The sequence below is a fragment of the Thamnophis sirtalis genome, unplaced genomic scaffold (assembly GCF_051295495.1).
Source record: "Thamnophis sirtalis isolate CommonGarterSnake01/CBP01778 unplaced genomic scaffold, rThaSir2_p1.2 scaffold_1, whole genome shotgun sequence".
NCBI classification, from domain to species: Eukaryota; Metazoa; Chordata; class Lepidosauria; order Squamata; family Natricidae; genus Thamnophis; species Thamnophis sirtalis.
Window position 1 is genome coordinate 181483242 of NW_028261381.1, and position 72089 is coordinate 181555330.

Genomic DNA, 72089 nt, shown 5'->3' on the forward strand with positions numbered 1-72089 from the left:
ATTTCGTATGTTGCCCTTGATATTATTGAACTTGTTTGGGGTGCCGTGAACCAGGGCTGTGGAGTCTGCTGCTTCCAGCTCCACGTCCTCATCAACATGCCGCTCCAGCCCGCCCCTGCTATGAATATTCCTAGTGACGCGAGGGCGAAGAATATGAATATTCATAGCGGGGGCGGGCCGGAGCGGCATGTTGATGAGGACGTGGAGCTGGAAGCAGCAGACTCCACAGCCCTGCCGTGAACTGAGATAAGTGTGGTGCGGTCGTAACCGACAGTCCCAGGAGTAGACTCTCTGTGCCGGCCTGACTGGAGAGAGGCGCGCACTGTTCCCGCGCTCCTCTCCTGTGGGTCCTCCCTCGCTGCGCTGATGACGTGTGTGTGCACGGCACGCACGCCTTACCAGCAGCCCCTGTGCTCAGAAAGGGGCGGCGGCGATACAGTAAGTGAGTGTGGGCGGGGGAGATCACACGTCCCGCCCCCCCATTCCTCCAGCACAGATTCTTTCATCCTTGGCGGCCGTGCAGGAGCCGAGGATGAATCGCATAAAATCCTGTGCGTGTCACCCCAAATGGCTACGCGTGTCAGCACTGACACACGTGTCATAGGTTCGCCATCACTGCCCTAGGAGATTTAGACAGTCAGATCTTCTCTTTCTCACATAGGTCTAATAATTTCCTGGAAAATAATGATTTTCTCAGAAGTCAAAAGAAGCACATCTAAAAAGCTTGAAGCACAAACTTCACTTCTTCAGGGAAAAAACTGTTAATTTGGTTTTCCAATTTGATTTGACAACAAACAGATTAGTAGAGAACCAATGAATTCTGCCCTCAAACTACACTGCATTAAATTCTAGTTGAGACTCTGGAAAGAGTGAAGAGAAGAACAACAAAGACAATTAGGGGAAAGGAGGCTAAAGGGTAGCAAGAATAGTTGCTGGAATTGGGTATGTCGAGTTGGATTGAAAGAAGGACTAGGGGAGACATGATAGCAGTCTTCCAATGTCTCAGGATCTGCATCAAAGAAGAGGGAGTAAAGCTATTCTCCAAAGCACCTGAGGACATGACAAGAAGCAATGGGTGGAAACTAATCAAGGAGAGAAACAACTTAGAACTAAGCAAAAATTTCCTGAGAGTTGGAATAGTTAACCAGTGGAACAACTTGCCTCTAGAAGTTGTAAATGCTCCAATACTGGGACTTTTAAACAAGATATTGGATAACCATTTGTCTGAAGTGGATTAGGGTTTCCTGCCTAAGCAGAGGGTTGAACTAGAAGACCTCCAATGTCCCTTCCAACTCTATTATCCTATTCTATTCTAAATTGATGAGATGACAAAGGTGACCTGGGGGAGGGGAGGGGAGTTTAGATAAATAAACTGATAGTTTCTGCTGAAAATTATGAATGCTTTGAACCATATCAATCTTTAAAAAAATGACAAGAAAAGCAAAAAATAGGTTGATCTATTGAATGGATTGCTTAGTCCTGAAAGATCCACATTTGAGGTCTGCTTTACCTGTCTGATTAGAAATGGCTCCTTCTGGACAAGGGACACATTGGTAGCAGCAAACCTGCTCACCCTCTGGAACTCTTCTCCTCTCTCCTGCTTGGCACCTCTTCAGGCCACACCTGGCAAAGGGCACTTCCTTAAAGAGAAAGCAGAAATGCTTAAGATGACTAAGTGATTTGAAAGGGTTTATTTATTGCTCTCCATAATCCTATTTCCATATTCACAATGCCTTCAAAAGAAGACAGTTCAACAGGGTCTACCAGAAACCAAAAACAGCTCATGCAGGACTATGGCCAGTGCCATTCCTAATCCACAAATGGATGCTGGCAATTGGAACTGGGACCTCCGCATGTAAAGGAAGGCTTGTAACATTTGAGCTACAGCTAAGACAAAGAATTATGAGGATCTATTTGAACAGGAGCAGTCCCTAGAAATCATTGCTTCAGTCTCTGATTACATTTTGAGTTTCAAGCAGAAGTTCTTCTGAATCCGAAACCTTTGTGCATTGACACAAGTCAGATTTCAAATATGTTACATGCAAAGCAGTTTTTATTCACCAAATAGCTGCCATGTTTCCTGATTCAACAGACCTGTTGTCCAGTTGGTAGGATGTTCTGCATCCCCAGGAGAGAATGAATCTTTCCATGAAATTATATTTCCTTCCAGTCAGGGGTGAGATTCAGCAGGTTCGGACAGGTTTTGGAGAACCGATAGTTGAAATTTTGAGTAGTTTGGAGAACTGACAAATATCACCTCTGGCTGGCCCCAGAGTGGGGAGGGAATGGGGATTTTGCAATATCCTTCCCCTGCCATGCCCACCAAGCCGTCCTCACAGAACTGGTAATATAAAAAATTGAATTTCACCACTGCTTCCAGCTCACCTTCATGGCCCAGATGATCACATCTTTGTTAATGGTGAAATCCTGACCTGGTGGAGCCCTGGGATTGATTTGACCAACTTGTATGGGGAGAAAAGATTGATTGGGGCAGAGAATCCAGTTGAGAAGATGATATTGAGCTGATCCCAATCCATTTTCTGAGAACGAGACCTCATCTCCAGCACTGTTGTTGAATTGGACCTTCCTCAAGTAGTAAAGAATCTGAAAGAAAGGAGAACTTCAGAAGTTAGAATACTTTGCTGAAGCACATAATGGCTTCTATCATTTTGTGGTGGACAACATATTAGGAGATATGTGTATGTCTAAGAAGCGTTGCCTTGATGGAAATCTGAGTAATCAGGACTAACAAGAAATATTTGACTCTTTCCCCAACAGTACAAAATTGTCTCTTTACACTGGGCATTTGTATGATGGTTTCTTCAAGTCCACTTTTACTGATACCTAAACACGAAAATTGAAATGCATACTGCAAAATTCATTGTATGGGTTTTATTCCTGGGATAATTGGCTATGTACATTTTTAAATGTTTACTTTGAACCAAGGACTTAGGAAATGACTAAATAATTCCTATCAGAACAGTGATAGAATTGGAACTGTTCTAATTCCACTGACTTTCCCTATCTGACAATCAGGTGTGATCGGAGCATGTGAGCGGAGGGAGAGAGCACGGGAAAGGAAGTGCCTGACTTGATTTGTCACTTCACTGTCCATAGATATCCAATGTTTAGCCTTTGTTTGACAAATGTCTGATGAATTTCAGACCAGGAACCCAGTGTACCAATTCTTCCTGTGTGTATCGAAGTTGTTTTCACACAATCTAAAGAGTAGCCCTACAAATGGCAAACTGAACAAATGTGGTTTTGCGCAATTCCCTAATTTTTGTATATCCCAACTTTTTTGGATGCCTTGACTTTTTGGATAAGCTGACTTCTTTTGGATATCCCACTTCTGCCACCATTTTGTCAAAGGTTCTGTTACATAGACCCAAGTGAGTGGGCTCCAAAATCCAAAAGAGCCAACACAACCACACAAGTCCCTTGGCATCCATACAAGCACTCAAAGGAGAATACTCACTGCTCACTACTCCATTCTTTCGCACTTCATCTATTCCTCCTTCATTATTCCTCCAACTATTACTTTTTGTGAGTCTTACTGCTGAACAACAGTTATCTTTCTTTACCTGCTCCAGGCTGCTTTATTTCCCCAGACAATCATGCACCAACCACAACATCTAACCCTTAGCTGCCTCCCTGCTCAGTTTCATAGCCACTGTCAGGGTTCCAAGTAACAGATCCAACAAAATCCAAACTCTGAGGCCTGGAGTTTCCTCAAAGTATTAGGAATGCCATATTGGCACAGCTGTTGAAAACCTGACTCTGAAGGGCCCGAGGTTTTCCCCACCCAAATCAAACCCCAAGGTTTTTGCCCCCAGGTCACATGTCCATCATATAGTCCAATCAGATGACAGCCCCAATTCCAGTTGGTTTTAGTTCACACCTTTCCAGCACCTGGTGAGAACGTCCTTGGCTCCCATGGGAAAGAATGCTATTATGGCTATCTCTATCCCCCCCCCCCTTCATGTCCCCACAGTTCCACTGAACACAGTTCCACAGTTCACTGTGGCAGCCCCGAGGATGCTCCAAAATGGCTTCAGGGGTAACAGCTCCCAGTTGCTCTGCTGGTTAGGTAGAGATCTTAAAGAGCTGTTGATCATTTTATAGGCAACCTGCCTTCTCATGATACAGATATTTAATCAGTAATTCAAGAAATACAAATGGAAAACCTCCTCTCTAAGGATCTGTAGACTGGATGAAAAGTCATAGAAGTTACCTGCCATGACTGGAGATTTGAGATCTTCTTTCCAATCCTCTTCACAATTGGTTGGGTTACTGATCCATACCTTGTATGCAGCGCATGCCCCACAGCATAAATGGCATTATAGATATTATAACTTTCACCTGTCATGCTGGTCTCAAAGATGTAAGTCGGCACATTCTCTAAATTCTCCTTTCCTGAGCATGTTCTTTTCCCCTTTATAGGGCTCTCTCCTGGTTTGTGGATCATGCAGCCAAAGAGCCTTTCCCACCATGGAGACAGAAAAAGATCCCCTCGTGGGTTCAAAGGGTCTAAAGACAGGAGGAAGTGGCTGAATTCGGAGACATCTCCAGTGTGATGCTTAAAATGCAAAGCCCCATGGAAGGGCTTTAGAAGTTGTAATATGTTTTTAGATCCCACCACATTAAGTTTCCAATGGGAAGTCAGAATCCAAACTTTCTGAAAGGGTGTGTTTCTCATTACTTCATGGCCATACGCAGCCACCTGCACGTTTGCACTGCTACTGGAATCTCCAAACAGAATAATAACTTCAGCTTTAGACCAAGTCTTGAAAACATGAAGTAATTTTGACTGTGTAGTAGCAAAGATGTCCAATTTCAACTTTTCAGTGAAGGCCAGGCAGATCTCCTTCTCCTTGAGCATTGGCATCAGAGATGAGATGAAATGTTCTCCATTGTCATCTTCAGGGGCCAGAAGCCCAACCCAGTTCCACTGGAAGTACAGGAGCAGCTGGACTAGACCCACATACTGAGGAAATTCACTGGGGTTAATCCGGAAGAAGGAAGGATGAACTGTACTATCTTCATGTGAGGACTTAAAGTCAACACCAAGCTGGAGAAAGTGGGATTCTTGATAAAGATTTATGGAGATTTAAGGGGAAATCACTGTTTCCTGTCTTGCCCCATGAGTCAGATTCAGTGACTTTGTGAGCCTTAGGTTGTTCCCTTCTAAGGAAGAACCACCAGTTACATATTTTGCCTAGTTACGACATGACAGAAGTCAAGGGAACAAATGCATTCAAATTGACTCAAATCAATCTGGCTGAATCAAATTCATTAACAAGTTTCACTTTTATGAAGAACACGTTAGGAAAGAATTCCTGTTGGCAAGTGCAGCATTTCAAAAACATGTCAGTACCTTTTGGGGTTAAATAAAATATGTCTGGACAAATAAAGTTCAAAAACAAATTCAACTATGGTGTGGATTTGTCTGAGTCACATACTCTTCATATTTCCACCCCAATGCTTTTCTTTTTATTGTTGGCTTCTGTGTCTGTGTCTGTTGTTTGTCTACACCATATTGCATCCAATGGAGCTTCCTTACCTTTGGGACTTTGAAGATGCTGAAGATGGAGGCCATCAGCCTTGAGGATTTGGAGTTGAGACCTCCAACAACAGAGAGCAGAGGGTCCTGCCTGTCACATTTGAAACCTGGGATCATTTTTCTTCGAGTGGAGAGCAGGGAGAGGCTGTTTGAGGAAATTGACATCTCAATCGGGAAATTACTATAGATATTGAAGCCAAGGGTGATGTTAGGCAGCAGAACCAAATCCTTGTTGATCTCTGTGACTGCAAAGACTAAGGCCATGAAGTGCTGATAGTTCTTGGCTATAAATCTACAGTGGGGAAAATACCCATGGGAAAGCATTACAAGGAAGTGTGTGTGCTAGTAGAGGTTGCCTTTTGTAATGTACCATTGAGCAGGAAACCCTCAATTGATTGGACTTGCCTGGTTTGTAGACAAAGGTCCTTGATTGAACTTGGATGGTTTTGTGAAAACTCAAAAAAATAAACCAGTCTATATCCCAATCCATTTATTTCCCTCACTTCTTTATTTTGCACTACTGTCTGCAAGAAGGATTAGGGGTGCCATGCTAGTAGTATTCCAGGATTTGAGGGGCTGCCACAAAGAGGAGGGGCTCAACTTATTTTGCAAAACACCAAAAGGTAAGACAAGAAACAATGGATGGGAAGTAATCAAGGAGAGGAGCAACCTGGAATTAAGGAGAAACTTCCTAACAATGAGAACAACTAACCAGTGGAACAGCTTGCCTTCAGAAGTTGTAGGTGCTCCATCACTGGAGGTTTTTAAGAAGAGACTGGACAGCCACTTGTCTGAAATGGTGTAGGGTCTCCTGCTTGATCAGGGGGGTTGGACTAAAAGGCTTTCAAGGTCTTTTCCAGTTCTATTCTGATTAATCCTTCCCAATTGTTTAACATCCAAACCAATGCTGAGCACAAACTGGAGTCGCAGCATAAATTTCCTGAAAGCCATCATTCATGAACTGATTCCAAAAACTGAGTTTTGTCTCTCTTTTTTTTACAGTGTCCCACACTGGAAAAGAATTCAGCTTTCATTTGACTTTTCCAGAGGATTTTTATATCTATTATTAGAAGTATTATTTTTAAAGTAATATTATAAGTCATTTTTTTAAGGAAACCAGCATAATTTTTAAGGTGTTCTCCTGCCTCACTTTTCAGCTGATTTATCATCTTCCTATTGTAAAGTTCTGGAAAGATTGAGAATTATACCCTATTTTATGAACTTGGCAGGCTATCGAGAAAATCGCAAAGATTTGAAGTATGCTAGGATAGAATAAATGCAGGAGAAAAAGCAATGGATAGAAACTAATCCAGGAGAGAAGCAACCTAGAACTAAGGAGGAATTTCCTGACAGTTAGAACAATTAATCATTGAAATGACTTTCCTCCAGAAGTTGTAGGGACTCCAATACGGGAAGTTTTTAAGAGGAGATTGGACAACCATTAGTCTGAAATAGTATAGGGCTTTCTGCCTGGGTAGGGGGTTGGACTAGAAGACCTCCAAGATTCCTTCCAACTCTGTTATTCTGTCATTCTGCTAACTGAGTTGGGAGGGAGCCTTGGAGGTCTTCTAGCCCAACCCACTGCACAAACAAGAGACCCTACACCATTCCAGACCAGTGGCTGTCCAGTCTCTCCTTAAAAGCCTCCAGCAGTGGAGGCTCTTAAGGATATTCATGGAGGACATTAGAAACATCACCAGAACAAGTATTTCTGAAAGTAGCCCCTGAGTCCAAAACACAGTAAAGAGTTATTTATATATTTCCTCTCCAGATAAAAAAAACTTACACAAGTTTAAGATGAAGCAAAGTTGGCCTTGTTTGAAAGTCTGGGATGTTGGATGAAATCATGGTTGTCAGTAGAAAATTCCCACCAATAATGAGTTCACCAGACCTGTAATAGTTCAATTTTTCCTGTATCTGGAAAGGGGTTGTCAACACACATTCGGCTGGTATCCTCTTAGCAGCAGGTGGGGCCAGAAGCCAGAAGAGCATCAGCAAGAGAAGAAACCCAGTCATTATTGTCACCTTCCCTCCTAGATCAGAAATCCGGGTTTGTGCAGAAACTGAACTGCAGATAGCACTTAAAATCTTACAAAAGCTTTAATACAATAGATGCTGGCTGTGCCACCTGAATGGCCTCAGGACAGATTGATATCAACCATTTTTCCTCTTATCTCTGTTTGGGCTATGAGAAAAGAGAAAATTGGGGCCAGCTGAGTCTGGCCAAACCCAGGAATTAGCTGTTTTCAAGACATGCTAAGATGACCTGTCCTGCTCCCACTTTAAGAACTAAGAGCATATTGTTTAAAGCAGGTTTTATCTTTGAAGGTTAGTGAGGGTAGAAATCCACAGGGAATACATTAAGAATTATTGCTCTTATGATAATTACAAGGAAAAGCAATTGTTCTCCCTGTTTAGCACTAGATTATTATTATTGTTTTGCACACCAGAAGGGGAAAATTATGTTTGGGTCTCTTGTTGTCAGTTCACAGACCAGCTTTACTTTAGAGTCAAGGTGAAATTGGGTGTTGGCCCTACAGAAAACTGAGCAACTACATGCAAGATGGAGTTTGGCCTGGGTGTTAATGGGGATGGTGGCATGCAACAATCAGTTCTACCCTACTATGTGTGAATAATAGTATCAATTTTCAATGGGAAAACTGACTTATTTACAACCACATGGCAGGGAAAGGAATTAAAACTAACTTCTCACATAGATCATAAAAATAGGAAGATCTCTCAAGATGTCAGGCTAATATGAATTATATAGTGTTGTTTAACAACTAGTTGGAGCCAGAAAATGGAGTCTTGTGTTTGTCTTGTGAAGTACTCATGATAAACCATTGAACTGGCTGAGATAATAGGAATGAGTACTTCATTTTATGTGGTTCTCTCCATCTCTGAAGGTCTTTCCATTCAGTGTTGGTTGGAGCCCAAATCCTTCATGTTTTTCATTTCGAGGCTATGTATCATCCATATCCCGAGGACATTCAATTGTACAACCAGTGTTTGACCACTCAATGCTGTCAATGTTTTTGTTCTAGCGGCTGAAGACCATTGGATTGGGAGGAACAGTCTCAATTTTAATCCTAGTAAAATCAAGCACCTATGGATGGTTGCAGAGGTGGTATTCAGCCGGTTCAGACCAGTTTGGGTGAACTGGTAACAGGAATTTTGAGTAGTTTGGAGAGCCAGCAAATACCACTTCTGGCTGGCCCCACCCTCCTGCCTCCATTGTTCCCTGTCCTATATTGGTTTTTTGGCTCAGCTGATTCGCATGGCAGAGTGGATTGTCATGCCTTAGCTGAGCTTAAACAGCTCAGCTCACAAGCACTGACACTGAGATTGGTCTTTGAGTGCTGTGCACACGTGCAACGCAGGCTCTCATAGAAACAGTAGTAAAAGATTTGGAATCACACCACTGGATGGTTGGTTTTTTCAGTTCCCTCTTTGGTCAAGAAGAGACTGAACAGTCACTTGTCAGAAATGAAACAGGATCACCTGCTTGAGCAGGTGTTGGACTGGATGACTTACCAGGTCCCTTCTAACTCTGTTATTCTGTTTTGCCTCAGGATATTATGGAAACAAACAAACATTCTCAAAAACACTGAAATGGAATCAATCATGGAAACTCTAAGATATAATAATCCAAATAATTATAATATAATAATCAAAAGGAACAAAATGAGAAAATTGAAATAATGAGCACATCTTTAACACCAAGCTTTATTTTTGCACAGGGCACTGGACTTCACTGGGACAATTGGAAGACAAGAGATGGAAAACACTGCATGATTGCTTTTGAAAACAGGAACATTTATTTATTTGTTTACTTATGTATTTCTATTATTTACTTATTTATTTATATTATATTATTTATTGGATGATTCAATTTCAATATCTACCCAACTCAGCCAAGTGACTCTTACTATTACCAGTTATGGCATTATTAAATTGATGTATTCCTTCTTCTCAGTCTTGTTTTAGAAATGTCATCAGATACAAAACATGCCTTAAAAATGTTTCCCATTCATGCATTAGTTAGAAATTTTTGTTTCTTACTATATTTTCTCTATAATTGAAATTGGGCCTCAGCAGAATAATGTAGCATTTGGGAAAGAGATACAAGCCAAGAGAGAAGTTCCAGAGGCCAAAATGGAGAAGATCTCCACACCCAACATGAACGTCCCTTTGGTGCTCAGGTAGGTGGGGAGGAAGGTGATCCAAACACTGCAAAAGACCAGCATGCTAAAAGTAATGAACTTGGTTTCATTAAAACTGTCAGGAAACTTCTTTTTAAGATATAAAATGGAAGAAGAAGCTGTAAAAGAGACAATGATAACCTGGGCCAGAAATAACATAGAATTAGAAGACTGGGACAAATTGTGGGAAAGAAACTATAAACTCACGATGGCAGTAGGCTATAAGGAGAATTTATATAAAATGTTCCACTGATGGCACTTACCACCAGCGAGATTAGTCAAGATGTTCCCAAAAATATATTTTGAATGTTGGAGATGTAGACATAAATCTGGAATGTTCTATCAAATGTGGTGGATATGCCAAAAATATTCGCCATCACTGGAGTAGACATACCCAATTCCAGCAGCCATTCTTTATATGCCTTAGCTTCCATTCCCCTAATCATCCCTGTCGCTCTTCTCTGAACTTTTTTTAGGGTCTCCACATCTTTTTTCACATTTTTTTCCTCTTGGAGAAGATGGAGTTTAATAAACGTTGCAGTGAGCCTTGATTAAAGTACTTTAAATCCTGCATTTTGATTCAACATAGGTGCAATTCCAGATGCTGGTTATTAAAATGCATACATGTCAAGGGACTGAAATTATTTGCAATATCACCTCTGACTGAGAGACACTTGTAGCCTTATCTTAGAAATTGGGATAACTATTATGCTTTCATTGACTATGCAAATTCTATGGGGTTGCTGCTGTCATAGAGCACACATGACATGGTACAAGGAATAGTTTAAGCAATGCGTACACTGCTGACATTATTTTCGCATCTTAAGTAGAAAATCCAACACATTGATGAGGAAGCACAGCAGCATTTGATTGAGAATCAATCATTGAGAATTTAAATTCTACCAGTAAAAAAACAAATGAGATTCTACAAAGTAACAGGAGACTATGGAAACAAACATATGGAACCAAATCCTTTAAAACACCAACATTGTAAAATATTTAATGAAAAGGAATAAAATTAGAAACTATCCTGCTTGAAAAAAGGAACACCAAGCTTTGTTTCTACGTAGAATGCTGACTTCCTTGTGAGACAACTGGAAGACAAGAGATGAAAAAAACATTGCTTGATTGTTGCCGAAAACAGGAAATCCTATTGATAAATTGATTCAGTTTCAAAATGCACCCAATTCAACCAAGTGACCCTCATTTGAACTTGATAAGGCATTATTTAATAAACATGCTCCTCCTTGTCTGTCATGTTTTGGAAGTGTTGCCAGATACTAAAATTGATAAATGTTCCCTATGCTTGCATTAATTAAAGATTTTTGTTCCTTATTATATTTTCCCTACAATTAAGAAGAAGTCTGAATAGGATAATGTAGCATTTGGGGGAAAAGATACAAGCCATGAGACCAGCCCCAGAGGCCAAGATGGAGAAGATCTCCATGGCCACCATGGACTTCCCTTTGGTGCTCAGGTAGGTAGGTAAGAAACTGATCCAAACACTGCAAAAGACCTGCATGCTAAAAGTAATGAACTTGGCTTCGTTAAAGCTGTCAGGCAATTTCCTAGCCAGAAAGGCAATGATAAATCTTACGAGAGCCATACAACCCAGATAGTCCAGGAAAGTTTAAAACATTGAAAATGAACCTTCATTATATTCCAAGATAATCTCTCCCACCAAAGAGTGGAAGTCCAGGTTGGGACTGGTCCCCAGCCAGGTAGCACAAAGAATTGCTTGGATCAGGGGGCAGACTAAAATAATAGAGTTGGTCAGTGGTTTTCCTAATAATTTCCTTGTCTTGTTTCCTGGCTTGGTAGCCATGAAGGCCAGAACCACCATGACAGTCTTTGCCAAGACAGAAGAAACTGCAAGGGAAAAGAAAATGGCAAAGGCAGTTTGTTGGAGGAGACAGGTGAGTTTCCTGGGTCGACCAATGAAAAGGAAGGAGCAGAGGAAGCAAAGCAGGAGGGAGACCAGGAGGATATAGGAGAGAACTCGATTGTTGGCCTTGACAATTGGTGTCTCATGATGCTTAAGGAAAATTGCCAGGATGGCCAATGTGATCACAGAGAACGAAAGAGAGAGAAATATGCTAAAGTATATCCCAGGGTGTCTTCATAGGAAGGAAAGCGGATCTTCTTGGCAATGCAGTGGTCCTTGTCCTTGTTGGAATATTGTTCTTCTGGCCAGAGATCACAACGAGCTGTATCTGAAATGAAGAGTATCTACATATTTCAATGTCATCCCCAGTGATTATTATCCCTACCACACAGAAATAAACAAAGTAATAGCCAAACACCAACATAGGTTTGTCAAAAACAAATCATGCCAGACTAATCTTATTGCATTCTTTGACAAAGTGACAAAGTTAGTGGACCAGAGGAATGCCGTCGATATAGTCTACTTGGACTTCAGTAAGTCATTTGATAAGGTAGACCATAACCTACTATTAGATAAAGTAGAAGAATATAGGTTAAACAGCATCACCGCCAGATGGATTCTTAACTGGGAGACCAACCGCACTCAATGTGTAGTCCTCAATGAAACTGCATCTACATGGAGGGAAGTATGCAGTGGATTACCCCAAGGCTCTGTTTTAGGACCAGTACTCTTCAACATCTTCATCAATGATTTGGATGAGGGAATGAATGGGAAACAGATCAAATTTGCAGATGACACCAAGCTGGCAGGAATGGCCAACACTCCAGAAGATAGGCTTAAGATACAGAAGGATCTTGAAAAATGTGAACATTGGGCACTATCTAATAAAATGAAATTTAATGGTGAAAAGAGTGAGGTTCTACATTTAGGCAAGAAAAACAAAATGCACAGGTACAGTATAGGTGGTACCTTGCTCAATAGTAGTAACTGTAAGAGGGATCTTGGAGTCCTAGTGAACAACCATTTAAATAGGAGCCAACCATGTACAGCAGCTGCCAAAAAAGCCAACACAGTTCTAGGCTACATAAACAGAGGAGTTAAATCAAGAACATGTGAAGTGTTAATACCACTTTATAAGGCCTTGGAAAGGCCACACTTGGAATCCTGCATTCAGTTTTGGTCTCCACAATGTAGAAAAGATGTCATTCTTTGAGCCCAGAACAATGGACAAGCTACACAGAAAAACCAAATGCACAGGTACAGTATATCTGGTACCTAACTCAAGAGTAGTAACTGTAAGAGGGATCTTGTAGTACTAGTGGACAAAATATGAGCCAGCTGTGTGCAGCAGCTGCCAAAAAAGCCAACACAGTTCTAGGCTGCATAAACAGAGGAGTTAAATCAAGATCATGTGAAGTGTTAATACCACTTTATAATGCCTTGGTAAGACCACACTTGGTCACCATGATGTAGAAAAGATGTGGAGACTCTAGAAAGAGGGCAGAGAAGAGCAACAAAGATGATTAGGGGACTGGAGACTAAAACATATGAAGAACGGTTGCAGGAACTGGGTATGTCTAGTTTAATGGAAAGAAGGACCAGGGGAGACATGATAGCAGTCTTCCAACATCTCAGGGATTGCCACAAAGAAGAGGAAGTCAAAGTATTCTCCAAGGCACCTGAGTGTAGAACAAGAAGCAATGGGTGGAAACTAATCAAGGAGAGAAGCAACTTAGAACTGAGGAAAAATTTCCTGATACAACAATTAATCAGTGGAACAGAAATTCTCTCCAGAAGTTGTGAATGCCCCAACACTGGAAGTCTTTAAGAAGATGTTGGATAGCCATTTGTCTGAAACGGTAAAGGGTTTCCTGCCTAGGCAGGGGGTTGGACTAGAAGACCTCCAAGGTCCCTTCCAACTCTGCTATTGTATTGTATTGTATTGTATTGTATTGTATTGTATTGTATTGTATTGTATTGTATTGTATTGTATTGTATTGTATTGTATTGTATTGTATTGTACTGTACTGTACTGTACTGTAATGTACTGTACTGTACTGTATTGTATTGTATTGAAATATATCCAGGTCTAAAACCTGAATAATAAGCAGAGGTGGTATTCAGCAGGTTCTGACTAGTTCTGGAGAATCAGTAGCGGAAATTTTGAGTAGTTCAGAGAACCTGTGAATACCACCTCTGACTGGCCCTGCCCCCATCTATTGTCTCCCCAGACCCAGTTGATCGGGAGGGAATGGGGGATTTTACAGTATCCTTCCCTTGCCACGCCCACCAAGCCATGCTTACCAAACCACACCCACCAAGCTGCACCCAAAAAGCCATGCCATGCCATGCCTACCATGGCACACCCACAGAATTGGTAGTAAAAAAAATCCCACCACTGTTGAAAAGGATCCAGATACTCCAATTTATCCAGAAACCTCTGAAGCTGCTGCACAGCCATCCTGCATCGCCTACCCCAATAAATTAATTTTTCCCATAGATTTTAAAAATAGGTAAGATGCTCTCTCAAGATCTTAGGCTAATTTGAACTCTAGCAACTAGCTGGAGCCAGCAAAGTTGGTCTTCTGTGTTGTCTAGGGAAGCAATATGTGTTTGTGATGGTGGTGAATATCTGTAGCTCGAGTGCAGGACAAGGGTGGAGATTTGTTCTCTGAGTTTGTGGGTTGGTTTATGAACGTTTCTTTACCAGGCTAAGCAACATCATCACATCTTCAGTGGAATGATACATCTGGGAACCAACCCACACACTTGGAGAATGAAGCTCCACCCTCTGGACTATATGTGTCCAGTATTGTCAGCTGGTGTAGGAAGGATTCCATCACCCATGGTAAACCCTTGACTGACGGGGATAATAAGAATGGGTGCAATGTGTTTGTTATGTGCTTCTTTCCTTTCTCTGAAGATGGTTCCAGTCAGTGTTGCTTGGAAGGGAGAGATTGAGCCCAAACTGTTGATTGTTTAGGTGGCTCAGTGAGGTCTTCTCAGTTCTAGCTCAGAGGTCAACTGTAGGTTGATGATGTCCAGTTCTACAAGCATTGACTGACAAAGCAATGCAGTCAATTTTTTGTCCAGGTGCTTGAAGGCTGTTGGAAGGGGACGAAAAATCTCAGTTTGAATCCTAGCAAAACTAAGCAGCTGTGGATGATTGGTCCATTCAGGACTTTCCCTCTTTGGTCCTGCATGATGTTACACTGCCTTGTGGTATTTGTATTTTATTATTTGTATGACGCCATTCTCTGGGAGGACGCAGGGCGGCGAACAATTCAAGGGGGAAAAAAGGGGAACATAAAAGACAAAATACAAATAATAAAAGTAGACAACAGTTGCACAGCCATACATGTCGAGAGGGGAGGGAACTCATCACTCCCAGGCCTGCTGGCAAAGCCAGGTTTTGATTGCTTTTCGGAAGGCCTGGAGAGAGGTGAGGGTCTGAAACCCTGTGGGGAGTTCATTCCAGAGGGCCGGAGCTGCCACAGAGAAGGCCCTCCCCCGGGTAATAGCCAGGTGGCATTGGCTGGTAGATGGCACCCGGAGGAGGCCAACCCTGTGAGATCTAATGGGTCTGTGGGAGGTAATTGGCAGCAGGCGGTCTCTCAAGTACCCAGGTCCAATACCATGAAGGGCTTTATAAGTGACGACTAGCACCTTGAAGCGTATCCGGAGACTGATCGGTAACCAGTGCAGCTCGCGGAGGATAGGTGTAACGTGGGTGTACCGAGGTGCACCCACAATCGCTCACGCGGCTGCATTCTGGACGAGTTGAAGTCTCCGAATACTCTTCAAGGGCTGCCCCATGTAGAGTGCATTGCAGTGGTGTGATATGGGGGTCCAACTTGACTCTCAGTTCCTGCTCAAGAATCGGATTCTTTTCTTCTGCTGCCCCTGTTCTCTGGAGGTTTTGTTTTGTCTATTTATTTAAAATATTTATAGAGCCTCCCACCTTCCAGGACACTGTCAGCTTTGCCTGAAAAACTAGATCTGATTCTTGTGTCCCACAAGCTATTAAAATAGATTTATTCTGGAAAGTATTTGGTGTTTAATGCCTTGCCCTCAATCTATACTAGTCTCTGTTTATTTCTTTGTTAGTGAAACATAAATTCAACAGAAAAATAGTTTGTCACAAAAACAACTGCCTATGAAAGCTCCTGGAATGGTGCTGAAAGGCAAAAATGAAAATGGAAGTAATATGCTCCAGCCTATAATTGAGTAGACAAGGTTGCCCTGAAAAAAACACTTAATCTTTCCCCAGGTATAGCCGACAAAGGGAGGAGAGTCCATAGCTTAGAGGTTAATACAACTACCTATTATGCAAGTAGCCAGGGTTCAAATCCAAGAAGGGTATGGCTAGCTGATGAGAGCTAAATAGCTTCTGTACTGGTCTCCCTTTATATCTTTGTCGGTAAAACATAAATTCAAGAGAAAAATGGTTTGTCCCAAAATCGACTTGGGTAGAAATGGAGATATTACAGTATCCTTGCCCTGGAGTGGTTTTAGAATGGATATTTTACAGTATTCTTCCCCTGGAATGGGGAGGAAATGCAGATTTTACAGTATCCTTCCCTAGATTTGGGTGGAAATGGAGATTTGACATTATCTTTGCCCTGGAATGGGATGGAAATGGAGATTTTGCAGTATCCTTCTCCTGCCACACCCACCAAGCTATGCCCACCAAGCCACACCCGCAGAACTGCTAGTAAAAATTTGAATCCCACCATTGGTTCACTCAATTCCTCTGCCAAATACAACTGTTTTGGTATTTGATATATTAATTTGCAAATATATTCAACAAGTATGCATTTCAAATCTAGGAAACATTTATTTTGACTTCTGAGAAAACATTTATTCTCATCCATGCTTCTTTCCTTTCTTCCATTCATCTCTTTGTCCTTCCTTCTTCATCAATAAACCATAAAAAGTAGTAACAATTAGCAGAAAAACAGAAAAGCAGATATTAACAGAAAAATATTGTAAATATCTACTTTTAATATGTACTATTGTTATTATCTTATATTTTATTATTTATTTATTTATTAAATCGATTTATAGGCCGCACAATCCCAGAGGACTCTATTTTCATAAAGTATTTTTCAATTAACAGAGAGAAAAACAATGTGGATTATTTGAATTCTATAATTTATTTTAAAAGAACTAGTAATTAGGTGAATGAAAAAATAATAAGAAATTCAGCAAACTTTCAGTGACCTATGGAAACAAACATGCTTAAAAATAACGATAGTAAATCCAATAGCAGTAGACTTATATACCGCTTCATAGGCCTTTCAGGCCTCTCTAAGCGGTTTACAGAGAGTCAGCATATTGCCCCCAACAATCTGGGTCCTCATTTTACCCACCTCGGAAGGATGGAAGGCTGAGTCAACCCTGAGCCGGTGAGATTTGAACCGCTGACCTGCTGATCTAGCAGTAGCCTGCAGTGCTGCTTTTAACCACTGCGCCACCTTGGCTCTTCACCACCCCAGCATATTTTCTTAGACACTTTTGATTCAAATAAATCCATCATTTTGGAAAGGAATATTTACATATTTAACATCCAGATTTATTTCCAAGATGATCAACTCAGGGGGATCGACTCAGAAGAGAACTGGCATAAATGAAAAATGAAAGGTGAGGGATTGTTTAAGATTAATAGGTACTTTGTAATGGTTTTCATCATCTGATTATTTCATGGAAAAGCCCTTTCCTCATTTCATGATAAAATAAAAAAGTCCAAATAGCTGATAAAATAAAAAAGTCCAAAAATCAAATAAAAGTTCTCAAAAACTACATTAGTCAGAGGTTCTTGAGTCTCATTATGTTTTCTCTACAATTTAGATCGGGTCTCAGTAGAATAATATAACATTTGGGGAAAAAGATGCAAGCCAACAGACCAGCCCCAGATGCCAAGATGGAGAAGATCTCCACGGCCACCATGGACTTCCCTTTGGTGCTCAGATAAGTGGGGATGAAGGTGATCCAAACACTGCAGAAGATCAGCATGCTGAAAGTAATGAACTTGGCTTCATTAAAGCTGTCAGGCAAGTTCCTAGCCAGAAAGGCCACAGTGAAACTTACAAGGGCCAGAAAACCCAGGTAGGACAGGACAGTGTAAAACATTAAAGCTGAGCCTTCATTACATTCCAAGATGGCCTCTCCAGTCAAGGAGTGGAAATCAAAATTGGGAAATGAGGGAGTGGTTATCAGCCAGGTGGCACAAAGAATTGCCTGGATCAGGGGACAGCCTAATACAATGGAATTGGTCAGTGGTTTTCCTAAGAATTTCCTAGCCCTGTTTCCTGGCTTGGTGGCCATAAAGGCCAGAACCACCATGATAGTTTTTGCCAAGACAGAGGAAACTGCAAGGGAAAACAGAATGGCAAAGGCTGTTTGTCGGAAGAGACAGGTGAGCATCTGAGGTCGCCCAATGAAAAGGAAGGAGCAGAGGAAGCAGAGCAGGAGAGAGACTAGGAGGATGTAGGTGAGATCTCGGTTGTTCGCCTTGACAATTGGCGTGTCATGATTTTTATGGAAAACCACCAGGACTGCAGATGTGGTCACAGAGAGAAAAAGAGCAAGAGAAACTAAGATGTATCCCAGAGTCTCTTGATAGGAGAGGAAGTGGAGCATCTTGGCAATGCAGTGGTCCTTGTCCTTGTTGGGATACTGGTCTTCTGGACAGGGGTCACAGTGAGCTGCATCTGAAATCAAGAGTCATTTTGTATTTCATGATGGATCAAAAAGGGTTAATCATCTTTTACTGATGACCCTGATGACAGGTTAGCTAGAGGCAAGGATGTTTTCACCTCTTTGGCTCAAATTCTCTGCTTTGTGTTTTGCAATTGCACTTTCAGAATTTTGTTGCAGAGGAGAATACACAGATATAGCTGGATATAACTTCTCATTCCCCAACAGATCTATCAATTTTCTGGGACTGAACAATCATACTCTAGATAATAAATATTAGAGCTTTAACCTCACACTCCTTCATGAAAAGATTTGTAGTGGGATTTCCCAATGGGTTGTAAGAGTTGAGTAGAAAATCAAGGAGGTAAAACATGAAGAGCACCAAGGACTCCTCAACACATGAATTGTGTCCCAAACTACCTTGCGTTAAATTGCTGAGCAGTGGGGCAGGTTGTCTCCTCAGGACAATCTCAGGACAATCCTGACACAGGTGACCTGGGGTGGGAGGTGGGCAGGACAGTTTAGATCCCATGAACTCAGAATTTCTGCTGAAAAACATGAACATGTTGAAGAATTTCAATTTATGAAAAATAACAACAAAATTGATATTGCCCTCTACTGAGTGGTTTCCTGGATCTTAGAAGATCTACATTAAAAGTTTGTTCTACCTGTCTGATTAGAAATGGTCCCTTCTGAACAAGGATCACATCGGTAGCAGCAGACCTGCTCTCCCTCTGGAACACTCCTCTTCTCTCCTGCATGGCACCTCTTCATGCCACACCGGCCAAAAGGCACTTTCTGAAAGAGAATAAGGAGATGCTTGAGATAGTATAAGCAACAAACATGCTTCACTGATTCATTTGTACATTTCTGTTTCCATTATCAAAATGTCTTCAAAAGAAATGGTTAACTGGGCTCTAGCAGAAACCTGGAAAAGGCACAGAGAGATTAAGGCCGATTCCATTCCAGACCACCAATGGATGCTGGAGATTGTAACTGGGGCTTGACATGCAATAGAAGGGTCATAAATTGAGCTATAGCTTTTCTGAAGCAAACACTGATGGAGATCCAACTGAATGGGAATGGTCCATGGAAACCACTATTGCCTGCTCCATCTGCATCCTGGGTATCAAGCAGAATTTCTTCCTAATCTCAACACTTTTGGATCTGTCACAAATCAGACCTCAAATATGTTACATGCAAAGTAGTTTTGTCATCAAATTGTTGCCAAAGTTTTGATTCAGTAACCTGTTCTCCAGTAAGGGAGATGTTTTGAATCCCTAGAAGAGAATGACTCTTTTGGACTTCCTGGGCAGGACCTTGCTGATGGTAGCAGCTTAATAGAGCTGCTCCCGAGATCCTGGTCGTGTTATCTGTCTACACATCTGACAGGTACCTTATCCATTCAGGCAAGAAGGGAAGGAGAGAGATCCAGCTGGCAAAGTGCCTTTTTGATCTTTGCAGCTTTTTTGTCTGCGAAGAGAGTGGGGGGCCGGCCGAGGCAGAATCATCTCTGCACCAGAATCTACAGCTGCTTTTTGCAGCCCAAAGTAAGATCCTCCCACTTAGAACAATATTTGAACTATTTGATTTTAATACAAGCAGAGCCCGTATCTGAGAACTTCATTTGCTTATTTAATCCTAGCTTCATTTTTTTACAAGATCTTCCTTCGTTAATTTGGTTTTTTTTTTAAAAAAAAAAAGCGCTTTTAAAATGGTGACGGTGAATTCTCCATAACAACGCTCCCCTCCTTAATCTTCTTGCAAAGAACAGCTATAAAACTTCAATGGAAGGGAGTGATTCATTGCTCTGCCTTATAGCCGGCCAGCAGATTTGTATTAATTAGTTTCATTTCTACAAGATTCCACAAGACCTTTTTTTTAAAATCAACTTTGCTAATATATTTTTCTAATATAGAGAAGTTTAAAATGGCGTTGAATATGCTGAGCTGTTTCGTTACAATGCTTTTTTTCTGAAACCTTCTGAAAAGTCCTACAGAGCTAATAAAGGGGTGATTTAATGCTTCTTTTTGTAGCTGCATAGCGGGCCAGTAGAGTTTGATTAATTGCTCGAAGATAAGACTTGGAATGGCCTCAAAATTAAATCCTGCTTTGAAACCACCTCCTAGAAGTACATCCCCAATACCTGGCACAAAGTCGCAGCCTCCACCCTCTATGCCCCATACTGGAGATTTGCTAATGAAAGAACTTTTTTGGAAACTTTTAGAGATTTTAAAGAGGAGATAAAAGAGGAGATAAAAGAACTTAAGGCGGACTTGTATGATAAAATTGATACTAGGATTGCTAAAATGAAAGATGATATGCTGGGACTTGTAACTGTACTGACAGAAAATGTTTCTGGAATTGAAGATAGTCTAGAGGATCCTAACCAAGCTAGCAATAGCAGTAGACTTATATACCGCTTCATAGGGCTTTCAGCCCTCTCTAAGCGGTTTACAGAGAGTCAGCATATTGCCCCCAACAATCTGGGTCCTCATTTTACCCACCTCGGAAGGATGGAAGGCTGAGTCAACCCTGAGCCGGTGAGATTTGAACCGCTGAACTGCTGATCTAGCAGTAGCCTGCAGTGCTGCATTTAACCACTGGGCCACCTCGGCTCTTCAGCTAATACCAATTTGACATCCAAAACTGAGGTGGTGCAACAAAAAGTTGAAAACACTGAAAAACAAATTATTATGATACAGTAGAGGCAGATGGAGCTGGCATTAAGAGTAAGGGGGTTGCGTGAGGATAAACAGGAGAACTTGAAACAGATTCTTTCAGAAGCTTTTGATTGTCTGGTGGGAAGACCGGGGTCCAACTTTGACTGGTAGATTGATAAAGCTTATCGCGTTAATTCTTGGGTGGCAAAACAGAAGCAACTTCCCCGAGATGTAGTTATATATTTCACTACAAGAGAGTTCAGAAACATGATATTACAAGAGTCCTATAACACTAGGCTCCAAATTGGGGGCCAGGATTTGACTGTTTTGAAAGAAATACCACCTCAAATGCTAAGAGCCAGGAGAGACTATGCTTTTTTAGTGGAAGAACTCAGAATCCGTCAGATACACTACAGATGGGATGCACCATTTGGTATTATATTTACATTTGACAGGCAAAGATATCGTCTCAACTCCGTATGGAAAGCTTGAGATTTTTATCACAATATTTTGAAGGTGGGACACCCTGCACCATCTGGATCCGGAGAAAGACCACAAGAAGGACAAGACAGACAGCAAAACTACCAGACAAGATGTACCATCTCCCCTCCCTAGAAGGGCAAGGTGTTATGCAACAAAGACCTAGCTGTATGACTACCAGACGAATGGAAAAACAAGCAAAAAGGCAACAACCTCAACAATCACCGGCCATCAATCAAGGAGTTACAGCAACAAGCTCAGAAGCCATGGGAGGAGCTAGGCCAAAGGTTAAACAGGCCATGCAGGAGGCTCTAAAAAAGCTTCAGGTAACCAAAGATGACAACTAAGATTCTAACATGGAATGTCAATGGACTAAATTCTCCACAGAAGAGAAAGAAAATATTTCACTATCTTAAACAGTTTAAGAATGATATAATTTGTTTGCAAGAAACTCATATCAAATCAACTGATCAAAAATATTTGATTAACCCAAAACTTGGTCAACATTTTGTAGCCTCTGCCATGGAAAAGAAAAATGGTATAGTTGTATACTTAAGAAAAGATATCAAAGCTGAATTGATTGAAGCAGATCCCTTTGGAAGATATATCACGTTAGATCTAATCTTAGAAGGGAAAAAGATATTACTTTTGGGAATTTATGCTCCTAATCAACAGCAAGACAGATTCTATAGAAATCTTCATGCTAAATTAGTTCAGTGGGACTATAGGTCTTGTATACTATTGGGTGATTGGAATGGTGTGATAGACACTAAAAGAGATAAGAAGACTTCTCGCCCAAATACTAAGATGCAAGCAAAGCTACCCAAATCTTTTTTTGACATGATGGATGACTTCGAATTGAGAGATATTTGGCGAGTGAGAAATGCAGAGGAACATGATTTCACTTTCTTTTCTGATAGACGTCAATCCTTTTCAAGGATTGATTTTATACTAATCACTAATGATTTGCTTTCTAGGGTGAAGAAGACAAAGATTGCAGCTAGGGTCCTTTCGGATCATAACCCAGTTTGGATGGAATTGGGAAGGGCAGTGCAGGCAAGAAGGTCTTGGAGATTGAATGAAAACTTATTTAGATATGAAAAGTATATTAATGATTGTAAAAAAATGTTATCTGAATAATATATGAGAGGAGTGCTGATGAATATAAATAAAACACATAGATATAAACAAAGGCTAAAATGAAGAGAATTGGAAGAGGAAATTAAGAGGAAAGAGATGGAGGTAACAATAAATCCAGGCGATACAAAGGTTAAAGAAGCAATCACCATATTAAAATCTCAATTTGACATGTTGATCTCTGACCAGGTAGCCACTAGTTTATTATATGCAAAACACAATACTTTTTGTAACGTAAACAAACCTGGCAGATGGTTAGCTTATCAGATTAGGAAAAAAAGGAAAATTCGAAATATATCTAAACTGACTTACAGAGGGAAGGAGGTGTTTCAACAGGAGAAGATTCAAAAGGCATTTTGGGAATTTTTTACAGAATTGTATAAAGGGGATAAAATTAATGGTTTAGATATAGACAAATATTTAGATAAAGAGAAAATACCCTCAGTTAGAGAAGAGCACAGGCAAAAGTTGAACCAACCAATAACTTCGGGGGAAATTTTGCAGGTAATCAAGCAATTAAAGTTAGGGAAAGCACCAGGTACAGATGGTTTGACAGCGGTTTACTATAAAAATTTACAGTTAGAAATGGTAGAACCTCTTAGAGAATTATTTAATAAGATTCAAACGGAAGGTAAGATGCCTCCATCTTGGAAGACAGCGTTTATATTGTTGATACCCAAAGAAGATCAAGATATTACCCAACCAAAAAATTATAGACCTATTTCATTACTTAATGTAGATTATAAAATCTTTACTAAAATACTAGCAAATAGGTTAATGGTGGTTATTCAACAACTGATACATACCGACCAAACAGGTTTTATACAGGGGAGACAGATGAAGAGTAATGTTAGATTAATTATTAATGCTTTAGAATATTTGGGAAAGAATAATCAAATTCCTGCTGCGTTCATATTTTTGGATGCTGAGAAGGCCTTTGTCGAGTTAACTGGCAATTTCTGTTGAAGATATTGCAAAAAATGCAGATAGGAGATAGCTTTTTACAGTCAATTAAAGCAATATACCAACAGCAAACAGCCCAAATCATAGTCAACTGAAGTTTAACAGATCCTTTTCAAATCGGAAAAGGTACAAGACAGAGCTGTCCTTTGTCCCCACTATTGTTCATTATAACTCTGGAAGTAATGTTGAATAAAATACGGGGCTTGGATGGTCTAAAAGGGATCAAGATTAGGCAGCAAGAATACAGAGTGCACGCTTTTGCAGATGATTTGGTCATAATATTGGAACAACCGCAGGAATCCAGTATGGTTTTAATGAATACGATTTATCAATATGGTCAAGTGTCTGGTTTTAAAATAAATTTAGGAAAAACAAAAATATTAGCTATAAATATGAATACTAAACAAAAGGAAGAACTAGGAGGGATGCTAGGATGTGAGGTAGTCAAAAAAGTCAAATATCTTGGAGTTAATATTTTAACTTCAAATCGGAAACTATATAAGCATAATTATGAACCACTTTGGTATAGTATACAGATAGAGATGAAAAAATGGGAGAAATTGCACTTATCTTTGCTGAGTAGGATAGCGGCAGTGAAAATGAACATTTTACCAAAATTTTTATTTCTCTTCCAAATGTTACCTATACTTAAAACAGATGCGAATCTGTTAGAATGGCAGAAGGGTATCAACAAATTTGTATGGGCAGGAAAGAAGCCGAGGGTAAAGCTGAAAATAATGCAAGATGCACGCGAGAGAGGAGGCTTGAAATTACCTAACCTAAAACTATATTATGATGCAGTGGTGCTATCTCTAATTAGTGATTGGACTCATTTAACTAATGATAGAATATTGAATATTGAGGGACACGATCTGGTATATGGTTGGCATGCTTACCTATTATTCAACAAAAAATTGGACAAGAATTTTAAAAGTCATATCTTAAGAAATGCTTTACTGCGGGTCTGGAAAAAATACCAATATAAATTAAATGACAAGTTACCCATGTGGGCAATTCCTAGACATGCAATTGAAAATATGAATATAACACAAAAACAGGATAGAACTACCTACAGACAGCTTTTCATTTTGGAAAGGGGGGTACTACAACTAAAATCTTTAGAGGTATTAAAAGAGGAGAAGGTAGTTCAAACATGGTTCCAGTATGGGCAATTACAGGCCAGGTGGAAAACAGATCAAAAAATTGGTTTTATCCAAGTTGAGGATAATCTATTTAAACAAATAAGAGATCAAAGCTTAATGCATATAAAGAGGATATATAATGTATTAATACAGATGGATTCGGAAATAGAATTAGTTAAAGATTGTATGATAAAGTGGGCTCAAAACATTGAAGAACCAATAATGCTGGATACATGGGAAAGAATCTGGGTAAGAAATTTACACAAGCTCAAAACCTGAGAGAAAATTTTTATAAGATGTTCTATAGATGGCATTTAGATCCTAAAACACTGGCTTCTATGTATCCGAATTTACAGCCTAAATGTTGGAGATGTGGTTCTCTCGATGCTACATATTTTCATATATGGTGGACCTGCCAAAAGGTTAAGGCATTTTGGATAAAAATATGGTGGATTATGCAAAATATCTTTAAAAGAAGGATAAAGTTTACTCCTCAGCTATTTTTACTAGGTATAAGTACTGACTTTACAGTGGTAGAGACTAAATTGATTTTGCACCTAATAACGGCAGCAAGACTGTTGGTGGCGCAATACTGGAAGAAGGAAGACTTGCCTACAACTCAAGAATGGACATTGAAAGTTACAAATTTAGCCGAGATGGCTAAAATATCGGCATATCTTAAAGGCCACTCAAATGAAAGATATAAACGACTTCCTGTGGGAGGAACCTGTCGCCGAGGAGCTCAACGAAGCCCCTCTTAAAGATCTGGTCTGTATATCTAATTAAGATCAATAGATATCATCCCTTTCTGGCAGAAAGGGACAGGCAGAAGCTCAGGTGTTAGGATTTATTCGTAGTTCACAGCCCTCTTCTTTTTTTTTTGGGCTGCGAACAGAGAATGGATCCAACGTAGCCGAGCTTTTATCTCCAGCCATTTCTTTGCAGCTGCCTTTTTGCAGCCCTAGACAGCCGACTCCCGCACTCAGGACAATGATAAATTGCTTTTAAGATAATACGAGCGGGTCGCACCTCTGTGATGTGTTTTTTTTTTTAACTATCTAAACACCAGCCTTGTTTTTCCTTTGAACTTCTCTGCGCAATTGGGACACAAAATGGCGTTTTTACTGTGTTGGTGATTGATGACGTAATTAACTGGCTTTATTTCCCCGGAGACCGCTACTCATTAATGAGCAAAGTCTACAAATAATTTATTGAGAACTGGCCAGCTGAAGACACTGTTTATCTGTCTATTCTCAGATTTTATCTATAATGTCTCCCAGGTCCAAACAGGCAAAAAAATCCTCCCCCCTTGTGCTTAAAGAACTTGCTACCAAATCGCTGCCTTTGTCTCCTACGCCATCTACTGGAGATTTCTTGACACAGGAGCTTCTCTTTCAAATAATTAATGACTTTAGAAAAGAAATTCAAGAATTTGTGTTGGATTTATGCGATAAAATACATGCCAAAATTGCCCAGATAAATGCGAATACGTTTGAAGTCACGTCTACTTTAACAGATTATGTTGAAGAAATGGAGACGAAATTGGAATCTTTGAAGAGGGCTAATTTTAATTTGTCTTCTAATATTCAAGCTTTACAACAAGAGATTATTAATAATCAAACACAACTTACAATGATAAATTATAATACAAAGGCGTTTGCAATAAGAGTCAGAGGACTGCCTGAAAAGAAAGGAGAAAATTTGAAACAGACTTTTGTAGAAGCTTTCAGCCAAGTGGTGGGAGGCCCAGGACTTAATTTTGATTGGAATATTCGAAAAATCTATCGCCAAAATTCGCATGTAGCAGAGGAACGACAGCTTCCAAGAGACATAATTATATACTTTTTCACAAGAGAATCCAGAAATGCGATCTCACAAAAGCTTCATAATAGAAGGCTCAGAATTGATGACCACGATTTGTTCGTCTTTAAAGATATCCCGCTTCAGATGCTGCACGCAAGGAGAAGTTATACTTTTTTAACCCAAGAACTCAGAAATCGTCAAATAAAGTATAAATGGGAGGCTCCAGTTGGAATCACAGTTACATTTGAAAATCAAAGATTTCGTATTAATTCTGTTTCGGAAGCTCGGGACTTTTATTATAAAACTCTGAAGGCGGGGCTTCCTGACTCACTCGGAAACGCGGAAGGACAAGGTGAAGGAAAGACAAGCAGCAATTCACTTAACTACAAGAAGGAGGGAGTTGCTCTCCCCCTACTGGAGAGGCAGAAGAGCGGAAACTGAGGATTCAGTCATATTTTCAAAGCAGCGTGACACGTGGTTATAAGGCAGAGGGTTGCCTTTTCTTTCCGGAAGGACAGAAGAGTAAAGAATACAGACCCAGCGACGTTTTTAAAATACTTTCTAAGCTTTTGGACTGATTAAAACTTTAGGATTTCTGTTTGGTATGAAATGGTAAAGCTGTGTACTGATACGGGACTTTTACAAGACTTATTTGAGTTTCAATCCAAACTGCGCATGAAGTGTTTTCTGTGAGGAAAGCGGGGACTAAGATTTATTTGAATTGCGGTTTGGGATGAATGGAGTGTGGAGCAGAAAGGAAGGTGGAGTGGGATATTGATGAAGGAATCTTGGGATTGAACGAACTGGTATGAATTTTGGGCATATGTTTTACGAATTTACATGTCTGAAGTATAATATAAAAAGCTCAGGACTTCAAAGTGAAGAGCGAGATCCTAATCTTATGCAATTTGGGCTTGGGAGGAATGGAGACGTGAAACGAAGGATAGGAAGATGAGTAGCGAAAGTATGAAGATAAATTGATTTTTGTATAAACTAATAGTTGAATATAAGGTTAAGAAAGACTATCTGGAGATTCTACAGGAAGATGGGGGTAAATATCAAAGAAGTAAGGGACGAGGACAAAATATAAATGGAATGATTCACACTGTTTAAAATTTGAAGAATGATGGGAGGCTGAGCATAATGCAAAAGAGTTTTCAATTTTATTTTATTTACTTTTTTGTTTTTGTTTTCTTTTTCGGAGTGTTCTTTTTATTTTATTTTCATTATTATTGTTAATAAGATATTTTGAAGGTGAATGGTACTGAACTGTGCCGGGTGTGTGACCTGGGAAGTCGGAGGGGGTTAGGGAGGGGGGTTCATTGGGGGTGGGTGGGTGGGTGGAGATATAGCTTCAATATATAGAACAAGAAGAATACACTTGTATACTGCTGTTCCTTATCTTTTCTTTTTATTTTTCTCTTTTTTTTTCTTATTGCTTTTTTCTTTCCTTTTTTTTTTTGTTGGGTGTAAGGAATAGAGAAATGCACCATAGTGAGAAGTAGAGGAAAAGAAGAGGGAGAAGTAAGGAGGGAGGAAGAGGGGAATGTAAGGAGGATGAGAGGGGAAGGAGGGTGAGAAAGGCGAGAAAGGAAGATAGGAGGGGAAAGGGAAGTAGGAGGGGTGATCGTTGGAGGGAGAAAGGAAAGTTGGAGGGGGAGAAGAAGGGGTGTGTGAAAGTGATAGGTGGGGTTTATGAGTTGTGTTTCGGTTGGGGGTTTTTTGTTTTTTTTTTTCTTACGATTATAATATTATTATTGCCAATATCCAGTATATAAGTGAATGTATAAAATTGAAAATGAAAATGAATAAAACATAAAAAAAAAAATGAAAGATATAAACGAGACTGGAAAAATGGATTGACTATATACAAAACAAATATGGGACTAAGAAATTCCAGATAGCCTATGCTTAAGATCAGGAATGATTTAAACTCTTTAAAGTTAGCATAGCAAGAAGAAGCTAAGATCAATGTAGAGATGTTATTAACCATTTTTTATTTCTTTTTTCTCAATATACTTTAGACTGTGTTTGTTAAAAATCTATACCGTGTATGGGCTCTGGGAAGTCGGGGGGGGGAGGTGGGGTGTTGGGGGGGAGGGTGGGGGGAGGGAGGGATATTTATGTGTTAAATTTCAATGTAATGCGACTTCACATGTATACTGTTTTTCTTTAATTTCTGTGTAAAAATAGGATGTTAAGTACATTGACATATAGTGGAAATACACCAAGGGGAGGAAGAGTGGGATAGAAGAAAGATGGGTAGAGAGGGCAGGAGAGAGGATGAGAGGGAGGGTGAGAAGGAAGGGAGGGAGTGGATCGGGAGAGAGGAGTGGTAGAGGGGGAGGGGAAGTAGGGTAGAGGGGGATGATTGAGGGAAGATAGAAAGTTGGAGGGGGTGGAAGAGAGAGGTGTACGGAGAGTGGAAGAGGTATATTGGGCTTCTAATTTTGGGGGTATTGTTGACAAGAGGAATTGCTGCAATTATTGTTTAATGTTGTATGGCTCCGGCTATGCACAGTATATATGTGAGTGTATGAAAATGAAAAAAAAAAGGAAAATAAAAACCTTTTAATAATAATAATAAAAAAAATAACAAGAGAATGACTCTTTTGCTGCATTTATTTTAACTTCCAGCTCACCCTTTTTGTCCAGACAATTGCATCAGAGTTAATGTTGAAATCCTGCCCTGGGGGAGCCTCAGGTTCTATCTGTCCAACTTTACTGTGGACAAAAGATAGATTGGGGAAGAAAACCCAGTTGAGAAGATCATAACGAGCAGATCCCAGTCCACTTTCTGAGAAGGAGATTTCATCACCAGCACTGTTGTTGAAGTGGACCTTCCTCAAACAGGGAAGAAGCTGAATGAAAAGAAATTGGAATAACTGGTTTCTATCATTGTGTGATGGCCCTCATATTAGGGGATTCGTATCTATCTGGGAATCTAGAAGAGTTTCCTTGTTGAAGATCTGAGCAATCTAGAATAACATCAAGTTTTTACCTACTTCCCCTACAAAAGTTTCTCTTTTGTATTGGCCATTTGTATTACAGCTACTTCAGCTGCAGTTTTTATCAGAATGGTGTCTACATACAAATATGTCAAATTCAAAATTCCTTGTATGGTCTTGCTTCTGTGATACTAGGCTCTTTTTAAATGTTGACTTTGGCCCAAAGTCTTGAAAATGAGCAATGCATTTTAGGAACAATTAAATCATTTTTACCACATTGGTGTAGAATCCGAGTGACTTTCTCTAGCTGACAATCAAGGAAAGCAGAATGTGGGAACAAGATATGACCAAGTGGGGCCATGTGAAGGAATTTCCTGCCCCAGTTTGTTATTCTACTGTCCAGAAGAGGCCCAAGGTTTAGCATTTGATGCCGAATTGTATCTTTGCTTGTTCCCTTCTTGCCATTTTCTTCCATTAATGGATCAATTGTTTCCTTGATTTTTTTCTTCTTTTTTCAAATGTTGAAATACGTTTTTTTAATTTTTTAAAACTTTTGTAAAAGTTTTGTAAAAGGAAACATTCCTTTTAATATGCCAATTAGCAAACATTCCTTCTTTATTTCTGTTCTGCTGATACTCCCCCACTCCTCTAAGGATTTGTTTTCCACACAGTGCCTGCCCTGATTTGTGGCTTCACTGGCCAAAGAGATCCGTTCTTTAGCCTTTGAGGCAGAAATAAAAAACATCTGATGAATTTCAGACTAGGTTGAGTCCAGTTCTGTGTGGTAAATTTGACAAAGGTTGCTTGGACACAACAAGCTGTTCAGTACAACACGTTGCAAACTAAAGACACGAGGAAGGTCACACAGCATGCTAAGCCATAGAAACACAAACCAAGATTAAAATCAACTGAGTTTAGTATCTTTTTAAAGAGTAGGGCAAGATTGGAGAATGATGAGCAATCTGGACCACAGAATCACCAAAAGTCAGGCATGACGGATAACATCATCATCGTCATCAAGGGCACATCCAGAAGAAAACTGAGGTGGTTCTGCAAATGTGCCCACTAGGACTGTTTAAGCCTCTGGCAAAATTGCTATCTTGCTCTTTGTTCTCTCTTGCTCTGGGATGGTGCTTCCTCCCTGGAATGACCACTTTATGAAACTCAGGCAACCCTTGAAGACCTTTGAAGAATTTTTAGGAAGGTCTTTCCTACATGAACCTCATGGACACTGGTTTGGTTTATTTCCCTTCTCTCCTCCACCTCTCTCAACAAAATATTTTGTTTAATTGACTTTACTGTTGTTTTCTGCTTAAATACTATTTCAATCTGGTTTCATGCAGTAATATGATACCATGCATATATTTGATGAAAGAAATACACATTGTGAGTTTCCTATTTAAAGATGATGATGATGATGATGATGATGATGATGATGATGATGATGATGATTGATGATGATGATGATGGTGGTGATGATGATGATGATGATGATGATGATGATGATGATGATGATGATGATGATGATGATTGCAGAAATTACCTTTCCAGACTGGACATTGGATCACTCTTGATAATCTTCCATTTGTTACTTCCTGTACTGCTCTCAGTTTCTTTGGAATATAGGTTGACCCCTCATTTGTGTTTTTGTTAATAATTACTGTTTTAATCTGGTTTAATGCAGATTTGATGCAGTGATATGATGCCATAGAATTGTTTAATTCAAGAAATACAAACGGGGAGCTTCCTCTCTAAGCATCTGTGTCCTGCATTAAAAACCTTTATCCAGTCCAAGGAATGGAAAAAAAAACCTCACAGAAATTACCTGCCATGACTGGACATTTGAGATCCTCTTTCCAATCCTCATCATGGCTGGTTGCCCTCTGGATCCATGCATGGCATGTAATGCGTGTGCCACAGCATAAATGGCATTGTAGATGTTGTAACTTTCCCCTGTCATGCTTGTTTCAAACACGTAAGATGGCAGATTCCGTAAATCCTCCTTTCCTGTACATGGTTTTCTCCCCTTTGGAGGGATCCTGCCTGGTTTGTAGATCTTGCAGCCAAAGACCCATTCCCACCACGTTGGGAGAAAAACGTCCCCTTGTGGGTTCAAAGGGTCTAAAGACAGGAGAAAATGGCTGAATTTTGAGACATCCCTGGTGTGGTCCCTAAAATGCAAAGCTCCATGGAAGGGCTTTATACTTTTCAATAAGTATTGAGAGTTCAGCGCATTAATTTTCCAACTGGATGTAAAGATCCAGACTTTCAGAAATGATGCATGTCTCTCTCTTTCATAAGCAAACATAACTATCTGTACATTTGTAATAGTATTGGAGTCTGCAAACAAAATAATCACTTCACCTATAGACCAAGTATTGAAAATATGATGTAATTTCGAAACTGAAGTAGCAATAAAATCAAATTTCATAATTTCAGTGAAGGCCAGGCAGATCTCCTTCTCCTTCAGCATTGGCACCAGAGAGGAAATGAAATGTTCTCCACTGTCATTTTCAGGGGCCACCAGCCCAACCCAGTTCCACTGGAAATACAGGAGTAGCTGGACTACACCCACGTACTGAGGAAATTCCCTGGGATTAATCCGGAAGAAGGACGGATAAACTCTTCTGTCTCCCTGAGTGAACTCAGAGCCAACACCGAGCTGGAAAAAAGGAGAATCTTCTTGAAAAGACAAAGTACATTTTAATGCTGACTTCAAGGGTCCCCATTGTGTGGTTCATTGCCCCACCAGTCAGGTTTATCCACTTTGAGTGGCAGGCTTCATCTTCCTCCCTTCTTAGGAAGAGCCACCAGTTATCTATTGTTTCCTGGTTGTGACAGATCAGAAGTAAAAGGAACAAATCCTAAATCTGACACAGAGAATAAATTGCACTGAAAGCTGCAGAAATATGATAAACTTCTATGAAAGTCAGGAACTAATTCCTTTTTCAGAATTATATCAATATGGCTTTGTTGTTATATAAAAATGTATCTTGATATATAAAATCCAGAAATCAATTCAAATATGAGATGGATTATTTAAGTCATATACATCTAATATTCTCCCCTCCCCACCAAAACATTGATTTCATCCTTGCCTTCTCTATGTTTGTCTACTCCATACTGTAATCCCCACTTACCTGTGGGACCTTGAAGATGCTGAAGATGGAGGCCATCTGCCTTGAGGATTTGGGGCCCTCACCCCCAATGACGGAGAGAAGGGTGTCCTGCCTGTCACATTTATAACCTGGAACCATTTGGCCTCGTGTGGAGAGCAGGGAGAGGCTGAATAAGGAAATCTCCCTGTGAATCTTGCTATTCTCATAGATGTGGAAGCCAAGAGTGATGTTGGGCAGGAGATCCAGATCCTTGTTCACCTCCGTGACAGTAAACACCAAGGCTAGGAAGTACTGGTAGTTTGGGGGTGTGAGTCTGTAGTGGGAAAAATATGGGGAGCATTATATTTTTGGTGCTGTTGATGTTGGCATTGCCTTTCTTAAGTGTCCTTGGAACAGAAAGTCACAAATTTCATTTGTTTGGATTTTTTAAACGATGTTCCTTGACTTAACTTGGAGGGATTTCTGAGTAAGGAGAAAGGCCTGGCTGTCCTTCTCCCATATCATTTTACCACCACCACCCCTCTGTTCTCCCTCTTTCCTTCATTTGGTATGAAATCCTCTCCAGTTGCTCCTCTTCTTCCCTAATCATTTTCTTCCTCTCTCGGAGCAGCTTCTTCAGGTCTGAGCAAAAGACTCCAGTGAGGGTCACAACACAGACTCACTAAGGGCCATTATTCATGAGCTCTGCAGATTCCTAAACTGAGGGGTTTTTATTTGGCAATGTCCCACATTGGAATAAGATTGAACATTTCTTTGATGTTTTTTAATTACTATAACTTTAGGTCCAAATTAATATTATAAGTCAACATCTTGACTAGGGCAGCTAGAGTCTCATAGTGTTGTCTCTCCTCAGTTTTATGTTGTCTCTCATCTTCCTCATGAATAGTTCTGGAGCGATGGAAAATTCTAGCCTATTTCTTGAATTTGCCTCTTTATTGAGACAAGGACTTAAATTTGAAGATCCCCAGAATGAGGATTTCTTAAAAGAGGCCCTGAATCCAAAGGAAAGAAAACAATCACCTATATCTTTCCCCTCCAGGTGAAACTTACGTAACTTTATTATTAAAATGCAACAGGTCCTTTTGGAAATCTGGGATTCTGAACTCCAGAGAGGTTAACAGGGGCAAATTCCCCCCAATATTCAGATCACCAGGCCTGTAAAATTCCCATGGATCTTGAAACTGTAAATGTTTTTGCGATGCGCATACGGTTTGAATTTCCTTAGTAGCAATGGGAGGCAGGAGGCAGAGGATCAACATCAGCAGCAGGAGAGGCAGCCCAGCCATTCTTCTCACCTTCCCTCCTAGATCAGAAATGAAGGTTTGTACAGAAGCTGAATTGCAGGGAGCTTTGGAAATCTCACCAGATTAACAGAGTTGAGACTGCCCAAATTACCTCAGGGCAAATTTATCAGATGTCTCTTTTAATTAACACATTTGTATTTTATCACGTTATTTCCTCCTATCTATCGTATTCTGAAATTAGATTTGCTGCATTTTATTCTATTTTAAGGAAAGGTCTGCAAGACTAATCAATCAATAAACTACTCTAATATCATGCTTTCTCTTACTTGTGTTTTGAGGCAAAGACCAGTTGAATCTCACTGAACCCTGGAGTTGGCTCTTTGGAAGACAAAGTAAAGTCTTCCACCACTGGGATAACTCAGTACATATTTCCTAAAGCCCTTTTTGTTACTTTGGAAGATTCATGTGGGTTAAAATCCACAGGGGATACAATACGAATTACTGTTCTTCTGATAATTGCAAGGAAAAACCATTGTCCTACCCACTGAGCAATAGATGTGATTTGCACCTGAGATAGGAAAAAACATGTTTGTGTCCCCTGTAGCTAATCCACAGAGCAGATGGACTTGAGAGTCAAAATGAAGTTGACTTTTTGAACTACCTGAAAGTGAACACCTGCACACAAGATGGAATTTGGCCTGTGCCATAGTATGTTCAGATAGAATGGGTGCTGATGGGGCAGGGTGGCAGTCAGCTGAACCCTAGGAAGAGTGAGCAATCACCCCAGTGTTTAGATAGAAGAACTGGTTTAGTTATATCCACAAAAGAAGGGATGTAATGGATTGATTGATCAAATTTATGTGGCCCCCATCTCATGCAAAGTGATTCTGAGCAGCATGCAACAGTCCAATGAAAAGTGTAAATAAGTGTAAATAAAGTGTAAATGTAAATAAAGAAAACCTTTATACAACATTTATTAAAAGGAATTATTGGGTTTCCCAAGTCTGCAAGCATGACCAGATTTGAAAGACCTTCAGAAGCTCAGGAGTGATGAGGCCACACAATGCAGCTCAGCAAGCAAAGGTGTGATGAGATCTCCAAGAAACATAACTGCTCTTGTTAATGCAGTTTACACCAGCTGAAGCTACTGGATACTCTTCAAGGGAAGGCTCATATGGAACACATTGCCTTAGTCCAACCAAGATGTGACCGGGGCATTTTCTGTCTTGGAAGAGGTGCGACTGGCATATACAGTTGTGAAAAGGCCTTTCTAGCCATGTCCTCAAGCGGGAGTTGTGAGTCTAGAAGGACCCCACCTTTCTTGCAAGGTCTGTTTTGGGCAAATGCTACTCCACCCAGCACCATAGATTGTATAGTCCTAGAATTAGAGATCCCCCCAAACCCAAAGCCACTCAGTCTTGCTGAGGTTCCTTAGAAGTCTGTTTTTCCCCATCCAGATATTCATAGCCTCCAGACAGCAGGACAGAACATGTACAGCACTGCTTAATTTACCAGAAGCACTGATGGGGTGTCATCAGCATATAGCGGATACCTCACCACAAGGAGATACATGAGCTTACCCTGGGGTCTCATGCAGATGTCGAATAGAAGAGGGGACAGCACTGACCCCTGTGGCATCTCAGAATAAGAAGGTCCAGGGTGGGGTCACTCTTCCACATTTGCCATTGAGTCGAGTAAGATGAGGATGGACACACTAATTTACCTGTTCCTAGCACTTCACTCTTCTGGGCCCAGAGCTCTGCTGTTGTTCCTGGGATCTGCTGGAGTCCCTCTACCAGTTTAAAAGCCACAGCCCAAAATACCCCTATCACTAGGACCACTTTGTCCTTGACTTTCCTCTCCAATTCATCCTTTAGACCCCAGAACTTTTCAGTGTCCCACCCTCCTTCTTCCTGATCTTGCTGTCATTCACAGATACAGATTAACAGAGTTGGAAGGGACCTTGTAGGTCATTTAGTCCAACACACCACCCAAGAAGACTCTATACCATTTTTGACAGATGGCAATCCAGTCTCTTCTGGAAAGCTTCCAGTTATGACATGCCCACAATTTCTGAAGGCAACTTCTGTTCCATTTGACACTGCTTCATCTATCCCCACCTCTGCCTTCTTCTCTATGACCTCTATGTCTGGTTCATTGGCCAGGACCTGCCTGTCTGCTTGATCTGGAAGTTCCAGAGGATCTTAGCCCTGTTATTCTCCACAACTTTGTGTGGAATATCACAACTGGGTTTTAGAAAGCTTAGCTCATACAGTGTGCATATGTTCCTGTTCCAACTACCTGGTGGTGTCATTCAGTGTATGCTGTCCCTGCCTGCATCTTACACCCTGTCACTTATGTATTGGATTCTCTCGGAGGCTGGATGAAATATTGAGGTGTGATCTACCCAATATATAATAGGGATCGATATCCATTGAGTTGGATACGTCTCTCAGTGATTCTATGGGCCAGGCCTCTCCACATCTTCTGATCCTGCACTATACTTTTGAATTGTTTTATGTTCCAGCTGTTGTCACCTTTGGTAATGTCCAGTCATGGTATTTTTGGTGGCCTGGTTTCCTTTTACTTTTCCAAACATCATTGCTTTCTCCAATTGTCAAAGTAAATGAGACTCAATTTCATAATTTTCTTCCAGCAGCATACCTGGTGTTCTATGCTCCAATACTTGCTTGTCAGTCACATTTACTGTCCAAAAGGTTGTTTAATATGTTATTTTAATCAGTTAAGCATAGCACATCACAATACTGAGACCCAAGGAGAAATGTTTTAATACTCTAAATTATTTTGTACCAAATCTGAAGGAATTTCATACAGGAACTAAAATGATGTGTCTTTGGACAGAGATGATTATAAAATACAAATAGTACTTAGACTAATTTATGACTTTACAACTTACAGCCCTCTCTAAGTGGTTTACAGAGTCAGCCTATTGCCCCCAACAATCTGGGTTCTCCTTTTATCCACCTTGGAAGGATGGAAGGCTGAGTCAAAATTGGTGAGACCCGAACTGGCAGCCGGTGATCAGCAGAAATCCTGCACGCCTTCCCTGGCCCTGTTGCTCCTCGCTCACCCTGCCCATTTGTAAGCCTCTCCATCACTCGCTCACCCCACCCGTCCACACGATCCTAGCTGAATTCGGTGTCAAGTCCCATACCTGGGAGTGGAGGTGGTGAACAGAGAAGCATGGAGAGGTACACTCCACTAGACAGCAGCAGCAAGCTCAGGAGTTTTCTCCTGGATTCTTCTCTGTCATGCCTCCTCCTATCTCCCAAAGTTCTTTCCCCAGTCTGTGATAGCTTTCTACTGGATTCTCCTCTGTCTTGCCTCCTCCGATCTCCCAAAGTTCTTTCCCCAGCATGTGATAGCTTTGTCTTGGATTCCTCTCTGTCTTGCCTCCTCCAATCTCTCAAAGTTCTTTCTCCAGAGTCTGATAGCTTTCTACTGGATTCCCCTCTGTCTTGCCTCCTCCAATCTCCCAAAGTTTTTTCCCCAGCGTGTGATAGCTTTGTCTTGGATTCCCCTCTGTCATGCCTCCTCCGATCTCCCAAAATTCTTTCCCCATCGTGTGATAGCTTTCTACTGGATTCCCCTCTGTCTTGCCTTTTCCAATCTCCCAAAGTTTTTTCCCCAGCGTGTGATAGCTTTGTCTTGGATTCCCCTCTGTCATGCCTCCTCCGATCTCCCAAAATTCTTTCCCCATCGTGTGATAGCTTTCTACTGGATTCCCCTCTGTCTTGCCTCCTCCAATCTCCCAAAGTTTTTTCCCCAGCGTGTGATAGCTTTGTCTTGGATTCCACTCTGTCATGCCTCCTCCAATCTCCCAAAATTCTTTCCCCAGCATGTGATAGCTTTCTACTGGATTCCTCTCTGTCTTGCCTCCTCCATTCTTCCAAAATTCTTTCCCCAGCATGTGATAGCTTTCTACTGGATTCCCCTCTGTCCTGCCTTCTCCGATCTTCCTAATTTCAGCCCTTAATCCTCCAGTTGTCAATTTTTGTGAGGTTTTCCCCTCTCTTCCCCCCGCCTTCATAGGAGTCCCAAAAAAGTTTGCCACATGGCTTGGGGTTAGTGGTCATGTGACCGAGTGTGCATGAGTGATGTCAAGTTGGCCATACCTGCCCAATCACATTGCTTCCAAGCCATGCCCACAAAATAGGCCACACCCACATAATAGGTTCTGAAAAATTTGAAACCCACCACTGAGCCCCACCCATCACCCAGGCCATTACAACACAAAACAACAATGGACACACAACCAGCACCAATCAGCACCAGTCTACCAATCATGATACAGCCACACATCCAATCAATCCACCTACTGAAACAAAGCCAGCACTCCACACCCCCTCCACTAAGATTTATAGAAAGATGGCAGCTCCGACCACGCTTTAAGCCTAAAACCCAGCCTGTAGATGGCGAGTGAGACCTCACCGAAACGTTGCCAAGGCAATCTCAACCTTACATGGGAAAAGACCCGAATACAACAAGACCAGCATATATGTCTCACTCGCCATCAGCAGCAGAAGTAGCAATGAAGAAGTAGTAATGCACTCTAACCACTGTGCTACCATTTTTGGGATTGGATTCAGCAGTGGAACTGAACCAGCCTAGATTCTTCCTTGAGAGATGGTGTGGTACCTCCTCCTCTTAAGGAGGTCTTAATTTCTCCCTCCTCAAGACACACTGGCTGGCTCACATCTTCCCTTTTTTTAAGGAAAGCTTGTGGAGAAGATGATCATGCAGTTCCTTCACCAGATCCTGGGTGGATTATCTACGCCCCTTTCAGTCAAGATAAAACCTGGGTTATAGAACAGAAAAGGCATTGGTTGAACTTTTAGAATGACATTTGGCAGCAATAGGATGGTGGTAACACATCCATTCTTGCTCTTCTTTACCTTTTGGTGGTCTTCAACATCAGATTCTAGATCAGGTCCTTGTTAGGATGTGTGCAGCACTGCATTTTGCAAATTCCTCTCACTTCTACAGAACTGATATAAGTCTGTGTTGATTGGGAGCGACAGGCCTCACAGTTGATCCCTTTATATGGGTGCTGGAATGTTTGGAGTCCCATAGACATATAGTGTTTGGTGCATTCTCCTCTGCTCTTTAACATATACATGAAACTATTGTCCAACTATGTGGGGTGAAGTATTAACAGGGTGCTGAAGATGCTCTAATCTACATCTCTGGCCTTGGTGAACTAAACAGTGCTGTTGACATCCTCACTGCTGCAAACATGCCCAGTGCATAATCTGGGATCCTTTATAACTGTAAGGTCCTTATTCAAGAAAGTAAGAACTCTTGAAACTTGACATTTCAAAAGGAACCTTTTATTGAACAGAGTTATAGCAGGATGTAATCAAAGCAGCCTCTGAGATCCCTCAGGCAGTATAGTTGGAATAAAAGCAATTAGAAACCCCTCCCGAGAGTCCAATGTGGATTTAGCCAATCTGCAGGTGTTAAGATGTTATTGCACCCCTCCCTCCCCGAGAAAGTGATAAGGGAAGTTTCTCACCATCATTCTCTGCTGGCTTTCGAGCAATGTAACCCACATGGCCCGCCCTCCCCTTACATTCCCCTAAATGTGAGAAAATGTTGGGCTATTTAGGTGCCTGGAGAAAGGTTATAAATCAATAGACTAATAGGAGAAAGGAATAAAGTATAAATGTAAGCAATGATCCCTCCCTTCCCCTGAAGAATGGCAGATTCACGGATCTGACAATAACTCTTGACCAAAGAATAGATGCCAGTTGTAGCTTTGAAATCTTTTGTAGAGCTGTGTTTCGTGTGCTAGTTGCACCATTCTTGGTTCATGGTCTGTTCACAATTATTCATGCCCTGGTCACTGCCTGAATGGATTATTGTAATGCATTCTTCTGAGGGCTGATCATATTTGTTAATAAAGTGTGTTCGCTATTAAGTATATATAGAGTAAAAATGTAGCTCATTTAAACTGCAGAATTGTAAGAACTCTGTTAAAATATTCATGACTGGGAGAGATATGGGAGCAAGGTCAGCCAGTGAATAGGCACAGCAACTAAGTCAGCCAATGGGATGTTAAACAGATCTGAGTCTGTGCAGAGAATTGAAACAGAAACTTAAGCAGTCTGCTGCTCTGAGAAGGAAACAAGCAGTCTGTCTGGGCCTTGTCTGCTGTGTTTGCCTGTAAATCTCCTGTCTTGTGTTTACTTGGAAGAACCAACTGTTGGTATTTTACATTTATTCATCTATTCTTCTGTATATAAAGAAGTTAATGAATCCAGCTGAATCAGTTATCTGTGTGTGCTTTCTGGATTTCATTTGAATGGAAAAGTTCGTAGGGAACTCAGCAAAGCCTCAAGGATCAATACAAACAAACATGCTTCAAAACAATCCGGCATATATTTAAAGATACTTTTGATGAAAATACAGGGAAATTGTAGTTCTGAGAACTAATATCCACTTCTTTAAAATCAAAGCATATTTTCAAGTTATTCATGAGGCCTCACTGGGATGAACTGACATTAAAGAAAAATAAAAGTGTGGGTGATTACTAAATGGTCTGTGATTATTTAGATCACTTGATTTTCAATTATTTAATGAATTAGCTGCTCTTCTATGTCACATTTTTTTGAAAGCAGATCAAATACAAAAATGCCCTAAAGTCAAAATAAAACTTTCAAATCTCTGCATGAATATAGGATTGTAATATACTTTATTTCATTATATTTTCTCTACAATTAAGGTGGGGTCTCAATAGGATAATGTAGTATTTTTGGGGAAAAGATGCAAGCCAAGAGATCAGCCCCAGAGGCCAAGATGGAGAAGATCTCCACGGCCATCATAGACTTCCCTTTGGTACTCTGATAGGTGGGGAGGAAGGTGATCCAAAGACTGCAAAAGACCAGCATGCTAAAAGTAATGAATTTGGCTTCATTAAAATTGTCAGGTAACATCCTAGCCATAAAGACCACTGTGAAACTGACAAGGGCCAGGAAACCCAGGTAGGAGAAAATGATGTAAGAAAGGAAGGAGAAAATATTCATGCAGGCAAATTCATAATACTTTAATGGATTTCAGGTTTCTTCCTGCTCTTTTTTTACCTACCGAGAACTTAGTTAAAATAAACATTTGCATCCAGGGATTCAGAGGTGTCAGAGGTGACAAAAATGGCAACTCACAAAGCATCCCTGGCCTGCTCTCAAGTTGCCATAGGCAAGGGGGATGGGAAACTGACGAAGCAGCATGGCAGCCACAAACAGAAGCACATTCCAGGCATATCTTTCTCAAGGCTGTCTCCCAGGTTACCCACAGTAGCCAGGGGAGGATCTCTACAGCCCAGGAAAGTGCTGCATTGGAGAATGTGATTTACGACACACTCTGTGGGGATGAGGGAAACAGGGTGATAATTGGGCCATAAATTACTTGGGTTCAGATTTGGCTTCACTTGAGTACGTGCCGAAATGTTGCTCCTAATAAATAACTGATTTCTTTTGAAGGTTGGCTCGAGGCTCATGGTTTAACTAGGGCATTTGTTGGAACCCTGACACATCCCCTTAGAGGGCAAAGAGATGCACTGATATTTATTTCAGAAAGGAGAAAATGATGTAAGAAAGGAAGGGGAAATGATTCATGCATACATATTCATAAGTAATACTATAATGGATTTCAGTTTTCTTCCTATTGTTTTGTTACCTATGGAGAACTTAGTTAAAAGAAACATTTGCATCCAGGGATTCAGAGGCTCCTATAGGAATATTCTGAGAAGAATTACAATGGCCTCAGGGAGATATAAGAACATTGTTGGCCTCATGACTCCTGAGCTTCTAAAGTTCCCACAAGACTAGTTATGGAAGCAGACTTGGAGACCACAGGAGCAAGGTAAACCCATGAGTTGGCTTTATGATTATGAACATTCTGTCAGGGTTCCAAGTAACACACCCATAGGAATCAAAACTCAGAGGCAAACATCTTCCTCAAGTTATAGATTTATTAGGCATGTCATATTGGCACATCTGGGGAAACCCGACTCTACCCCCCCTCAGGTTTCTCTCTAGTTAAAAGTAAAATTGTATTTCCCCTGCACATGCAATCCATCACATGGTCCAATCAGGTCAGAGTCTAAAGATCACTTGATCTCAGATCCCACTTGCTTGCACCTTGTGGGAGAATCCTTGGTTCTCAGAGAAAAGAATTTTATCTTGGCTACAATCCCCTGTCTATCTCTACCTTTTCCCATTCCCACAGCTTGACTCATCTCTGATGTGGCCACCCTGAAGGTGCCAGGGGAAAATGGCTCCAGGGCTGACACATTCCATTGTATATTTTTCTCTTTTCCTGTTTTAGTTCTGCTGTTATAATTTCTGATTCTTTTTAAATAATTATTGCATAAAGTTTTTAAACAAGGATTGTTTTCTTCATTAACAGCTTTTATTGGTTTGTTGTACACTGCCCAGAATAACTTTGCATAAGATGGGTGGTTATATAAATTTGATCAATCAATTCATTTATCCCCCTGTTTTGTGGCAGTTGCATCTTGTTTTCCCACACAAACCCCATTATTGCCTCAAAAATCAACATGCAATCTCAAAGAACCATCTTTCTTCTCCTTGAAGAGTACTGGTACTGCCACCCTAGACTTCACTGGCTGAATAAAGCCCTTAGCCAAATTTTTATCCATGAGCCTCTGGAGCTCTTCCATCTCTCTTGGGGTCATGGAGTACATCTTTGGTTTGGGAACCTTTGCCCCAGGCAGTAAGATGATTGCACAGTATAAGGGGCGGTGAGAGAGGGAGACTCCTGCTCACTAAATACTTCTGCCAAATCTCAGTATTCCTTTGAGATGCTCAGTTTGGCTCCCTCACTCTCCACTAGTGCTTGAACTGAGTGATGTCATCTGTTTAACTTTCAGTGATTTCTCTATCCCCTACACTTTCTCAACTTTGCTCCTCAGGTGCCACTTTTTCTCACTTTCTGACATCGCTATGCTACAACTTTCTCGGAAGTGTCCGGATAGTCTTCATTCATAATGTGAAGGTTAAGGAGAGTTGTTTTAGTGTCAAAAATCTGAATAGTGAACTCAACAAAAGGAATCCTCAAGGAAATTAAGTCCCAGAAAAACCAACTCTGAGATTTCCCGTGCAAAAGCTTGCTTAGCTAAACGTTAGATTCCCATTCCCCCAACCACTGAAGGTTCATATTGTCCAACAGTAATATTTATTTTTGTTTTGGGAACAGCTCACTTCTTCATCAAGCACCTGCATCAATGACCTTGGTATCATGCAGGATCTCATGCTCCATGAATGTGTTCTTGGCATTCCATTCCCTCCTCCCCTTTTTTGGCAAGATGATGAAGCTAACAAGCATTTTAGCAATACAATCTCGACAATAATTAAAGCATTTATTGCATCTAATAATTGGAATGATTGCTCATACTTCCTAAGGTACAGCTCACTTCCACTATGCCCCATTAGCACCCATTCTATCTGAACATACTATTGCACAGGCCAAACTCCATCTTATTTGCAGGTGTTGACTTTCAGGTAGTTCAAAAAGTCAACTTCACTTTGATTCCCAAGTCCATCTGCTCTGTGGATTAGCAACAAGAGACACAAACATGTTTTCCCTGTCTGGTGTGCAAACAACATCCATTGCCCAACAGATAGGACAATTGCCTTCCCCTCCAATTATTAAAAGAACAGTAATTTTAATGTATCCCCTGTGGATTTCAACATGCAGAAATCTTCCAAGGTTAAACCTGCTTTAAAAAATATTCTCTGAGTTCTCCCAGTGTTGGAGGATTTTGCTTTGTCTTCCAAAGAGCTAACTGCAAGGTTTGTTGAAACTCTGCTGGCCTTTGTGCCAAAGCCCAAACACAGGTAAGAGAAAGCATGATTGATACAGTAGTTTATTGATGGATTAGTCTTGTGAAAATATTTTATTTTATTCATATAAACAACGGTTGCTAGAACTGGGAACATCTAGTCTGATAAAAAGAAGGACTAGAGGTGACAATGATAGCAGTGTCCCAATATCTAAAGGGCTGCCCCAAAGAAGAGGAAGTCAAGCTATTCTCCAAAGCACCTTAGCGGAGAACAAGAAGCAATGGGTGGGAATAATCAAGGAGTGAAGCAACTTAGAACTAAAGAGAAATTTCCTGACAGTTAGAACAATTAACCAGTGGAACAACTTGCCTCCAGAAGTTGTAAATGATCCAACACTGGAAGTTTTAGACAAGAGATTGGATAACTATCTGTCTGAAATGGAATAGGGTTTCCTGCCTTAGCAGGGGGTTGGACTAGAAGACCTCCAAGCTCCTTTCCAACACTGTTATTCTATAAAATAAAATACAGCACATAGTCTCATTTCGGAAAAGGACAGATAGGGTGAAATAAAGTGATAAAATGGAAATGTGTTAATGCAAGGAGACATCAGATAAATTTGACCTGATGCCATCCAGAAGGCACCGAAGCTGGCGATTGTTCTAAAGCTCTGATGGTATTTCAAATACTCGCTGCAATTCAGCTGTGTTGAGAATTCAAGTGCTACCTGCAGTTAAGCTTCTGCACAAACGAAACCTTCATATCTGATCTAGGAGAGAAGGTGAGAAGAATGGCTGGGCTGCCTCTCATGTTGCTGCTGCTCTTCTGGCTCCTACCTCCAGTTACTGCTAAGAAGATTCAAACAATGTGTCCATTGAAAAAACATGTAAAGTTTAAAGATGAATGGCAATTTTACAAGCGTGGTGATCTGATCATTGGAGGGAATTTGCCCCTGTCAATTTTAGTGGGGTCCAAATCACTAGATTTTCAAGAGGACCCATTTCATCTTATTAATTACAGCACGTAAGTTTCACCTGAAGGGGAAAGATGTAGGTGATCATTTTCTTTTCTTTGGATTAAAAGCCCCTTTTAAGAAATACTCATTCTAGAGATCTTCAGATCTTTGTCCTTTTTTCAATAAGGAGGAAAATTCGAGAAATAGTCTAGATTTCCCTGTGTTTCCAGAACTGTTCCTGAGAATAGACAGAGAACAACAGTTTATACACAAATTATGTTCTGGGGCATGACTGTCTTTCCAGATGTTTTCATCTGGAAGATTATCAACCATATAAAAGTAGGGAGGGGAAACACCTTGGAAACTTTGCTGACCTAGTAAAGAAGTTGACTTATAATATTAATTTGGACATAAAGTCACAGGAAAAAACCTCAAAGAATTGTCCAATCTTTTTCCAGTGTGGATACTGCCCAAAAAATCCCTCAGTTTTGGAATCAGCAGAGCGGATGAATAATGGCCCTTAGAAAATCTGAGCTGGGATCCTCACTGGAGTCTTTTGCTCAGACCTGAAGAAGCTGCTCCAAGGGAGAAACAAACTGATTAGGGAGGAAGAGGAGCAATTGGGGAGGATTTCAGCCAAGTGAAGAAAGGAGGGAAAATAAAGGAATCTAAAATTATTTGGGATAAGGACGGACAGGCTTTTATCCTTACTCAGAAATCTATACTTGTACTATTCAAGTACAACCATCCTTTAAAAAGCCAAAACAGCTCAAGGAAATTTCTCACTTCCTGCTCCAAGGACACAGAAAAAAGGCGAGGCCAACTCCTCCGGTACACAAGACCTTTCCTATAATGTTCCCCAATCTTTTCCTCACTATAGACACCTACCCAAAAACTACCATCAGTTCCTGGCCTTGATGTTTGCTGTCATGGAGGTGAACAAGGAACTGCTTCTCCTCCCCAACATCACACTTGGCTTCCACCTCTATGACAATCAGAAGTTTGAGAAGAAGATTTTCTTACACAGCCTCACCCTGCTCTCCACATGGAATCGAATATTTCCAGGTTACAAATGTGACAAGCGGCACCCTGTGCTCTCTGTCTTTGGAGGTCACAACGCCAAATCCTCAATGCTGATGGCCTCCATCTTCAGCATCTACAAATTCCCACAGGTAAGGGGGCTACACTGGATATCCCGCAAGCCGGCCTGGCATGAACAGAATAAAATAAATGATTAATTTAATTATTAATTTTAATTGATTTTTTAAAAATTTTATTGTTAATATTAATTGGGTTTGTTTTTAGATACTTTATTTAATTTCCTTTTTAACTTTTGTAATATGTGTTTTTTTAATGTTGTATGCCACCCTGAGCCTTTTGGGAGAAGGGCGGCACATAAATCCAATAAACAAACAAACAAACAATATAGTATGGAGTACACAAAAAACAGAAACACACAGTATCCAGGGATAAAAACAAAAGTGTTGGGGGGGGGGAACATAATAGAGTTATATGACTTAGATAATCCAGTCTAAAGTCAAATTGATTTTTCTTTGTTGTATGTCAGGATACATTTTTAAATAATTGAAAATTATTGACATAATTCTGAAAGGCTGTATTTGCCAAAAGGCATTATAAATTCCCGAGTTTATCAACTTTCTGCACCTTTGACTCCAGTTTATTATCTATATCAAGTACATGCTTTTTTTCCCTTTGACTTCAGACCTATGACAGCCAGGCAAAACAGGTAACTGGTAACTCTTCCTAAGAACGGAGGAAGATGAAGCTTGTCACTCAAAGGAGTCACCCTGTCTGGTGGGACAGATAGAACAGAATAGAATTCTTTATTGGCCAAGTATGATTGGACACACGAGGAATTTATCTTTGGTGCATATGCTCTCAGTGTACATAAAGACAAGATACATTCATCAAGAAGCATAAGGCACAGCACTTAATGATAGTCATAGGGTACTAATAAGCAGTCAGGAAACAATCAATATCAATATAAAATCGTAAATATACAAGCAACAAAGTTACAGTCCTGCAGTCATAAGTGGGAGGAGATGAGTGATAGGAATGATGAAAAGATTAATAGTAATGCAGCTTTAGTGAATAGTTTGGAAGTGATGAAGGAATTATTTGTTTAGCAGAGTGATGGCGTTCAGGAAAAAACATTCTTGTGTAGTTGTCTTGGTGTGCAGTGCTCTATAGTGTCGTTTTGAGGGTAGGAATTGAAACAGTTTATGTCCAGGATGTGAGGGGTCTATAAATATTTTCACGGCCCTCTTTTTGACTCCTGCAGTGTACAGGTTTTCAATGGAAGGCAGGTTGGCAGTAATTGTTTTTTCTGCAGTTCTGATTATCCTCTGAAGTCTGTGTCTGTCTTGTTGGGTTGCAGAACCAAACCAGATGGTTATAGAGGTGCAGATGACAGTCCCAATAATTCCTCTGTAAAACTGTATCAGCAGCTAACTACACAATGGTGAACTTTAAAGTCACCATAAAACTTAACTTTGTTTTTGAAAGAATATTCTCACTTTCTACAGCTTGGTGTTGGCTTCGATTTCACTCAAGGAGGTAGAAGAGTTTATCCTTCCTTTTTCCGGATAAATCCCAGTGAATCTGCTCAGTATGAGGGTTTAGTTCGGCTGCTCCTGTATTTCCAGTGGAACTGGGTTGGACTGGTGGCCAACAAAGATGACGGTGGGGAACATTTTGTCTCATCTCTGACGTCAATGCTAAAGGAGAAGGAGATCTGCCTGGCCTTCACTGAAATAATGAAATTTGAAATGTACATTGATGAAGATACAAATTTATATCATATCCTCCTTTGTCAAAAGGTGAAGTGATTATTTTTTTTGGAGACTACAGTGCTGCTACAAATATGCAGATAGTCATGTTTGCTTATGAAAAAAGGAGATATGCATCTTTACTGAAAGTTTGGATCTTTACATCCAATTGGAAACTTAATGTGATTAACTCTGAATACACATTGTTTCATATAAATCACTACCATGGTGCTTTGCATTTTAGGGACCACACCAGAGAAGTCTCAGAATTCAGAGATTTTTTCATGTCTTTAGACCCTTTGAACCCACAAGGGAATTTCTATCTCCCTTTATGGTGGGAACTGATCTTTGACTGCAAGATTCAGAAGCCAGGAGAGATCCTTCCAAAGGGTAAAAAACCATGTACAGGAAAGGAGAATTTACAAAGTGTGCCAATTTACATGTTTGAAACAAGCATGACAGGTGAAAGTTACAATATCTACAATGCCATTCATGTTGTGGCACATGCATTCCATGCAATGCATGGATCAGGAGCTCGATCAGCTATGATGAGACATGGAAAAAGGATCTTAGATGTCCAGTCATGGCAGGTAATCTCTGTGTTTTTTAATCCAATCCACAGCTCCTTAGAGCCAACATAGAGAGGAAATTTCCCATGTGTAGAAAGGAATAATCGAGTTGGAAGGGACCTCAGAGGTCTTCTAACCCAACCCCCTGCTCAAACAACAGACCCCATGTCATTTCAGACAAATGGTTGTCCAGCCTCTTTTTCAACATCTCCAGTGATGGAACCTTCACAACTTCTGAAGGCAAGCTATTCTATTGGTTGATTGCTCTCACTGTTAGGAAATTTCTCCTTAATTCCAAGTTTTTTCTCTCCTTGGTTAACCATTGTTTCTTGTCTTACCTTTTGGTACTTTGGAAGATAGCTTGAACCCGTCATAGTCATAGGAGCCTTTCAAGTATGGGAACACTGCGATCTTGTCACCCATAGTTCTTCTTTTAATTAGACTAGATATACCAAATTCCTGTAACCATTCTTCTTATGTCTTAGCCTCCAGTCCCCTAATCAGTTTTGTTGCTCTTCTCTGCACTCTTTCCAGAGTCTCCACATCTTTTTAATGTTGTGGTGACCAGAAGTGGTTGCAGTATTCCAAGTGTGGCCTTATTAAGATTTTGTAAAGTGGTATTAGAACTTCATGTGATTTTGATTCTATCCATCTTCTAATACAGGCTATGATTGCATTGGCTTTTTTTTGGCTACTGCCACACAATGTTGTTGCCTCCATATAGCTGTAGGTCTGTTGAGGAGTACTTGTTGAACATGATTTGTCAGAAACTAAAAAAACAACTGGTCATTGTGCTGCTTATTTCACACATTACTAGCTTGTCAAGAAATAGGTTGTGGTCTACTTTATCAAATGCTTTATTTTATTGAAAGCAAAGTATACTAACTGCATCCACAGCATTTCGCTGACCAACTAATGTGAACACTTTGTCAAAGAATGAAATATAATTTGTTTGGCATGATCTATTTATGAAAACATTGTGACTTCTGGTTATAGTCTTGCCTGTTCTAGGTGGTTGCAGATTTGTTGCTTGATTATCTTTTCCAATATCTTCTCAAGTACTAATGTCAGGCTGATTGGTCTGTAATTTCCAGGATCTGTTTTCACCCCACCTCTCTTTTTCTGAAAATGAGGACCACATCAGATCTTTCCCAGTTCTCAGATAGTCCCCTGGTGATCAAAGAACCTTGAAAGATGAGTTTCAAAGGTTCTGAAACCACATCTGCAAGTTTCTTCAGAACTCTGGGATATAGTTTAGACCTGACAAGTGTTCTTTTACCTTATTTTTGGATAGCTTAATTTGCATTTCTAATCTGTCTTTATGGTTCTGTTTTTGGTAAGCTGAGTAGTGTAATGTGTCTTTCAGGTTACACTATTATATTATTTAGTGTAAAGAAGATGCAGTAAATGAATTAAGTAGTTCCTCTTTCTCCCTATGCTCATTGCCTCCTTGCCATCTTCTCTCTTTAGTGGACCAATTTCTTCTTTTACTTTTTTCTTGTTTTTTTATGTGATGAAATAAACTTTTTTAAAAATTGTTTTTTACATTTGCAAATCTTACTTTGTTCAAAGCCTTAGCTTTCCTAACTTCATCTTTGCAAGTTCAAGCTATTTCTGCATTCTGCCTTAATTATGTCTTCCTCTTTCAAATTGTTGTACTTGTCCTTTTTTCCTTCAGTTAGTCTGAGAATTCTTTGTACAACCATCCTAGATTTTTCTTGTTTTTCTTTTTTAGTGGTATTGAACTAGATTGGTCATTTATAACTGTATTTTTCAGAGTTCCTCAGGCTTCTTGCGTTGATTTGCCCTTTAAATTTTTCATCCATGGGATGCTTCCCAAGCTCATTTTTTGAGTTTGTTAAAATAAGCTGTTTTAAAGTCTAAAACATTGATTTGATTATGTTGTGTTCAGTAGCTTTTAGTATATGCCTATGACAATGTCATTCTTTTTTTCCCTTTTCTGTTGACCCATAAGTGTTCTAGAAGGCTTTCATCCTTGGTTGAGATGAAAGAGAGGAAATGACCTCCAACATATAATTCAACTCCACCTTTTGTTAGGTCTGTTTCTTTTGAATAGTTTGTATCCTTCCATCAGTACATTCCAATCATGAATTTCATCCCACCAAGTACACCTCAAGTTCATCCTATGTTTTTTTCTCTCTTTCTTTCTTCTCTTTACTCCCTACATCCTTATATAATCAGATTTTTGCTTGGAATTAAGTTATAAAGGTCATGAAAATCGCTCCCTTCCCCACTAAATTTTAGCCTAAAGCACTTGTGATTAGATGAACCAGTCATTTTCCATATATATTCTTTCCAGTTCTTGTGAGCTGCAGTCGATCCCTTGCCAGGAGACTTTTATGTAGGTAATGCAGACCATGGTCTCTGAAACTAAAGTTCTCTTGAGGGCACCAGTTTTAAGTTTGTAACCATTTCTAAAATCATTAGCACCCTCATTGGATGTTGGTCTTTTGTTGGACATATATATGAAAACACCATCTGTGTTCCTAATTATTTAATGAATTTCCCTAGTTTGTTATTGTTTTTAGATTATTTGTTGTATTATTGGTCTCCTGCATGTAGAACAAGGGGAACAAATGTGTAGTAATCTCTGGGGTTGATTATTTTAGCAAGATTCTCAGTGGTATCTTTGATTTTTGCCTAGATTGTTCAGTCTGTAGACTATAGTTTCTAGTTTCTTCTCTTCACTAAGAATTTTCAGGGAAAAGTATGTTGAATTATTGGTTAAATAGCAGTATGGTATTATATCACTGCATCTCAAAGAAGATTAAAGCACAACGAATTTTAAAAACAAGAATAACACAGATTAAGTATAGTGTTTGATTCAATAGGGGTAGAAGGGGGAAGGAGAAATAAAAGAAACCAATTGTACCTAAGTTTCATGGATGTATGACCTTTCCAAAAGTTTTCAAAAGTATTCAAAGGTTTTGAGACTTTCATGGAGTGGCCACTGCATAGAGGGATCCAAAGCAAGATGACAATTTTGCCAGATGCCTCAGGAGGTCAACTGAAGTCCTACTAGACATATTTGCAGAACCACCTCCATTTCCTTCATATTGTAGTCTGAATCCAGTTAGAGAAAGACACTTGACTGAATTGATTATAACCCTGATTTATGTTACTGTGGCTTATCATGCTGTGTGATCCCATGTGTTTTGTTTGCCATTTGTTGCACTGAACTGCTTGTTGTGTGAAACCAGCCTTGGTCAATTTAGCACGGAGAACTTGACTCAATGTATTTCTATATGTTAGCTTGTCAAACATGTACAAGATAGCAGATATAAATATAAACATGACCGAAAGAAATCAATACAAATAAATGTGGTCTAAAATTCATGAAATTGTGTCTGTCTGTGTGTGTGTGAGGGGGAGGGGTCTGCATCTAATCATAAAGAATGGACCTCTATGACCACTGTAGTCACAAATCAGGGCAGGCACTGAAAGGAAAAAAATTCTTAGAGGTGTGCAAAGTATTAGCAATTTCTGAAGGTTTCTTTTCATTCAGCTTCTTCCCTATTAGAGGAACATCCAATTTAACAACAGTGCTGGAGATGAAATCTACTTCTCAGAAAATGGACTGGGATCTTCTTGTTATGATCTTTTCAACTGGGTTCTCTTTCCCAATGAATCTTTTTTCCCTGTGAAAATTGGACAAATAGATTCTGGTGCTCCTGCAAGACAAAGTTTCATCATTAACTCAGATGCAATTGTCTGGGCAAAAAAGGTGAGAAGGTAAAATAAATCTAGCAAAAGAGTCATTCTCTTCTGGGGATTCAAAACATCCCCCTTACTGGAGAACAGGTTAGGGAATCAAAATGTGGCAACCATTTCATGGAAAAGCTTTTGCATGTAACATATTTGAGATCTGAATTGTGACAGATGAAAAATGGTTGAGATCAGGAAGGAATTCTTCTTGAAACCAAGGATGCAAATGGAGGAGCCATGAGTTATTTCCATGGACCATTCGCATCAGTTGGATCTCCATCATTGTTTCCTTCAGAAAAGCTATAGTTCAATTTAAGACCTTCTTTTGTATTCCAAACCCTAGTTCCAATCTCCAGAATCCATTGGTGGTTGAATTGTCTTTGAATTGCTTTTGAAGATATTCTAATGATGAAAGAAAAATATAGAGAAATGAATAAGTGAAGCATTGTTGAAGACATCTACAGTATTTCTTTTTTCTTTTTTTAGAAGGTGCCCTTTGCCAGGTGTGGCATGAAGAGGTGCCAGGCAGGAGAGAGGAGAAGGGTTCCAGAGGGCAAGGAGGTTTGCTGCTACCAATGTGCCCCTTGCCCAGAAGGGACCATTTCTAATCAGACAGGTAGGGCAAACTTTCTACGTAGATCTTCCAGGACCAAGGAAGCCATTCAGTAGAACCAACCATCAATTTTGTTGTCATTTTGTGTACATTAACATTTTTCAATCTATTCATGCTTTTCAACAGAATTTCTATTCAGGGATCTAAACTGGCCTTTTCCTATCTTCCGGTCACCTTTCCTGCTCCTCAGCAATTTAATGCAGGGTAGTTTCAGGGCACAATTCATGAGTTCCCTTCTAGACTTTCTAGTTTTACTCTTACATCTAACTCAGGGGTGGGTTCCTGAACTAGCTGCCCATTGCTTGTGCATGCACATTTGACTAAAAATTGCTCTGTGCATGTGCAGAACCATGCTGGCAATAGCAGAAGACACTAGCAAACCGGTTTCGGATTGTGTCAGGCTTGGGTTGCTGCTGGTTTTGGGACCCAGGCCTGAATTCCACTACCGGTTTGGCCAAACTGGCAGCAACCCAGCTCTGATCTAACTACATGCAGGAATACCAGATACGAAACTTTTCATGAAGCAGTGGGATGTGAGGTTGAACCTTTGATTTTCATTATTTAGGGTGTGTTTTTTCTGCCAGTGCTATCACTCTCTCAGGAGATAGACAGACCTGTTGGGGAAGCAGGAGACCCATCTAACTCAGTCTGCCTGCCCTTCCCTGCAATAAATGAATAAATATCTAAGTCTATGTAAAATACAATGTAGAGAACTTGATCCTGAAAGGTAGAAATGTGCTTGTCTCAAACTAACTTCTCCCCAGAATAATCAATATTGAAGGATGATTTGCCCTTTTTGATGCACCATCAAAAATAAACTGACTCTTGATTTCAGATGCAGCTTTCTGTGATCCCTGCCCAGAAGACCAATATCCCAACATGGACAAGAACCACTGTATTGCCAAAAAGATCCACTTCCTTGCCTATCAAGAGCTTCTGGGATATGCTTTAGCTTTGCTTACACTTTCTCTCTCTGCAATCACATTGGGAGTCCTGGCAATTTTTCTTAAACATCGTGACACTCCAATCGTCAAGGCAAACAATCGAGATCTGACGTACATCCTCTTAGTCTCCCTCCTGCTCTGCTTCCTCTGCTCCTTCCTCTTCATTGGTCAGCCCAGGAAGCTTACCTGCCTCTTTCGACAAACTGCCTTTGCCATTCTCTTTTCCCTTGCAGTTTCCTCTGTCTTGGCAAAAACTGTCATGGTGGTTCTGGCCTTCATGGCCACCAAGCCTGGAAACAGGGCAAGGAAATTCTTAGGAAAACCACTGACCAACTTTATTGTCATAGTCTGTCCCCTTGTCCAAGCAGTTCTTTGTGCCACCTGGTTGGTAATTTCTCCCCCATTTCCCAACATGGACTTCCATTCCTTGGCAGGAGAGGCCATCTTGGAATGTAATGAAGGCTCAGTTTCAATGTTTTATGCTGTCCTTGCCTTCCTGGGTTTTCTGGCCCTTGTGAGTTTCACTGTGGCCTTTCTGGCCAGGAAATTGCCCGACAGCTTTAATGAAGCCAAGTTCATTACTTTTAGCATGCTGGTCTTTTGCTGTGTTTGGATCACCTTCCTTCCAACCTACCTTAGCACCAAAGGGAAGACCATGGTGGCTGTGGAGACCTTCTCCATTTTGGTCTCTGGGGCTGGTCTCCTGGCTTGCATCTTTTTCCCCAAATGTTACATTATCCTACTGAGGCCACATCTGAATTGTAGAGAGACTATAATGAGGCACAAGAATCTCTGATTTGTCCTGGGATTGGGAAATTTTACTTGGTCTGGGGCATTTTGCCAGTTGTCATCTGAGTAATATACATTGATATCAAATATGTGGATATTTACAAATTAAACACATTTTTAAGCCACCCAACTCACACACAGGTGACTCTGGGCAGCTGAAATCATATTTTGCTATATTTTCACATCTTTATATTCTACATCTCAATAAATGCATTTATTGTTGACGTCTATATTTCTGTTGTCTTAATTCTAGTTGATCACTGTCACTCTCTAAGGAACTACCCTCTTTTTTATGGAGTTCAATCTGCCTTTTATATATATTTTAATATATGCTTTTTTTCTCTTTCTGGTCTGTCTCTAATTTTTTTTTTAACATTTCTTTTTTATTTTTAATTTTCAAAACAAACATAACATATAAAATCTTCATTCTTTACATGCTGTAGAAGGTGTTTCAGTTGGTTACAAAAAGCTTTCGTGCATCTCTTCCACGGTCATCAAGCATAATTCATATTAACTGAAGTATTTTAACTCAGATGTTTATACATGTTTCTATCATCATACCTCCAGTTTTATTTGTCTATCATTGTTGAAATGTCCTACATCATAAAATATACCAAAGTTTAATATATAACCACATATTGGCATTTCATTTACTATTTCTAAAATCCTCCAATACTACTGAGTTCTTATGTCCTATTCTAGCCAAACATCCATAATATTTAGTAACAAAATTTTCCAATTCTCCTTTTCAAAACACTGTTTACAATTTACATCCAGTTTCCTTATGTTGTACTCATACATATATATGAATTATTATCATTATCCCTTCTTTATTTGACTATATCCTATATCATAACATTTCCCCCAAATAGTCAAAGCTTAACTCTATCTAATTTAGTTCTTTTTTTAATTAACCCTTATATATAATCCAAAAGGTTTTCTGGTCTTCCCTTCATGAGTATCATTCATTATTCATATACAATTATTGTTTATAATAAAACTACACATTGTATACATTATTATCATTATCATTTTTTTTATTTAACTATACCTATTGTCACTAAATTTCACTAAATTTAACTAATTTTAAATTCAACCTGTATCTTTCCAGTAACAAAACAATCTCATGTCCTCTGCCATTTGTGGTATCAATCTTCTAAGCATCTTCTTGATCAGCTTTGTACGGATTTCTCCTAGCAACTCCTTGCTTGTAAGATCTCTCATTTAATCCTGATGCCCTCTTTCTGTTTCTTTATTCTGCTTGTCTTTAATTGTCAGCAGTGTTTTCCATATTTTTGCTGATAAAGTTTCATAGTCCATAAATTCTTTACTTTTTCCTTCTTCTATATCTTGCCCTTTGAGATAGATTTCATTTCCATTTGTTTCCTCTTTCAATATTCAATTCTTTGCATTTTCAAAAACAAACCAATTGCCATAAATATCAACAAGTTTAATTTCTTTATATTTATTTTCCACTTCAATTTTTTGGGGTTTTAATCCCCTCATTTTGCATTTGGTAAACAACATCAAATTTTCCATCACATTTTGTTGTTAGCTGCCCCAAATATTCCAGTTTTTGTTCAATTCTCTCATATGTATTTGATAGTTTTAGTAATTCTGAAAATATTGTCTGCAAGCTTATAATCTCTATATTTTCTTGACATTCTGCCATCTTAACAAACAAAAGTGCTCTCGCTTGGAAGATTTTTTAAAGTTAAAACATGGATTCACAAAAGCCATTTTCCCCTCTTCTCTGGTTGAAAACATGCTTCAAAGGGACATTTGGCTTACCCCTATCGCTCTGTAAAGAGCCGTCAAAACAAACCGTGAAGAAAGGGAAAGGTTCTGCTTGAATTCACAAAGCTCTAATCAACAAAACCTCCCAGCATGTAACACTGTTAAGATGTTTCTTTTTTATCTATTTTGTATTTCAAATTAGAAAATGAGGTCCAATCTTTAAATGAATTTTAAAAAAAAATACCCACAGCGATGAAAGAGGAAAGCTTTGGTCTATAAATCACAGAGAGTCATAAAGAGAAGTAGAAAAAGAAGACTTAATCTGTCCATTTTAAAAGGCTTGTAAAGATTCCATCCATGAAAATAGCATATAAAAAAATGGGATAACCACTGTCCAGAACCGTTACGGGTTTAATTTCGCCACTTGATTCTTCTATTCTTCCATTTAAATCATTTTTTAAGTTTTTATAGGCAGTCTCTCTTTTAAAACAATAAAGATTCCTCACCAGCTGGAAACACTTTACACTTTCCATTCCTTCCGTTTTGGGGCTGCTCCGACTTCATCAGCCTTGGCTGGATTTTTTGTCACCGGTTTGAAGAAACTTCTCTTGCTTCTTTCAGGGATTTTGTGATATCCCTGAGATCTTCCTGTTCACTGTCTCTTCGGGACAGTTTAGATCCGTTTGGACCCCCCCAGTGGCAAAAGTGTCGTCTGCAATCTTAGAGCATTGAGATCGCATGTCGTGTTGTCACTACATCGGCACCGCCCCCTGTCTGTCTTTAATTTTTAAGTCATAAAGGAAAGAATAAAGTTTGTGATTATTTAAAGAAAAAAACATCCGGCACCTCATAGCTGAAATACATCTCCATTGGCCAGTTTGGGAAACACCACTAGGACAGAGGCCATGGTGAGTTATTCCAGGAAGTCCCAGGGAGTTTCTTTATCTGGAGAGAGTTTGATGGTGGCAGCAGAAACAGCCAATCCCAAAGAAATCTCAGAGATTTAAAAGAGTTTGTCTCATGTGTATCCTACATTAAGGGGATCAGAATAGGTGACCCCATATTCTTGTCCAATTCTAAACCAATCATAGTTGCTGATAGACTGAGAGACACAATTGTGGTTTCAGAAGTAGATTTTCCTCCTATCAAAATGACAAAATTATTCCAGTGTTATAGGGATAATGTGGACATTTCCCTCTCCTGGGATACATCAAACACTAGTAATTCTTACTTCATCTCAGCAGAATTCCTAACCCTAAAGAGGTTGCAGTGAAAACATGCTCATCTACAAGCTCTGGAAGTTTAGATGCTTATTGTGAAGATTGAAAACTCCACTTGAACCCTGTGAAGTCACCAGAGCATCACAGTTCCTGCAAGACCCTCCTTTGTCTTGCGGTAAGAAACAATTATCTCTTTCTGGCCAATGAGTTGGCTTTTAGCATGGCTATGGCTCTTGCCTGCAGCTGTCCAGGTGGACCTGAAGCCAAGCTGCTTCTGGAGGAGATCTTTCCAAGAACAAAAAGACTATTATAGATCTGGAGAACTCGTTATCTGTGAAAACCTACCTCTCTCTACCTCTTACTAAAGGTCTCCTACACGAGCCTCCTGCTTATTGGGATACATATTCTTTGTAAGTGTTTCTTGATTGTCTTTTCTCTCAGGGCAATGTGGAAAGGGCAGGTTTGAACATAGGACAGACTTAAATCCCACTCAACCTCTGTTGATGTAGGACCTTCCTACTTAGAAGACATTGATTCTCTTTGAGGAATCAATCTGCCTCCCCTTTTCAAGCTCTGTGACTCTTCAGTGGTAAAGAAGAGTTATTACACAAGGGAGCCAACATTTTCTCCATGTTCCTTACTATATTGCAAAGAAATCAGTATGGATTGAACAGAGAAAAATAATGCTAGGTTCTTCTGTCTTATTTCTGAACCAAATTCATCTTCCCATCCCATTATTCTGATGATTTGTAATGCCATCCTTTATGTTTGCATTACATTTTATGCAGAGAAGGCCTGTCTTTTGTCCCATTAAGCCTGGCTTCCCACCAATCTGTTAATCCTGGATACTTCAAGGTCAGTGGAATGAGCTTCTTTGAAGAATTCCCAACAGAAAGAGTTCCACATTCTGACAAACTGAAAGGCCTTTTTGTAATTGGGACCCATCCATCAGCTTAATCATTTCTAGCCAGCAAAAGTTAACCAGGTCAGACAATCCATTTAATTCAGTTTCATCTAATTTATTGGCTTTATAAAGCCACCTGATTCCAAAGGACTCTGTGAACATCATAGGGTGCCAGATTGGGAAAAAGTGCTAGAGAATTTACGAAAGAAGATGACGTGACTGGATATAATAAAATGTGTAGTTTGTATTTATCAACACACAAAAAGCATTGGACAATGGTAAATGGGATTTTATGTTGTGCCAGTTAAAGTATATGGAATTTGGTGAGAACTTCATGAACATGTTTAAGGCAATTTATTGTAATCAAGTGGCCAGAGTGGTAATAAATACAAGGCAAGGGTGCTCACTATCACCACTATTATTTATTTTAACATTGGAGGTCTTGATCAGGATAATTCGAAAAGATGAGCGTTTGCAGACGATCTGGTGTTTATTATGGAAAAATCATTGCAGTCTTGTATGAGGCTAATGGAAGTCCCGGAAGAATAGCGGCTTGTGGGTAAACAAAGAAAAAAAAACTAAGATATTAGTGAAAAATATGACAAATTAGCAGAAAAATGAATTATAAAAAATGAATTATAATTAGAAAAAATATACCATTATCTATTGGATTATATAATGGGGGAAGAGCAGGTAAAGGAAACCATGTTAGCATGGAATAGGAACTTTGGTTACAGCATAAATTTGGACAATTGGCAAGACTTATGGGAAAGAAACAGAAAGTTAACTTTAGCCACCTCATATAAAGAAAACTTATACAAGATGTTCTACAGGTGGCACATCCCACTCACAAGTTTAGCTAAAATTAACAAAAACTTATTGCCATGATGTTAGAAATGTAATGCTGCATTAGGGATCTTCTACCATATGTGGTCGGAGTGCATGAAAGCTAGGGCTTTTTGGCACCAGATTAAAAAAGTTTTTTTGGAAGAGATGCTAAATCAAAGGATGGAGTTGAGGCCAGAATTATCTCTACTAGGGATTAAAAAAGAAAAACATGGCAAAGGTGGACTATATTTAATGCTGCGTATTTTAACAGAGGCAAGGCTGATTTTTGCACAGAAATGGAAAAATAAGGAGACTCCCTTGGAACAAGAAATAATAAATAAGATACTGACATGCACAGAGATGGACAGACTGACTCTAGAGCTCAAAGACAAGGGTGAGACAGAATATCATGAAATCTGGGACAAATGGTTAGAAATGATGGAAGAAAGGCTGGGAGAGAAAAACAGAAAAATTAAGAATTGGAAAATATGGTATTAAGAATATGTGATATGTAGAAATTGGATATGTATTTGTATGATTAGTAATTATATAAAAGAAAGGATCAACAGACAGGTAATCTGACTGACTACATACAACTATGTAATGGGTATAAAATATAAGATCTAATCACTATATGGAAATGTTGATGCCAGAAATTTTTCACTATGTCCAATGTTTTTAATGTTTATTATTAAAAAACTTTATTAAAAAAAAGTTCCCATCACAGGCTGGGAGGTTGAGCATGCAATAAGGAGAAAATCTATGACTTCTACCAGTGCCAACCACATTTTTCCACCAGGATCCCAGACTGGACATCCAGACCCACCTTTTCCAGTCACTATTTTTTTTTTAATGAAATCAGCCAAACAGGTTCCGTCTTAGGTAATCCGACCCCCATCCAGAACAAAGGATAGAAAATCACTGGAGCTTGTTATGAGTTCTCTTTTAACTGTATCTGCCTGGATTATGCTAGACTCAAAAGATCTGCAAAAGCATTGGACCCTGGACAGTTGGATGTTTATATACGCCTATAAGGTGTTTCATTTTGATAAAAATATCTGAGATACAAGAGTGAAAGATTAAGTCTGTGAGTTCTTTCTATGTATATTGTCCTATATTTCTTTCACTATTGATAATACTATTATTTCTATGTTAAAGTATTTATCAGGTCTGGAAGCCATCTTTTGAATTGAGCCTTCAGCCTGCCACAATTGTATCAGTGGGAAACTGGGAGGGGGGATTGTAAAGAGTAGGGGTGATACATTCACGTATTCGAATGCAACATTGTGTCAAAATTTAAAAGCAATCGGTGAAGAACTTTCAGAGATTAGTGATTTTGAACAAACAACCATTACATTTTTATTTATATAGATAAATAATAAAATAAATTTATTAAAACAAATAAATGACTGCCATGTTGGAAACTAACGTCCACATATTTAATATAAAAGTTGACTTCTTTCTTGATTACTAGCGCCCCAATGAATAATGAAGAATAAAAGGATGGGTGATTGTTGCTGATTAACAGACACTTTGTGTTTGGTGACATATCTTTATTTCCCATTATTGAATGAACAACATTTTCTTTCATTTCAGGATTTATTTTAGAAAAATGGTTGAACAAAAAAATGTTCCTAAATCACATCAATCAGCAATTCCTCTCCTCATTATATTATCTTTACGATTCAGATTGGGCCTCAATAGGATAATGAAGCATTTTGGAAAAAATATGCAAGCCAAGAGACCAGCCCCAGAGGCCAAGATGGAGAAGATCTCCACAGCCACCATGGACTTCCCTTTGGTGCTCAGGTAGGTGGGGAGGAAGGAGATCCAAACACTGCAAAAGACCAGCATGCTAAAAGTAATAAACTTGGCTTCATTAAAGCTGTCAGGCAATTTCCTGGCCAGAAAGGCCAATGTGAAACTAACAAGGGCCAAAAGACCTAGGTAAGAGAGGACAGCATAAAACATTGAAATTGAACCTTCCTTACATTCCAAGATGGTCTTTCCAAACAAGGAATGGAAATCCATGTTGAGAAATGGGGAAGAAGTTGCCAGCCATATGACACAGAGAACTCCTTCGACAAGGGGACAGACTAAGACAATGGAGATGGTCAGTGGTTTTCCTAAGAGTTTCCTTGTCTTGTTCCCTGGCTTGGTGGCCATGAAGGCAAGAACCACCATGACAGTTTTTGCCAAGACGGAGGAAATTGCAACAGAAAAGAGAATAGCAAAGGCAGATTGTTGGAAAAGACAGGTGAGCTTCCTGGGTCGACCAATGAAGAGGAAGGAGCAGAGGAAACAGAGCAGAAGGGAGACCAGGAGGATGTAGCTGAGATCTCGGTTGTTGGCCTTGACAATTGGTGTATCATGATGTTTACGGAAAATCGCCAAGATAACAATTGTGAGCAGAGAAAAGAAAAGAGCTAAAGAGGATAAAGCATATCCCAGAGGGTCTTGATATGAGAGGAAGTGGATCTTCTTGGCAATGCAGTGGTCCTTAACCTTGTTGGGGTATTGGTCTTCTGGGCAAGGATCACATTGAGCTGCATCTGAAATCAAGAGTTTTTATTAAGCATTTAAGAATCATCAACCATGAGTATTATCTCACTTCCAGAGGTGACATGACTGTCCCCTTTATGCTATGGCTAACCCCTCCCCCCCACACCAATGGAAGTGATGGAATGAACCACTGTGCATTTCATGGTGGATCAAAAAAGACCAATCCTTCATTATTAATGATCCAGGGATACGTTTGCCAACAACATGTATCTGTTGAACTCTACCTGGCCTGATCAGTTTGCTGTGGAAAAAAGGTGTGTTCCATTCACTGTGCACTTCCATGGCTATTGTGGCTTTCAATGTCAGAGTGATGGTTTCCTGCACTTCATACTAGAACCAGAAAAAGACTGGTATCTCTTGGGTCTAGAAATTTTGCTCTTTTTGGGTGTCTGTACTTTATCTTTTTGTGTCTGCTGAGATTGTTCACAGTGCAACAGAGGAAGACGTAAATAGGTGCACTGGATATCACGAGAGGGAATGCTCTATTTTCCTGATCCAAAGTGATTGATAGAGAAATAGGTTAGAGAGAGAAGTTATGTACCAAGTATTTTGAAAAGTGAAAAAAGTGATCTACAGTGAGAATCCATAAGATGTACCCTGAAATATTGAAGATTGTCAATTATATGAACAATGATTTTAAAATAAATCAATATTTTGATTTGGGGAATGATTCACTTCATCTGGAAGATCTATATTTGAAGTACACCCTACCTGTCTGAGCAGAAATGCTCCCATCTGGACAGGTGGAGCATTGGTAGCAGCAAACCTGCTCGCCCTCTGGGACACTCCTCCTCTCTCCTGCATGGCACCTTTTCCTTCCACACCTGCCAAAGGATGCTTTCTAAATTAGAAAACAGAAATACTGTACACAGCTAAAGTATTGAATGTGATTCTTTTATCCATTTCCACATTCTGTGTCCATCTTCAGACATGGTTTGTCATGAACCAAGGACAGCTCCTGGGGGATTCAGTTCAGTGGCATTCCTGACCCACCAGTGGATGTGGGGATTGAAACTAGGACATTGGCAGAGGTGGGTTTCACATAACTTTACCACTAGTTTGCCACAAACCGAAATTGTGAGCACACACGAATGCATGCTTGCTTCATGAGTGGTATGCCTTTTGCACATGCACTTTGCTCCCATGTGCGGCTTGCACGCGTACACATAGTTTAGAAAATGTGGCTAAATAGGACAGCATAGAACCGGGGTAGGTGGATGGGGTGAGTGGGTGGGGAGGGTTAGGGTAAGGGTTAGGGTTAGGGTTAGGGTTAGGGTTAGGGTTAGGGTTAGGGTTAGGGTTAGGGTTAGGGTTAGGGTTAGGGTTAGGGTTAGGGTTAGGGGTCACCACTACCAGTTTTCCCGAACCAGCTGAATACCACCAGTGGACATTGGCATGGAAAAGTAGACTCATGACACTGAGCTAGAGCTTTTATGAAACAATGAAAGATAAGGATCCAAGGAAACATTGTGAAGAAATCAAGTTGTTGGAGAAGTCAGAGTGGGTTAGCAAAAAAGCACTGTGTGCTAACTGAGGCAGCCTTGAAGAACTTGGTTCCCAATATGCTTTATCAATGTTTCAGTTGAATGTAACTGATATATTTTTAATTAAGTTTTTTTTTAACTGAGGATAGTAAGAGTAAAAAAGCTGGGAAGTAACTTGAGCTTGCCAATTATGAATATCTGTGCTGACATAGCAATAGCAATTAGACTTATATACCGCTTCATAGGGCTTTCAGCCCTCTCTAAGCGGTTTACAGAGCCAGCATATCGCCCCCACAGTCTGGGTCCTCATTTCACCCACCTCGGAAGGATGGAAGGCTGAGTCAACCTTGAGCCGGTGAGATTAGAACCGCTGAACTGCAGATAACAGTCAGCTGAAGTCGCCTGCAGTACTGCACCCTAACCACTGCGCCACCTCGACATCTTCTATTACTTGGCTAAAGGGACCTCTTCATGCTACACCTGGCAAAGGGCACTTTCTGAAGGTGTGTGAAGAGTGTGAAGGAAAGAAGTTCTTGGAAGAATTGGAATGTGTTAGCAAAATAGAAACATAGACGACATTTCTGGTAATTGAGGCAAACTGTGAAGATCTTTGTTCTCAGTATAATTTAGCAATGTTTCTGTTGCACAATGTTTTTATCAATACAATACAATAATACAATTTTATTGAGTATAGTAACAATTATAGTAATATTGTCCATGGGGTTGCAATGGGTCAGACTCAACTTTGTGACTAACAACAAATAATAACAGTAGAAGGGCTGGGAATAAACTTGATTTTACCAATGATGAATATCTATGCTTACATCTTCTATGTAAGGTGTAGGTGTAACTGTATCATTTGGAACTCCATCTGTCTTGAAATTTTTAAAGATGAGTATACCTTATTACTTCCAAGAGGACATTTCTCCAATGCACAAGATCAAATAAATAATTAAAAAAATATTTATTGCACTGCACTGAGCCTCATTTATTGATTTTGAGTGTGATTCTACAATGGGAATGGTTCTTAGAAATCACTGTTGCCTGCTCTAATGGCCAATTCAGTTACAAATTCTTTCCAATCTTGACACAAATCAGACCTCAAATGTCTTATATTAAAAGCAGGTTTGTCACCAAATGCCATGCTGTCGGATTTCCTGATTCAATCATTTGATTGGGAAGTTCTGCAACCGCAGGAGAGAGTGAATTTTCAAGCTCACCTTTGTAGGCCAGACAATTGCATCCAATCGCATGGTGACATCCTGGCCTGTGGGAGCCCCGGGATTTATTTCCCCAACTTTCAGAAGGACAATTGATCGATTGGGGAGGTGAACCCAATTGAGAAGGTCATAACCAACAGTTCCCAGTCCTTTTTCTGAGAAGGAGATTTCCTCTCCAACACCATTGTTGAACTGGACATTCACCAAATAAGGAAGAAGCTGAAACAAAAGAGAGGTTCAGAAATTGGAATAATAGACTGAAAGGCACACATAAGGCATCATGGCTTCTATCATTTTGTGGCTTCTCAGACAAAAAACAGGTTATGTAGAAAACAAACAGGTTAGATTAAAAAAAATTCAAAAGCCTGAACAGCAAATGCACAAAATACGAGGGATAAACAAGTTGAACGAGAAATCCAACAACATGAAGGCAGACATGATACTTTTGTCATTACAGAAACTTGGTGGAATGAAACCCATACATGAAATGCACAACTAGAGGGATTTAAGAAACAGAACTAATAAAAGAGAAGGTGGAATTGTGCTACATATAAGGAATAACTAAATCTCTGCAGAAATATAGCAAGAGAATGATGAAAACCATCCTGGATGCATTTGGGTCAATGTAAAGTAAGAATGACATTACCGTAGGTTTATACTACCAGTCATCAAACCAAACAGAGGAAACAGATGAACCTTTTGCCTAGTCGCTTAACTGATATATAGTTAAATATATACACAGATACTTAACTAAGAGACTGGGGAAACATTTGTCTGAAATGATACAGAGTTTCCTGACTGAACAGAGGGCTTGGATGAGCAAACCTCCAAAGTTCTTTCAACTGTTTATTCTGTGATGGCCATCAACTTAGGAGATAGGTGTACGTCTGACAAGATAGAGGTTTTCCTTTGGTGGAGAAATGAGCAACCAGGAGTAACATTAAATACTGGACTACTTCCCCACTACTACAAGTTCCCCTTTATCATTGGACATTTATACCATGATTTATTCAACTCCAGGTTGATATCTACATACAAAGATTTTAATTCCACACTCCAATTTTTATTGTATGGTTTTCTTCCTCTCTATATATACATTTTTAAATGTCTATTTTAAATGTAATAGAATGCTTAAACAATTCCTTTCACAACAGTGCAGAATTCCACTGACTTTGTCTATCTCATAGAAAAAGGACCAGCATGCAGGAACCAGGTCTGACAGAATTAAGATTAAGTGAACTGTTAATACTACTTTATAATGCCTTGGTAAGGCCACACTTGGAATACTGCATCCAGTTTTGGTTGCCACAATGTAAAAAGATGTTGAGACTTTGGAAAGAGAAGAGCAACAAAAAATGGTTAGGGGATTGGAGGCTAAAACCTAGAAAGAATTGTTGCTAAAACTGGGTATGTCTAGTTTAATGAAAAGAAGGACTAGGGGAGACATGATAGCAGTGTTCCAATATCTCAGGAGCTGCCACAAAGAAGAGGGAGTCAAGCCATTCTCCAAAGCACCTGAGGGGAGGACAAGAAGCAATCGGTGGAAACTAATCAAGGACAGACACAACTTAGAACTAAGGAGAAATTTCCTGACAATTAGAACAATTAATCAGTGGAAAAAATTGCTTCCAGAAGTTGTGTATGGACTGAATAAAAAATGACAGGAATTACCTGCCATGACTTAAAATTTGAAATCCTTTTTCCAAGATTCATTATGGCTGGTCTCACTCCTGATGCATACAGTGCATGTAGTCCATGTGCCACAGCAGAAATAGCATTGTAGATATTGTAACTTTCACCTGTCATGCTTGTTTGGAACATGTAGGATGGCAAATTCCATAACTTCTCTTTTCCTGTACAGTATTTCTTCCATTTTCTGAAATAGTGACTTGGTTTGTAGAATTCACAGCCAAAGACCCGTTGCCACCACAATGGGAGAATCGCATCTCCTTGTGAGTTCAAAGGATCCAAAGAGAGGAGGGAATTGCTGAATTCTGAGACATCAACAGTGTGTTCCCTAAAATGCAGGGACCCGTGGAAATGCTTTAAAACATTCCAAGGGTCTTGAAGATGGTTTGTATGAGGTTTCCAAAAGGAAGTTACGATCCAAACTTTTGGACATAAACTTTTATCAAGTGAGTTCAGAGTCAAAAGAAATCTTGCAATAATGTCAGGGTCTGCCAAGGAAAGAATAACTTCAACATTAGCCAACACTTTGGAATGTGAAGTGAATTTCTGGATTTCCAAAGGAGAAGCATCGTGTTTCACCATTTGAGAGAAGGCCAGGCAGATCTCCTTCTCCAAGAGCAATGGCCTCAGAGTCGAGATGAATCGTTCTCCGTTGTCGCTATCACAGGCAATAAACCCAACCCAGTTCCACTGGAAATACAGGAGCAGCCAGACTAAACCCACAAATAGAGGCAATTCCTTGGGATTAATCCGGAAGGAGGAAGGATAAAGTCTTTGGTCTCCTTGCATGAACTCAAAGCCAAGACTGAGCTGAAAAAAGTGAGAATCTTCTTTAAAAGACAAAAGTAAAGATTGATGGTGACTTCAGGGATCACTATTGTCTGGTTTATTCACCCTATCAGTCAAGCTGAGTCATTTTGAGAGACAAGCTTCTTCCTTTCTTAGAAAGAGCCACAAATTAATATATTTTCACTGGTTTGATATTTCAAAATACAAGGGAAAAACCCTTGTACCTTCACATTTCGTATAGAGAATAAAATGCAACGAGGGAGTAGCTGTACTGCTATTACTATTACATAAGGAAAGAATTCCTCTTGGTATATGACATTATATATCTCATATATTATGCAAATATATCTTGACACATAAAATATAAAAAGGTTTCTAATGACATGATCAATTCTCTAAGTCATGTGCTATTGATATCTCCACTCCTTTTGGTGTCCTTTGACTTTTCTGTTCACTTCCATCGATTGTCTACTCCATTACTGTATCTAAAAGATCCCCTTTACCTGTGGGACCTTGAAGATGCTGAAGATGGAGGCCATTGGCATTGAGTATTTGGGGTCATCACCTCCAATGACAGAGAGGAGAGTGTCCCGCTGGTCACATTTATAACCTGGAACCATTTGGTCTCGTGTGGAGAGCAGAAAGAGGCTGATCAAAGAAACTCTCTTGTTCCAATTGGCATTGTCATACATGTTGAAGCCCAGAGAGATGTTGGGGAGGAGAACCTCATCCTTGTTGATCTCTCTCACTGCAAACACCAGGGCCATGAACTGCTGGTAGTTGATGGGAGTGGGTCTACAGTGAGAGAAACATTGTGAAAACCATTACACCAAAGCTTGTGTTTGATGGTAGGTTTTGCCTTGTCTTCTTTCTTCGTGCTGTTTTCTTTGGAGCAGAAAGTCTCAAATATTAATGGATATGTCTAGTTCAATGAAAAGAAGGACTAGGGGAGACGTGATAGCAGTCTTCCAATATCTCAGGGGTTGCCACAAAAAAGAGACAGCCCCACTACCCCCCAAGGCACCTGAGTGCAGAACAAGAAGCAATGGGTGGAAACTAATCAAGGAGGGAACCAACTTAGAACTGAGTAGAAATTTCCTGACAGTTAGAACAATTAATCAGTGGAACAACTTTCCTCCAGAAGTTGTGAATGCTCCAACACTAGAAGGTTTTAAAGGGATGTTGGATAACCATTTGTCTGAAGTGGTGTATGGTTTCCTGTGTAGGCTGGGGGTTGGATTAGAAGACCTTCAAGGTCCCTTCCAACTCTGTTATTCTATTCTATTTATGGGTTTTTTAAAAGATGTTTCTTGATTAACCTTGGATAACTTCGTAAGAAAGGAAAAAAGACTTTCTATCCATATCATGGACCATTTTATATCCCTCTATCATCACCCACTTCTTCACTTTGCTTTAGTGTTTGCAATCCTATCCAATTTCTCCTCTCGTAAACTAAACTTATTCTCTTAAGATATTTGTCATCCATGTAATACTTAGAAATATGGGAGAAAAAAACAGGTTTGGGTCTGTGTTAATGTCTACGTAAGTTCCCCAAATGCAAGGTTTCATCAATAGTGACATCACCACACCTGTAATAGTGTTCCTGAATTGTGTAAGGTTGTGGCAGAACACAAAGGGTTTCTTATAGTGTGTTCTATTGTCACCCTCTATGTGGTTTATTGTCTTCCTGATGAAGAATTTTGGAAAGATCAAAAATCTAGCCTATTTAAGCAGTTTGGCTCTTTATAGAGAAAAGCACAAAGATTCTGACTACACTGGGAAGTTCAAATAGCACAAGAATAAATATTTCTGAGCAAACACAGCAAATAATGGTCTGGATATTTGTGCCCCAGATAAAACTTACAAATATGGAAGAGAAAATGGGTAGGGGTCTTTGTTAAAGTCCAAATAAGGGTCCCAATAGTTCCCCAAATGCAGATTCCCACCAATAATGAGATCACCAGGCCTGTAATACTGTTCCTCAATCTTGTAAGGTTGTGGCAGCACACAAAGGGTTTGCATCCTCTTAGCAATGATTGGAGGCAGGAGCCAGAAGATCAGCAGCAGCAGGAAAGGCCACCAAATCATTCTTGTCACTTTCCCTCCTAGATCAGAAGTCAAGATTGTGCAGAAGTTGAACTGCAGGCTTCACTGGAGCTTGAACAGGATAAACTCAGGGCACGGCACTTGGGTGGATTCAGAGAAAATATATCAGATATGCTTCCTCTGACCTGTATTTCAGATGTGGCCAAAGGGAAAGGGCAGCTGAGTCTCTTCAAACCCAGGAATTAGCTCTTTGCAAGACAAGGTGAAGTGGCATTGCCTGCCCCCACCTGGAGAATTCTGAGCTTATTTTTAAAGCAGGTTTTATCTTGGAAGATGTTTGTGGCTTGAAATCCACTAGAGTATCTTAACAACTATCCTTCTTCTGATAATTGCAAGCAAAAGCAATAGTCCCGCCCACTTAGCATTCCATTTTGTTTGTGTACCAGAAAGGGAAAAACACGTTTGTGTCTCCTGTGAGTGAAGAGAGGAATTCACTTAAATGAAACTGTTCCAATAGGATGAGTGCTAATGTAGGTTTGTAGGTTTGTAGGTTTATTAGCATTTGTAGGCCGCCCTTTTCCCTGAGGGGACTCAGGGCGGCTCACACAAAACCGGGAAGGGGGAATACAAACATTAAGATGACAACATATAGTAAAATAATAGACAACATACATTCATCATTCGGGCGGGGTAACTATCCTTATCCCCAGGCCTGACGGGCGAGCCAGTTCTTCAAGGCTGTGCGGAAGGCTTGGACGGTGGAGAGGGTACGAATCTCCACGGGGAGCTCGTTCCAAAGGGTCGGGGCTACTGCTGAGAAGGCCCTCCTCCTTGTAGTTGCCAGCCGACACTGGCTGGCCGATGGAATGCGGAGGAGGCCTAGTCTATGGGATCTTATAGGTCGCAGGGAAGTAATTGGCAGAAGGCGGTCTCTCAAGTATCCAGATCCACTGCCATGTAGGGCTTTATGGGTGATTAATAGCACCTTGAAGCGCATCCGGAGATCGACAGGTAGCCAGCGCAGCTCGCGGAGGATAGGTGTAATGCGGGTGAATCGAGGTGCACCCGCAATCACTCGCGCGGCTGCGTTCTGCACTAGCTGAAGTCGCCGGATGCTCCTCAAGGGCAGCCCCATGTAGAGCACATTGCAGTATTCCAGCCTAGAGGTCACAAGGGCCCGAGTGACTGTTGTGAGAGCCTCCCGATTCAGGTAGGGTCGCAACTGGCGCACCAGGCGAACCTGGGCGAATGCCCCCCTGGTCACAGCCGTTAAGTGGTGGTCGAATGACAGCTGTGGATCCAGGAGGACTCCCAAGTTGCGAACCCTCTCTGAGGGGTATAAAATTTGACCCCCCAGCCTGAGTGTTGGAATATTAGTCAAATCTTTGGGAGGAAAACACAACAGCCACTCGGTCTTTTCTGGGTTGAGCACAAGCTTGTTAACCCTCATCCAGTCCATGACGGCCTCAAGGCCCCGGCTCATCACGTCTACCGCTTCATTGATTTGGCACGGGGCGGACAGATACAATTGAGTATCGTCCGCATATTGATGGTATCTAATCCCGTGCCTGCGGATGATCTCTCCCAGCGGTTTCATGTAGATGTTGAATAGTAGGGGGGATAAGACCGAGCCCTGCGGCACCCCATAGTTTAGGGGCCTAGGGGACGATCTCTGCCCCCCCACTAACACCGACTGCGACCTGTCCGAGAGGTAGGAGGAGAACCACCGTAGCACGGTGCCTCCCACTCCCACCTCCCGCAGTCGTCGCAGAAGGATACCATGGTCGATGGTATCGAAAGCCGCTGAGAGGTCAAGGAGGACCAGGATGGAGGAATGTCCTTCATCTCTGGCTCTCCAAAGATCATCAATCAATGCGACCAAAGCGGTTTCTGTGCTGTAACCGGGTCTGAAGCCTGACTGGAAGGGGTCTAGATAGTTTGCTTCCTCCAAGGACCGTTGGAGCTGGAAGGCCACCACCTTCTCAACAACCTTCCCCAAGAAGGGAAGGTTGGAGACTGGGCGATAGCTATTAAGAACAGCTGGATCCAAGGATGGTTTCTTCAGGAGGGGTCTCACCACCACCGCTTTCAGTGCGGCGGGGAAGTTCCCCTCCCGAAGGGAGGCGGTTACAACCGCCTGGATCCAGCCTCGTGTCACCTCACTGCAGTTAGTAACCAGCCATGAGGGACACGGATCCAGAACACAGGTGGAGGTACTTACAGCTCTCATGGCCTTGTCCACATCCCCGGGGGTAACGTCCTGAAACTCAACCCAGAGCTGTTCTACTTGGTCCCCTTGTGCCTCGGCTGGAACTGCGGGTGTGGAGTCCAAGTCCGACCGAAACCGAGCAATTTTGTCCGCTAAGAATTGGGCATACTCTTCAGCTCTGCCCTGCAAGGGTTCCCCCGCCTCCCTTTTGTTCAATAGGGAGCGGGTTATCCTAAACAGGGCGGCTGGACGGGACTCAGCGGATGCAACCAGGGTGGCTATGTGCGATCTTTTTGCTGCCCTAAGTGCTCTGGTGTATTCCCTGGTGCAGGTGGTTACCATTGCTCGGTTCGATTCGGACTTATCGGACCTCCAACGGTGCTCTAGGCATCTCCTCCGGCGCTTCATCTCCCGGAGCTCCTCGGTGAACCAAGGGGGTCTCCGGGATCCGCCGCCTCGGAGGAGCCGCAGTGGCGCAATCCGGTCGAGGGCCTCCGACGCTGCCGAGTGCCACGCAGCAGTCAGAGTCTCCACCGGACTGTGGGCGAAAGTGTCAGGAATAACCCCAAGCTCTGTCTGGAACCTTGACGGCTCCATAAGACGCCTGGGGCGGAACCACCTGGTCGGTTCCTCCTCCCTACAGTGGGGGTTTGGCCTCCGGAAGTCGAGCCTCAGTAGGCAATGGTCTGACCACGACAGGGGTATGATGTCACTCCCCCTCAGACCAAGATCACAAATCCACTGCTCCGAGAGAAATACAAGGTCAAGCATGTGTCCCGCTGAATGGGTTGGGCCTCGAATTACTTGGGTCAAGCCCATGGCTGTCATGGAAGCCATGAACTCCTGCGCCCCATCAGAGTTTTCACCGAGCGACGGCAAATTAAAGTCCCCCAGGACCATCAACCTAGGGAACTCAACTGCCAGCTCGGCTACCGACTCGAGGAGCGAGGGGAGGGCTGCTGCAACGCTGTTGGGAGGCAGGTACGTTAGCAGCAAACCCACTTGACCCTTGAGGTCCAACTTTAACAGCAAAGACTCACACCCGACAATCTCCGGAGCAGGGACCCTACGAGGAACTAACGACTCCCGGATAACGGCGGCCACACCCCCACCCCTTCCCTGGGCTCTCGGCTGATGCAGCACCTGAAATCCTTCTGGGCACAGCTCTACAAGGGGGACTCCTCCCTCTGGGCCCAGCCAGGTTTCAGTAATACATGCCAGGTCTGCCCTCTCGTCTAAAATTAAGTCCCGGACGAGAGGAGCTTTATGAACAACAGACCTGGCATTTAGCGACAACAGCCTGAGACCAGGGTCCTGACTACTTACGCCATCTGGTCTTGGAGTGGG

General features: G+C 40.6%; 2 protein-coding genes across 2 annotated transcripts; both read right to left on the reverse strand.

Annotated features, from left to right (window-relative positions):
* Positions 1–17257: 17257 nt before the first annotated feature.
* LOC148049957 (vomeronasal type-2 receptor 26-like) lies at positions 17258–38012 on the reverse strand. Its single transcript, XM_087705808.1, has 9 exons — positions 37985–38012; positions 35969–36033; positions 35572–35770; positions 35429–35486; positions 32688–32917; positions 31311–32167; positions 29180–29398; positions 19018–19147; positions 17258–18363 (listed from the first exon to the last, which is right to left on the reverse strand). The coding sequence occupies exons 1-9, from the start codon at positions 38010–38012 to the stop codon at positions 17459–17461; spliced, it is 2691 nt and encodes an 896-aa protein (XP_087561934.1). The 3' UTR covers positions 17258–17458.
* A 22375-nt stretch (positions 38013–60387) lies between these two features.
* LOC148049958 (vomeronasal type-2 receptor 26-like) lies at positions 60388–68509 on the reverse strand. Its single transcript, XM_087705820.1, has 6 exons — positions 68352–68509; positions 66991–67282; positions 66278–66508; positions 64010–64228; positions 62017–62146; positions 60388–61295 (listed from the first exon to the last, which is right to left on the reverse strand). Exons 1-6 carry the CDS (start codon positions 68507–68509, stop codon positions 60388–60390), a joined length of 1938 nt encoding a protein of 645 aa, XP_087561946.1.
* Between the last annotated feature and the right edge of the window lie 3580 nt (positions 68510–72089).

Coding starts and splice junctions, on each gene's coding strand:
- LOC148049958 (XM_087705820.1), bottom strand. CDS start 68,509: ATGCAAACCCTTTGTGTGCTGCCACAACCTTACAAGATTGAGGAACAG. Junction 67,283..68,351: donor CCATTTTCTCTTCCATATTT/GTAAGTTTTATC, acceptor CTCTCACTGTAG/ACCCACTCCCATCAACTACC. Junction 64,229..66,277: donor GCCTGGCCTTCTCTCAAATG/GTGAAACACGAT, acceptor CTTTTGTTTCAG/CTTCTTCCTTATTTGGTGAA.
- LOC148049957 (XM_087705808.1), bottom strand. CDS start 38,012: ATGGCTTGGAAGCAATGTGATTGGGCAG. Junction 32,168..32,687: donor CCTTCTCTCCGTCATTGGGG/GTGAGGGCCCCA, acceptor TGTCTTTTCAAG/AAGATTCTCCTTTTTTCCAG. Junction 19,148..29,179: donor CAATTGTCTGGACAAAAAGG/GTGAGCTGGAAG, acceptor ATTCTCTTTCAG/AAAGTGCCTTTTGGCCGGTG.